This window comes from Balaenoptera acutorostrata, chromosome 4 (genome assembly GCF_949987535.1).
Source record: "Balaenoptera acutorostrata chromosome 4, mBalAcu1.1, whole genome shotgun sequence".
Lineage (NCBI taxonomy): Eukaryota > Metazoa > Chordata > Mammalia > Artiodactyla > Balaenopteridae > Balaenoptera > Balaenoptera acutorostrata.
Window position 1 is genome coordinate 125,436,461 of NC_080067.1, and position 72,089 is coordinate 125,508,549.

At 40.5% G+C, this 72,089-nt stretch overlaps 1 protein-coding gene across 1 annotated transcript; it reads left to right on the plus strand.

Moving 5' to 3' along the window:
- The first annotated feature begins 7,552 nt into the window (after positions 1 to 7,552).
- On the plus strand, positions 7,553 to 56,804 carry CXADR (CXADR Ig-like cell adhesion molecule). The gene is made up of 7 exons (XM_007164124.3): positions 7,553 to 7,712; positions 39,817 to 39,983; positions 45,091 to 45,295; positions 52,084 to 52,239; positions 53,183 to 53,305; positions 53,872 to 54,010; positions 56,235 to 56,804. The coding sequence occupies exons 1-7, from the start codon at positions 7,670 to 7,672 to the stop codon at positions 56,497 to 56,499; spliced, it is 1,098 nt and encodes a 365-aa protein (XP_007164186.2). The 5' UTR covers positions 7,553 to 7,669; the 3' UTR covers positions 56,500 to 56,804.
- The last annotated feature ends 15,285 nt before the right edge of the window (positions 56,805 to 72,089 follow it).

Consider the following 72,089-nt stretch of genomic DNA (forward strand, 5'->3'; position numbering starts at 1 on the left):
ACTATAAAGCTGAAATTTGATTTAATCCAGAGGTCTCCTAGGGAGGGACACTTGATCTGAAACAGGAAGGATGACTAGGAGATACCCCCTTGAGAAGGTCAAGCATTCCAGGCAGAGAGAACAGTTTCTGCAAAGTGGCTGTAGCCACAGGGGGATAGGGAGTATGAGATGAGCTTGGAAAGGTAGGTAAGAGTTAATCCCATTCATAGTTAAGACGTAGCATCTCTGTCATAAACACAATGGAAGCCCTTGAAGAGCTAACTTTATTGGGAGGGAATATGTGCTAATATGTGTCATTATGGTCTAATCAAAGAGAGGGAAACTTATTCTGAATTCCATCTCTGACTCCTGGAATGCCCTGTTATCACTTTAATGGCTCCATGACTCAAGTTTCCTTGCCCATAACCAGTTTACTTCAGTGTGTGTTGTCTCAAGTGTTGTAGAGATATTTTAAGGAACAATGAGTCATAACTGCTGAGTTCTTTGAACTTCTTGGATGAAAGATGTTATACAGCTTATTAATATAAAGCATTGTTATTACCTATCAGACAGAAGGCTGTCTCCAGCCAAAAAGAAACCAGCAAAATATAAAGTATATGAGGCTCCATCTACTTCTGTAATACTTAAATTTATAATCTAGGTATAAACTAAATGGGCTTAATGCTGGGTAGTCTCAGCATCTTTGATCTAAAATGCCCAGAGCACTCTGCAAATATGAAGTCACCTATTCTCAGAACACCAGCCACTATAATTCTTTCTTCCTGAGAATTATGATAGAGTTCACAAAGTTTACATTTCTTTCTAAAGGTCGCCACCAAAGTTAGGGTAACATTTTCCAAAGAGGAATAAGTTCCTGGTTTATTCTGCCAGTCCTGTTGATTGTTTGTTTGCTTGGTTTTCACTCAGACAAGCAGACAAAAACACCTCAAAGCCAAAATATAAACTATAGAACATGGAGATGAAGGAAGAGCTTTAAAAAAAACCAAACGAGCAATAAGCTTTCTCCCCTAGGTAAATATCTTATCTCTTTCTTATCTTTAGTATAGGGCAATTTAATATTTTATGTATTGTTTTGGCCTAAGAGGAAAAGTAGAGAAAAGCAACTGCAGGTGAAGAAACCATAAGGTTAGGGACTTTTGGCAAAAGAAGTGAAATAGAGACAGAGATGAGAAGGAAGTTTGTAAGCTGACTCCTTTTAATTCCTTTCAAAGAAAACCTTTAATATTATTGGTATCTTCATAACAACTTATATTAGGGGTGGAGAGAGGGAGGGAGAGAGAAGCAATGCCCAGTGCCAACTCATCCAGGGCCTGTGAAAATGTTTTTAGTTCTTTTATTTATTTATTTTAAATTTATTTATTTTACTGATTTATTTTTGGCTGTGTTGGGTCTTCATTGCTGTGCACGGGCTTCCTCTAGTTGTGGCGAGCAGGGGCTACTCTTCATTGTGGTGTGCGGGCTTCTCATTGTGGTGGCTTCTCTTGTTGCAGAGCACGGGCCCTAGGTGCGTAGGCTTCAGTAGTTGCGGCATACGGGCTCAGTAGTTGTGGCACAGGGGCTTAGTTGCTCTGTGGCATGTGGCATCTTCCCGGACCAGGGATCAAACCTGTGTGCCCTTCATTGGCAGGTGGATTCTTAAGCACTGAGCCACCAGGGAAGTCCTCCTTTAGCTCTTCTAAATTAGAAGAAATAATGATATGATCTAGCCTGGATTAAATTTGTCTTTATATCAACACAGCCATAAAAGACAATTTTAAATATTTTTTTTTATTGGTAGAAGAGGTTCACAAAAGCAAAAATACCCAGGGCCTGTGAAAGTTAGAACGTGGCCTTAGAAATGCCCTAACTTAGATATTTTGAAGAAAAGTTGCTGAGGAAATCCTTCACAAGGATTTATTTTTCTACCCAGACACCAGAGTATCTCACAAAAGCAACTAAATATAATGTTTTTCAAATGATTCAACAAACTGAATAGAACCAGCTAAGTGAAAAACTCTGGAGGGCGATCAACAAAGGAAGATGTGGTTTGATTTCTCTGTACAGCTAATCTACAGAGCATGGGATTGTTATTTTATCTAAAAGGGCTATTGAAGTGATCAGAGTGATGAGCCTCATTGAGAATTTATAACTACAAGCCCTTCCTCATGCTGGTTTCTGATCCAAACTTACATTAACTGTGTTATCTGATAAACTTAATGCCAAAAATTATTTTTTACGTTTCCCTGGATTGGTAATGCCCCTAATATCCTGGAAGAAGCTAATATAAATCCTCTCTCAAGGAAAGCACTTAAATCCCTCAAATGATTCACACAGATAAAGTTCCACAAATAACAAGCCTATGGTAGAAATAATCAAAAAACATGAAAAAAGAAGCCTAACATAAGCAAGAGTCTGCATAAACAACAAAGAAATAAAATGAGACACACAGATTTCAAATAATGTAATTATTGTACACCTAATCTATATTAAATGTGTTCAATATGCTTAGAGAAATATAAGAGATATTTGGAAGTATGAGTAGGGAACAAACAAATATGAAAAAAGATTAAATATCTATAAATGAAAAATGTAGTTGAAATTAAAACCCGTTCGGAGAACTGAATAGAAGATTCAACACAACTGAAGAGCAGAGTTATTAACTGGAAGATAAAACTGAAAAAATTACCTGGGATTCAGTTCAGAATATCAAACACATGAAAAATATGAGAATGAGATATGAAGGTTAGAATGAAGAGGTGTAAAATACATCTAATGGGTATCTCAGAGTATGATAAAAGAAAGTGGGAAAAGCAATATTCAACAAGATTTTGAATACTGAGATTTTTCCAGAATTGGGGGATGACAGTAATTCTCTCAGGTTCAGGAAATTGTTGGCTGGATAAATAAACAGCAACTCCAAACTAGACACAATTGTAATGAAATTGAATGACAAATCAAAGAGCTCTTAAAAACAGCCAGATTAACTACAAGGATCATTAGATTGACTTCATTAGAGCATCAAAGGAAGACAGAATACAGTGGAATAGTATTTTGAAAGCATTGACAGAACAGACCAATAAGCCCCAAATTCTATATCAAGAACTCTACCTTTTAAGAATGAAGGCAAAATAAAGACAGATATTTTTAGACAAACAGAAACAAAGTTTACCTTAAAGAGATCCTCAGTAAAGGAATTTGTAAAGGACATACCTCTGGAAGAAGGAAAAGAAGTGTTTTGAGATACAAGAAGAAATGGTGAAGAAAGTGTAGACTGTTGATGAAAGGAAAACACACAATCTGAAAGTTGTGAATGAAGTTTTATTTGGGGACCTTATGAGGATATCGCCTGGGGAGCAGTCTCTCAGATAGTTACGGGGAACTGCTTTAAAGAGGTAAGGGAGGAGCCAGGATATATATAGGAGTTTTTTGCTGAAAAAAAAAACACACACATGTAGTCAAACATCAAAATATTACTGCTGGGCTTCTCTGGTGGCGCAGTGGTTGCGAGTCTGCCTGCCAATGCAGGGGACACGGGTTCGAGCCCTGGTCTGGGAAGATCCCACATGCCGCGGAGCAGCTAGGCCCGTGAGCCACAATTACTGAGCCTGCGCGTCTGGAGCCCGTGCTCCGCAACAAGAGAGGCCGCGATAGTGAGAGGCCCGCGCACCGCGATGAAGAGTGGTCCCCGCTTGCCGCAACTGGTGAAAGCCCTCGCACAGAAACGAAGACCCAACACAACCATAAATAAATAAACAAATACTTTTAAAAAAAAAAGTAAAAGTCTATTAATTAAAAAAAAAATTACTGCTAATCACAAAAAACCAGATATCTCAAGTCAGTGATTTTAGTGCTTTTCTATACGTGGGAAGATGCAAGAGTCTGGGCTCACTGAAATCATTCCTTAGACATGCATCTTAACTATCTAGGCCTAGTATCCAAAGCACAGAATGCTTCCTGTTTTTCTCCATCCTGAATTCTCCTCAGGGTGCACTATTGGGTGGGGGAGGGCAGTTGCAGTGGTTGATGGCTTGATCCTTGTAGAACTGGAATGGCCGGCAACATTCTTTGTTTATTGGAGTGGCGGGCAACATTCCCTTTCCACAAGACAAATCTAATTAGACACTGGCTACATAAAAAAAAAAAAAAAAAAAAGACAATGTATAATTATAAGGTAGACAGAATAAAAACAATGGATTACAATAAATTAGGAGAGGGATTTGATAGGGGTTAAACCAGTCTAAGATCCTTGTATTATTCAGGGGAAGAGTAAAGATGTCAATTCTCTTCAGACTTTAAAAATTTCAATATTCATGGGAACATTTCACCCCAAGTGAGGGCAGATTTTTGAATAAATATGGAGAATTAAACACATGCATCTGCCTCTACTCCTCCCAAAGAAAACCTCACTAAAATCACAGTAAATAGACTTTAAAAGGCCTCCAGGTATAAGGACAAAGAAGACAGAAGATGAAGTACAAATTTTTGGAAGCTGAAAAGCAGATGGATGAAAGTTTACTGACTGAATGCACTCAAGAAAGTTGAATTCTAGGCCAGCAATGGTCCAAATGAAGCTTCAAATAGTTTCAAAACCGAGCAGAACCCCATGGGGCCCTCCAGGGTACAAATCCTTTCTGTGTCCCCATTTCTTGTTTGTAGGAAATAGGTTTCAATCAGCCTCTTTGACCTTCCCTGAAGTCCAAAGGGCAGGTTCAAACAGTTGCTAATCAGAAAAGTGAGGGAATGCAGAAACAAAGGAAGAGCAATCAAGAAACAATAGCACAGCAATAAAGCAGGGTCCTGGTTCCTCCTCAAGGAATATACACAACAATATCTTTGAGTTCTTCTGCTGGAACTAAGGCCCCCCACCCAGGTGGAGGATGGTAACTCCAGGCTGAGCACTAGAGTCCTGGAAAAGCAACCTGTCACCTCACCACTAGCCAATCAGAAGAAAGTCTGCACACAGTGGAAGATAACAAAGACTCTAAAATCCTCCCCAAATGATTAACTGCAATTAACTCCCCCTTTTTCCCTTTAAAACTTTTCATGGTCGAGCAGAGTCTTTGGAGCTGGTTCTTGAATAACTTCACCTGGGGGTCCGTCCACCTTCTCCCCAGGTTGCTGGCCTCCTGAATAAAGCAACCTTTCCTTTCCAACCAACACTTGTCTTGAAGTGCTTGGTCCCTAAGAAAGGGCAATTTATTTAATGGTTGTGTGCTATTTGTTACCTTGGTTTGAGGATACCAAACAATCCATAATTTGTACATTCCAGAATTAATGAGATTATCTCATTACAGATTGCAGGAGACATAATTTCCAAGCTGACAACAACAACAAAGACTATTTAAGGTGTCATTAAGAAGTTTCAGACTACTGCATAATTTCAGCTACTGTTTATATGAAATAATGTACTCATAAGCCAAAGTCTAAAGATGACTTCAATTCAAATAACTTTTTTCCCCAGTTTTAATGTAATTTCTAAAAGAAAAATAGTTCACTAAATAAGATAAACTGCTCCTTTCAAAGTTACTTAAATCTTAGAGATGATACATTTGAAAAATCTGTGTTCAGTAATCTAAAGAAGTAGAAAACATTAATTTTGTGAAATTTACCTTTACTTGCTAAAAAGCTATATTAAGATGTAATGATTTGTGAGTTATTGTACAGATATTTACATACACTTTATTAATATATGAATTAAATATATTCAGTTCAACAAATACTAGAGAACCTACTATGGGCTGTGCTCCCAAGAGTAAAAAAGATGAATAATGTGCCTTTTGGCCTTCTAGGAATATTCAGAGTAAGAGAAGTGATTGATAGGTATGAAAATGCCTACCACAGAAGGAGGCAAAATGTAAGGAGTGTAAAACAAAGTACCAGAAGGAAAAGGATTAAGATGAAAATCCTTTTGGGTAATTGCTAAAGATTTCCTCTAGATGACCCCTGAGATGACCCCTGAGGGTGGGTTTGCTTTCTACTGAAGGAGACACTCAAGGTAGCAACCTGATAACAAAATGTGTGCTGCTTGGAAGTGATTAATACTAGAAGAGTCCTCATAAACAGTCTGCAATAGATATGAACTTTAATACTTAATCTCTTCTAATCTCATAAAATATAACGTGGTGCGTAAAATTTCAAGTTCCAAATATTTTATACCTTCAGTTATATCCAGTAGAATTACTGTTTCCTCAACTAATAGGAAGTCCCTAGCAGTTACTCTGGACTCTCCTTAGATCAGCCAGGATCCCACTGGAGACAAGTTAAATCAGGATCGCTGGAGTGGGGGTTCAGGTATTTGTATTTTACAAAAGTTCTCCAGATAATTTTAATGTGCAGCCAGGGTTGCAAATGACCTGCCTAAATTGTAGCTGGGCAATTTTGGTCTTCCCGATAACTGGTTTACTTTCTTTGCTAGTTCAATAAATAACAAGAATTTTCCAATATTATTTTTTATTAGCTTCCACTTTACTGACCACTTACTATGTGCCAGGCATGGTTCCAAGCATACTTTTGTGCATTGTCTCTAACTTTCATAGCTACCCTTGGAGTAGGTGCTGTTTCTAAGTTACTTGCCCAGTTACTACCCCATTCCGGAGCCCAAGAATTTACCCACTGCACAATACTGCTTCTCTCCTCACTAATTGACTCCTCATAAGGAACTGTTGTGAACACCAAAGTCTCTCAGCAGATGTAAATAAACGTTATCTGGAAAGACCAACGAAGAACAAGTAATGGAGGGCACCAGGAGGCAGAAGCGACATTGCAGGGCTGACCGGGAGATTCTGCGAGATTCAAGATCTCTAATCCCCCGGTCTCCCAACTACCACCCGCCCCCGCCCCAAGCCTTTAATCGTCCCTACTTAGCCCCGCTTTTCAACCTCACTGGTCCTTGTTGGCCAATTTCAGAGCTGGAATAACGTTTAAATACAGGGGAAGAAGCCCAATCCGGGTATTTCCCAAATTAGCTTAGTCATTACTGGAGATGGGGAAAAGCCTTCTCTAGCCTTCTTCTACACCAGCCTGAAAGGACTCTACGAGATGGGAGCAAATGCCAGGGCTGCCCACTTGGCTTCCTCTAGGGCCTTAGGTGGAAGAGCCCGCCCCAGCAGCAAACATCCAGAGATAGGAGGCGTGGCTGGAGGCTCCCACCCCTACTACCCCGAGGGGAAGGTGGGGTAGGTGCAGGCGGGGCTGACTGCTTTAGTTGCTTTTCAGGGTCCGGGGGCAGGTGGGCGAGTTTTGTCCCGTGCCTTGCCTTTAAGCCAGGGTGCGATAGCAGTTTCAGTCGTCTGGGGAGAGGGGCTGGCCCGACCCACGTGCACAAACCCAATTTAACTGAAGGCATTGAGGGGGGGGATCCGAGTTCAGGCTTGGGGAGAGTAGCTGCCGGCGCACGTCAACGCCCGAGCTCCGCTGGCACGAGTTCCTTACTCGCGTGGGTCCCAGGGCAGCCCGCCGTGGGCTCCCGGTTGCCATAGCAACCCCACGCGCCTGGCAGGGACGGCGCGCGCCGCGGGACTTCACTACTACCGGAAGTGACGTGTTTCACCTGCCGAGCGAGGGCGGGGTGGGACCGGGCTGCGAGGTGCCGCCGCAGCCAGCCGGTCGGGAACGCGCGGGGAGCCGGGTGACTGAGACCCCGGGTGAGAGCCGCCTACCTGCAGTCGTCGCCCACAGCTGGGCCGCCACCATGGCGCTTCTGCTGCCCTTCGTGCTCCTGGGCGGAGTCGTGGGTGAGTGGGGGGCAGATCGGTCCCTCGGGTCTTTATTGCCTGGCCAACCCTGGGGCGCTTGCTGCCTGCGGCCACCCGGGAACAATGAGGCTTGGGGGAGGGGGCGGGCGCGACTTGGGGGCGCTGCGGCAGTGGTGGCGGTGCGCGCGGAATTGCACCGGGGTGATTTTGCCGGACCGGGCGCGCGAGCCCCGAAGGTGGGGCCGCTGGGAGGGGAGCCCTGCGGGGCCGTGGGGTACCGGGGGGGGCGTTGGAGTGGGGGACCGAGCCCCGGGATGTGGGGCGGCGGTGAAGAGGGCTCCCCGGGCGCGGGTGGGTGGGCGCGGCGTGCCGGCTGCGCCTGGCGTCTCTCCCAGACTATTCTTTGCCGCGGGTGCGGGCTTTGCTTTATTTGCTCTTGCCCTTTCCCTTGTTAGCCGCGGTGTCGTTTCCATCGGGGTTACCCGGTTTCAAAAGCCTTGGGCGGCGAGTTTTCAGGTGTGGAGCAGTCCAAGCCAGGAGACCGAATTACAAACGCCATGATTAAATGGACACTGAGCTTTTCAGTGCCTCAGATCGTCCAAGCTACCTCTAGGAAAGAGGCGCTGAACGAACTGTAGGCTGAGCATTCTTGGTCTCATGGAAGAGGCGAGCCCAGGCACGAGCTGTTAACTAGACGGTAACTCGACGAACTGGACCGTGGAAAATCAGTAGATTCCTGCAAAAATGCAGTATTGATTTCTGCAGTCGCGGGGCAAAGTGCAAAGGAGAAATTAGTAACCTTGGTTTTGAGTTTATAATGTTTTGATTCATTTTGATGATAAGCTGACTTGTACAGGGAATTTCGAAAGGTTTCGCCAAGTAATACATGTTCGACTGCGCCTTTCTCGGGAGGGGGAAAAGGGCATTTAAAAACTGAGTGGACAAAAAAAAAAACTGAGTGGACATAAGGCATAATCGTTCGATATCTTTAAAAAACGGATTTGTTGCCATGTCCGTGCTTTAACCAACTGATATTGTTTTGTCAAAGTAAGCATTTTAGAACCAAAGGATTCATTAAACCAACCACAACAACAAAAAAATCCATCGGTGGGACCCTAGGAGGCACACTTTGTGTAGCCTCCGGAAGGATAATTTTTTTAAGCGCTCTAAAGCTGGATCGAGTGGCCCTTTCTGTTGGGATGGCTCTCTGCTTCCTGTTGAAATGTTAATTCCATTGTTGGATGCCCCAGCTGTAAGCATTACTCATGGGATCAACATTCTATTAACAAGTCTAATCTTCGATATGAGTCTATAGTGTTACCTCCACCTTTTTAAATACATATCATTTAGACATGGGTGAAATTTCCAAAGTAAAGCTTCGGGAAAAGCTAAGAGTCAGTAACCATTTTACATGATACGTTACGCCTTGTTTTGGTCAAGGACTAAACTGAAGTAGAAGTTGAGAACATTGTGATCTCTGTGGGGAAAAATGTTTTAGCCTACATCCCGAGCAGAGAAGTGGAAGAACATAAACCATATAGAGGATTCCCCCGCCCCCCCCCCACCCACCCAGGGATATCAGGATAATTGTCTGGATTTCATTTTTTTCTGGATGCCTCACTTTGGTAGGCACAATCTCAACCTAGGATATTTTGATACATATAGAGTCATTCTGCTCATATACTGTACACTATGGTACAGTGAACATCTCTTTAAAGGACTGCTGTCTTCAACTAAACTATTTTACTTCAATTTTCCAGCTTAGGAAGCAACTCAAAAACTGTAATTGATGTATGGCTTTGGGTATTTCTTCAGATACTTCTTGACATCTTAGAAATTTATTGCCATGAACTCAGTTTGAGTGGTAACAGGATTGGATTGTACAATTGGCAAAACAAGGTGGAGGCTTACATATTAAAAATTGCAGTGCTATTAGTAGATCTTCCTCTAGAGCTGTCTCTATGTGGGTTGTAGAGTTTTGTGTTGTACTCTGGTTGCTGATGGAACACTTTGATGCGTTTTTATCGCCTACCTAGTAGCAAGTCGTACCACTAGTAATAGTAGTGTAAGTAGTGGTAGAACAGTAGCAGTAGTAGTAAAAATAAAGCCTTGATTACACAGTTATTTGTTTTAAATAAATTTATTTATTTATTGGCTGTGTTGGGTCCTCGTTGCTGCGCGTGGGCTTTCTCTAGTTGTGGCGAGCAGGGGCTACTCTTCGTTGCGGTGGCTTCTCTTGTTGTGGAGCATGGGCTCTAGGCATGCGGGCTCAGTTGTTGTGGCACATGGGCTCTAGAGTGCAGGCTCAGTAGTTGTGGCGCACGGCCTTAGTTGCTCCGCGGCATATGGGATCTTCCCGGACCAAGGCTCGAACCTGTGTCCCCTGCATTGGCAGGTGGATTCTTAACCACTGCGCCAACAGGGAAGTCCCTGATTCCTCAGTTTTTAAATGCCAGGCACTGTTCTGAGGGCTTTACATACACTTATTTAATGTACCTTGCAGCCCTAGAGGATATATATGTATTATAATGATCCCTACTGTACAAGTGGAGAAACTGAGGCATGAAGTGGTTGTATAACTTTACTTGCCAAGGTCACAAATTTCCTTCTGAATCACTATGCTGCCACTTTCCTCTTTGATTACCTCTAATCAACATCTTAAATTTGTATCACTGGTTATCTGTCATTTATTAAGAACCTGCTGTTGGTTTGACCGTGTGCCAAGTACTGAAGGCCTTTATTATTAGCCTTTTAATTTCTTGATCTTAGTTGAATATTTTCAGGCCCTCTGCGAACACGAGGATCCAGGGCTTAGACTGGTGTTGTAAGCTTAAATGGCCCATGACCCAGCAGCATCATTGTCACCTAGGGATGACAGTGTCAAACCACTTGTTAGCCGTGCAGTGGCGGCAGGACCCTGTTCTCTGTGCTTCAGTTGCTGCTTGTGTCAAGAATGGGAATCCCACTATAGCAGTTGATATAGTGGGAAATGTTTATTGTTTTGCTTTACCTGGAGTTTTTTCCTTTACTTGAAAAAAAATGAAGATTGTTAGATGTGAACTTTATCCCCTCCATATGCCTCTCTCTTAATTACATTCCTGTCATTATACCACCACCAGGGCAAAAGTTGCCTCTTCTCCAAGGCAAGCCACCCAACATTGGCTCCTTACCCTATCTGTTGTGGGGTTTCCATAAAATTACCCAATATACCTCATTGCACTAGGTCAGAGGGCAGGGGCATTGCCTGCGCTTCTGTTCATTGTTGCAGTCCCGGTGTCAGCTTGTGGCACCTGGCAGACAGCAAGTGTTCAGCAAATGTTGCACGGCTGAACGTTTTCAGCCTCTTTGCCAACAGGCCTATGTATATGATATGGCTCTCTTCAGTTATATCTCTCTTTCCCTTCTCATCCAATAAAGATGGTCCTCCACTAGTGATCATTCCACTAGCCTTACTTCATTCCATTGTGAGCAGTTAAACCTCTGCTTTATCTCTGACCTCATTATTCTGTCTCACCCACCTGCTTCAGTTGCCAAAGGTACCAATAACCACGTGCCAAATCCATTTATTTCTTGAGAGCTCCTTGACACCTATTTTGGTTCTTTCCTACTCTGTTAACTTGCCCTTCACTACCTTCTTCAATAGGTCCCTTAAATGCCAGCCTCCCCCATGATTTGACCCATAGCCCTCTTCTCAGTCTCCATCTTAAACCTGGGTGACTTCATCTATCCATCACTGTACACTCAGAATTGTTGCTAGTGACTTAAAAATGTTGCCAACTCACCTCTCCTTTGAATTCTGGGCCACTATTTCCATCTGCCTAACATTCGGCATCCCACCTGAATGCACTTGAGTACCTCAGGCTCTGCAGGTCCTCAACTGAACTTCCCATTAATTAACTGATTAAATGATCCAGTCATTCAAATATCTATGGCCTACTGTATACTATGGCTGTGCTAGATGCCCCTACAATAGTACAGGCGTTTGCAAGGTGCAAAAGGTTTGGTGGAACGTTCCCAGCAGATGGAGATCTGAAAGGGTATGATGTGCCTTGGGTTCAGTGCGTATAAGGCATCTAACTAACACTTCTCTTTTTGATGTGCACCTGAGTCATTATAAGGACGTGTGGGGTGGAGCTTGAGAGTTTACATCTTAACAGGTTCCACATGACGTCACTGCTGAGTACACTTTGAGTGGACAGAGACCCAGAGACTGTGCCGAGAGCTTAGGAGATGATCCCCCAAGAGTGGCACTGAGAAGCTTGTGGAGGTGTTAAAGAAGTGAGGTTATACACTGAGGTTTATTCTCTTGAATGGTGTAGAACTCTGTAGCAGTTCTGGAGGCAGGTAGGACCAATAGATCTAATGCATTAATCCATCTGGGATGACCTGGACACAAGCAGTCCCTGTTGAAATACAGCAGAGTGGTGCTGGGCTTCCTCTTTCATCTGAAAATTGTTCTGAGGGAGATGCAGAGGAACCCGGTATCTGGTTGATTGAATGAGTGGCAAGAAAAAGTTGGAGGGAGCCGGAAAGATTTCTGGCTTGAGTGAATGATCATGTCACTAATCTATAGGGAATAAAGAAAGGAGAAGCAAGTTTTAGGGAGATGAGAGTGAGCTTTGGACAAGTTGTATCTGTGGTGCCTGAGGGGAATGGAGGTGAAAGATACCCAGTAGGAAGACTTAAGCAAAGGACTGGATCTCAGGAGAGAGGCAAAGATTGGCGATACAGAATTGAGAATCACTGCTGATAGGTGGCATCTGTGTCTGGTTAACCAGGAAAAGCAGGAAGGACTAGAAAAGAAGGTGAAATGTGATGCTGGGGAACATCAACATCTAGTAAGTAGGCAGGAGGTGAGGAACCCGGGGACAGTAAGGAGTGATGGAGAGTGCAGGAGAACTAGAGGATGAGGTGTCCCAGAAACTGATGAAGAAATGAGCCCAGTGGGTCTTACATTAGGAGATTATTGAGAACATTTGGGAAGTGATCGAATCCAGAGGGAGGACAGTACCTGTACTGAGAGTAAAGCTAGATTTTAAGAGATTGAAGAGAGGGCATCAGGTAAGTAGAGAATGAGAGATTACTTTGCACTTGCAGTTGGTTTAGTGCATGTTGCACATATGGCCTTCATTCCAGGGGACAGTAGCAGACTCCATGGGAGAAGGTAGAAGCCAGAAGATAAGAACTCTTGTGTGTGTGTGTTTATTGAAGTTTAGTTGATTAACAATGTTTCAGGTGTACAGCAAAGTGATTCAGTGTGTGTGTGTGTGTGTATATATATACACATACACACTTTTTCTGATTCTTTTCCATTATAGGTTATTACAAGGTACTGAATATAGTTCCCTGTGCTATACAGTAGGTCTTCATTGTTTATCTAGAACTCTTAACTTCCAACCACCCAGACATAGAAACTTGTTCACATGATCATTCTTCTTTAAAACGCTGTATTCCTCTTTACACGCATTCCGGGACTCTGAACCCCTTGGCTTCCCAGGGGGTGTCACTGTCTCATCCCATCTCTTATGTAGGGATACCATCAACTTTAAAAATGCTTAAATATCCCTCCTGACATGCCTTCAACCCTTATATCCCTCTTTCAGTACTGCCTGTCTCTCCTTTTCTCCACCGGATTTCTTGAAGGAGTTGCCTGCATTTGTTGACTCCATTATTTTCCTTCATATCCATTAATTCTTCCACCCTTTGCAATCTGATTTTCACCACCCTCAACTCCTGTGAAACTGCAGTGGCCGCTGTGGCTGCATCCAGTGGACATGTCACACCTTCAACCTCTTAAGTCTCTTAGCGAGAATGGCTCTATTGACTAATCTCTTTCTTCCTTGAGCTGTTTCTCATTCTCCTTTGTGGGCCCACTTTCCTCCCTCTACTTAAATGTCAGTTTCTGGCTTCAGTTACCATTTATGTCCTTACAGCCTCCAGTCTGCTTCCTGTCTCACTCTCCCAAAGCTTTGCCCATAATGTCAAACCACTCACTTGACAGCTCTGCTTAGACTTCCCACAGGTACCACCAGTTGAACCTGTCTCCAAACCACTGTTCTCTCTCACATTAAATGGCATTTTCAGCCACCAAAATGCCCAGGCAAAAATCTGGGTACCTTACTTGACTTTTCGTATTCTCTCCCCAGCTTACACCCAGTTTCTAAGTCACTTGTGTCCCTCCAGCCACTCCTGGAGGGATACAGCGTACCTCAGTGTATACCACCATCTCTTAAGATGGTTGAAGTAGCATCATAATTGGTTTTTCATTGAGTGAGGAAATAAATGGGAAAAGATGTACTAGGCAGGAGTTTCTGTTTGTTGGCTTGAGAAAAGACCTGGAAGGGAAAGAGTATTTGAAGATCAAGGATAGGTATATCGTTGAAGAGGTGAGCAGGGCTGGGCTCGGCGTCCTGCACAGGCCAGCTTTGTGGGTGTCAGCCCTGCCATGCGTTCAGTATTGGAGTGAATTTATGTTACCACTCCAGTCTCATTTTAATCCCCTGCTTGCAGCCTGTTCTCCCGTCTCCCTTCGTTTCCGCCTTTCCTCTCTCATACTCAAATCATTATCAGGTGTAACTAAGTAAAGGCAAGAATTGAGACTGGGGGCTTCCCTGGCGGCGCAGTGGTTGAGAATCTGCCTGCTAATGCAGGGGACACGGGTTCGAGCCCTGGTCTGGGAGGATCCCACATGCCACGGAGCAACTGGGCCCGTGAGCCACAACTACTGAGCCTGCGCGTCTGGAGCCTGTGCCCCGCAACAGGAGGGGCCGCGATAGTGAAAGGCCCGCGCACCGCGATGAAGAGCGGTCCCCGCACCGCGATGAAGAGTGGCCCCCGCTTGCCGCAACTAGAGAAAGCCCTCGCACGAACCGAAGACCCAACACAGCCAAAAATAAATAAATAAATAAATAAATAAATAAAGTAGCTATTAAAAAAAAAAAAAAAAAGAATTGAGACTGGGAGCTTTTGATTTGCTTCATTTGGTGGCCAGCAAGTAATGGATGTGAACGTTAAAATAATTTAAAAATTATTAAAGTAATTATTAAGGTAACCTGGAAAATAATTAAAAATTATCTAACTGAAATGAGCTTATGGCTTTATCTTACTGTCATCTACGTAGCATTTTTATTTCTATTTTTATTTATTTACGTATTTTGGCTGCGCCAGTCTAAGTTACGGCATGTGGGATCTTTAGTTGCGGCGCGCATGCGGGATCTAGTTCCCCGGCCAGGGATGGAACCCAGGCCCCCTGCGTTGGGAGCCCAGAGCCTTAGCCACTGGACCATCAGGGAAGTGCCTCCCTTGCATTTTTTTAAAGAAAACAAATCTAATGTTCTAGAATAATTGTTAGATTGGTTTTGGAATTAGATTGGCTTCTGTTAAGAATATGATGCTAAGTGGAAGTAAAGAGCAGTAACCTTTTTTAGCCCTGGCTCCTGTATTTTCTACTTAATTTCTTCAGTGGGGCTGAAATTACAAATGGTGGAGTGTGAGGGGGATGGGAGAACTTCACCTTGGCCCAGTGAAGTGGTCTGTACAGGAAGCTGGTAGTTTATGGTTTGGTGATCTCTTGGGGCTCATTTATTGATATTCTTTGTAATTTGTTCACTTTGTTGAATCCATTACTGTCTCCACGTAAAAGAAAATGGGAAGGAAGTTGAAAATGTTTCTGTATTCAGTGGCGAAATGGTGACTTAAAGGAACATTTACCTCTTTTGTGCTTTCCCACTGGTCTTTTCTGTAGGCTTTCCCTCCCCTGATTGACTCACCCTTTCTGGTTTCTAATAATGAGTTAGCCATTTAAAGTTTAAGCCTTAAAGGCCTTAGCTTGACTCAGCAGTATTTGCAGTTTATTTTAATTGGCAGGGTGCTGGTAGAAGAAAAGGTTATTGCCTGCCCTGTTGACAAAGGGAAGGTAGGATAAGGGAAGGAGATAGTAACAGTCTATTTTTAGGGTAGGTGTGAGATCAATGGCATGGTTCAGTTTGTCCTCTGATAGTTGGTGAGAAAAGGATTAATAGTCACATTAACCAATGTTTATACATACTGAGACAGTGCAAATTTCTTTACAGACTATTAAATCACTTTCATTCTTTCAAAGATATTTTACAGGTTGGAATGGGAATGACTTTGTTTCATTTACTTCTAAGAAATAAAACTTTAGATTTCAAGAAGAAGCAACATAACTAATCATGATTACTTTTTCACTTCCCTATCGTGTAACTTGTATGTTCTGTGTATTTATTTATCTATCTATTTATTTATTTATGGCTGCCTTTGGTCTTTGTTGCTGCACGAGGGCTTTCTCTAGTTGCTGCGGTGGCTTCCCTTGTTGCGGAGCACGGGCTCTAGGCACACGGGCTTCAGTAGTTGTGGCTCGCGGGCTCTAGGCACGCGGGCTTCAGTAGTTGTGGCACGCGGGCTTACTTGCTCCAAGGCATGTGGGATCTTCCCGTACCAGGGATCGAACCCATGTCCCCTGCATTGGCAGGCGGATTCTTTTTTTTTTTAAAGATTTATTTATTGATTGATTGATTCATTGATTGCTATGTTGGGTCTTCGTTTCCGCGCTAGGGCTTTCTCTAGTTGCGGCAAGCGGGGGCCACTCTTCATCGCGGTGCGAGGGCCTCTCACTATCGTGGCCTCTCTTGTTGCGGAGCACAGGCTCCAGATGCGCATGCTCAGTTGTGGCTCACGGGCCCAGTTGCTCCGCGGCATGTGGGATCTTCCCGGACCAGGGCTCGAACCCGTGTCCCCTGCATTAGCAGGCAGACTCTCAACCACTGCGCCACCAGGGAAGCCCGGCAGGCGGATTCTTAACCACTGCGCCACCAGGGGAGTTCCTGTGTGAGTTTTATAGGTTTCTCCAAAGGAAGTATGGTTTGGCTGCACAGATAAAAATGCTGTCAAGGAATCTCAAGGAATATGCAGATACGGTGAAATGAAACGTGTTGAGCCACATCTTTGCTGAATTGTTAGAGTGACTCTAGTTGACCCTCCTCAGTCTCTCAGATGCCCCAGTGAAGAGTGCTTTGAACTCTTGAATACCAGACTATTCCCATGGGGGTTTTCTTTAATGGACCAGACAAAAACTTCAAGTGTTTTGTGCCCTGGATAGTTCTACAGTAAGAATTGAGAAGACTCTTTAACCTACTTGGTTGTACACTGTGAAATCTGATACTTTTAGAATGAGCTGGTAACTCTGGGCTAGAAAAGTGATCTTACTGTGTTTTTAAAGATAGTTTCACATGCATCTAATTTGAATCCACTCTCCTGACAGACTATGGGTAGGAAGGACACATTTTTTTTTTTTTTAAATAAGGAATCAAGTTGTAAAGCCAAGGCCTTAAGTTCAATAAATTATTGCATTGGTCCGAGACAGTGCTGTCCTAGTAGAAACATATGTCATTTAAAATGTTCTGGTAGTCACATTTAAAAGTGAAAAGGAAAAGGTGAAATCAATTTGTATGTATTTTGTTTAACCCAATATATACAAAATATTAATTCCATATGTGGTCAAATTGAACATCAGTAAGATTAATTTTTTTTTTTTTTTTATACTAAGCCTTCAAAATCTGGTATTTTACCTACACCACATCTCAGTTTGCACTGGCCACATTTCACGTGCTCAGTAGCTGTGTGCGGCTAGCAGATACCCTTTTGGTCAGCACAGGTCTAGAACTTGGAGCTTTAGTTCCAGAACATTCCACCATATTTAGTTCCAGAACATTCCACTAACTAAAATAGCATGGGTGTGGTGTGCCATCAAAACAGCTTTGTCAAATGGAAAGTGCCTTTGGAACTGCTCTCATGAGATTTTATCTAAAATAATTATTTGTGTCACAGTATTCCCGTTGACAACAAGTTAAATACAGTCTCTTGTTATTTAGTTTCTTGTAATCATCAGAGCATTTGTTGCACACAAAATTATATCAGCTGTCCTTTTTTGGTAGTTATATTTTAGGTATAAGGTAGAAAAAAACAAATATATGGACAAAAATAATATTTTTGGCTTGCCTATGGGGGGAATAAATGCATTCATGGAGAGATTGAATAAGTAAGGATAGAGTGGTCCCTGGTGATGGTTGCTAGGAGATTTGAATTCATTTTGGGATATTAGAAAGGAAATCATGCCAAGATTGAGGCAGTCTTAACAACAGTTAGACATGCTTACAACAGGGTTTTTTTTTTAAATTTTTTATTGTAACTAACCTTTTCTTTATTAACTTCAGTATTTTCCATAAGTTGATAACATTTGCTTGCTTTGCTATTATGTCTCTTTGCTTTTTTTTTTTCACGTGATCTCATCTTTATAAGACACTTCACCTGAGTTTCTTTGCTTTTTTGTTGTTGTTGTTGTTTTGGCCAGGTACTCACTTTTCCTGTTTCATGTTAATTAAAGGAAGAAAAGAGAGCCTGAAGTTTTTTTTGAACAAGGAGGCAAAGGCAGATTTCTTAAAATGAAGCAATACATGTTATTTTATGAAGGTGATGAAAATATTCACTATGGCAACAGATCTGCTTTACCCATAATGCAAAATACCCTATTTGCATTTGTTTTGCCAGAGACTTCTGAAATTAGCATCTCTGTATTAGAGAACATGGGGAAAATAATATACTACATAGATTGAAAACAGGCTGAGACTTAATTTTTTTTTTTAAGGTTTAAAAAAACAAAACTTTTATTTAGAAAGGCTGAAATGATTGCATGCTAATTTGAACAGATAGGTTGTATAAGAAAATTCCATTTTTGATACCCTCCAAGAGTTGGATTCCATTGTGTGCTTTGCTCTTTCTTTAGACCTCTTAACTTCAGACTGGAGTTGAACAGAAATGTGGCTTACTCCTTTCCCCTCAATTCACTGAGAACTAATTTTATTTATTTATTTATTTATGGAAGGGTTTTCTTTTTTTTTAAATTAGTTATCTGTTTTATACATATCAGTGTATACATGTCAATCCCAACCTCCCAATTCATCCCCCACCCCGCTTTCCCCCCTTGGTGTCCATACGTTTGTTCTCTACATCTGTGTCTCTATTTCTGCCTTGCAAACTGGTTCATCTGTACCATTTTTCTAGATTCCACGTTAACGGAATATAGAAATTCCATGCTGCCTTACTTCACTCTGTATGACAGACTCTAGGACCATCCACATCTCTACAGATGACCCAATTTCGTTCCTTTTTGTGGCTGAGTAATATTCCATTGTATATATTTACCACATCTTTATCCATTCGTCTGTCAATGGGCATTTAGGTTGCTTCCATGACCTGGCTATTGTAAATAGTGCTGCAATGAACATTGGGGTGCATGTGTCTGTTTGAATTATGGTTTTCTCTGGGTATATGCCCAGTAGTGGGATTGCTGGGTCATATGGTAATTCTATTTTTAGTTTTTTAAAGCACCTCCATATTGTTCTCCATAGTGGCTGTATCAATTTACATTCACACCTACAGTGTGAGAGGGTTCCCTTTTCTCCACACCTTCTCCAGCATTTGTTGTTTGTAGATTTTCTGATGATGGCCATTCTAACCAGTGTGAGTTGATACCTCATTGTAGTTTTGATTTGCATTTCTCTAATAATGAGTGATGTTGAGCAGCTTTTCATGTGCCTCTTGGCCATCTGTATGTATTCTTTGGCCCATTTTTTGACTGGGTTGTTTGTTTTTTAATTTTTTAAAAAATAAATTTATTTAATTAATTTATTTAGGCTGCGGTGGGTCTTCATTCTGCACGCAGGCTTTCTCTAGTTGCAGTGAGCGGGGGCTACTCTTCGTTGCAGTGCATGGGCTACTCATTGTGGTGGCTTCTCATTGCAGAGCACAGGCTCTAAGTGCGCGGGCTTCAGTAGTTGTGGCACGCGGGCTCAGTAGATGGGGCTCACGGGCTCTAGAGCACAGGCTCAGTAGTTGTGGCACACGGGCTTAGTTGCTCCGCGGCATGTGGGATCTTCCCAGACCAGGGCTCGAACCCATGTCCCCTGCATTGGCAGGCGGATTCTTAACCACTGCACCATCAGGGAAGCCCTGTTCAAAGGTCCCATTTGTTTATTTTTGTTTTTATTTCCATTACTCTAGGAGGTGGGTCAAAAAAGATCTTGCTGTGATTTATGTCAGAGTGTTCTTCCTATGTTTTCCTTTAGGAGTTTTATAGTGTCTGGCCTTACATTTAGGTCTTTAATCCATTTTGAGTTTATTTTTGTGTATGGTGTTAGGGAGTGTTCTAATTTCATTCTTTTACATGTAGCTGTCCAGTTTTCCCAGCACCACTTTTTGAAGAGACTGTCTTTTCTCCATTGTATATCCTTGCCTCCTTTGTCATAGATTAGTTGACCATAGGTGCGTGGGTTTATCTGTGGGCTTTCTATCCTGTTCCATTGATCTGTGTTTCTGTTTCTTGTGCCAGTAGCATATTGTCTTGATTACTGTAGCTTTGTAGTATAGTCTGAAGTCAGGGAGTCTGATTCCTCTAGCTCCTTTTTTTTCCCTCAAGACTGCTTTGGCTATTTGGGGTCTTTTGTGTCTCCATACAAATTTTAAGATTTTTTGTTCTAGTTCTCTAAAAAATGCCATTGGAAGTGTGATAGGGATTGCATTGAATCTGTAGATTGCTTTGAGTAGTATAGTCATCTTCCAATCCAACAACATGGTATATCTCCATCTGTTTCTGTCATCTTTGATTTCTTTCATCAGTGTCTTATAGTTTTCTGAGTATAGGTCTTTTACCTCCTTAGGTAGGTTTATTCCTAGGTATTTTATTCTTTTTGTTGCAATGGTGAATGAGATTGTTTCCTTAATTTCTCTTTCTGATCTTTCATTGTTAGTGTATAAGAATGCAAGAGATTTCTGTGCATTAATTTTGTATCCTGAAACTTTACCAAATGCATTGATTAGCTCTAGTAGTTTTCTGATGGCATCTTTAGGATTCTGTACATATAGTATCATGTCATTTGCGAACAGTGACAGTTTTACTTCTTCTTTTCCAATTTGTATTCCTTTTATTTCTTTTTCTTCTCTGACTGCCGTGGCTAGGACTTCCAAAACTATGTTAACTAATAGTGGTGAGAGTGGACATCCTTGTCTTGTTCCTAATGTTAGAGGAAATGCTTTCAGTTTTTCACCATTGAGAACGATGTTTGCTGTGGGTTTGTCATATATGGCCTTTATTATGTTGAGTTAGGTTCCCTCTATGCCCACTTTCTGGAGAGTTTTTATCATAAATGGGTGTTGAATTTTGTCAGAAGCTTTTTCTGCATCTATTGAGAGAATCATACGGTTTTTCTTCTTCAATTTGTTAATATGGTGTAGCACATTGATTGATTTGTGTATTTTGAAGAGCCCTTGCATTCCTGGGATAAATCCCACTTGATCATGGTGCATGAACCTTTTAATGTGCTGTTGGATTCTGTTTGCTAGTATTTTGTTGAGGAATTTTGCATCTATATTCATCAGTGATATTGGTCTGTAATTTTCTTTTTTTGTAGTATCTCTGTCTGGTTTTGGTATCAGGGTGATGGTGGCCTCATAGAATGAGTTCGGGAGTGTTCCTTTCTCTGCAATGTTTGGAAGAGTTTGAGAAGGATGGGTGTTAGCTCCTCTCTAAATGTTTGCTAGAATTCGCCTATGAAGCCATGTGGTCCTGGACTTTTGTTTGTTGGAAGATTTTAAATCACAGTTTCAATTTCATTACTTGTGATTGGTCTGTTCATATTTTCTATTTTTCCTGGTTCAGTCTTGGATGGTTATACCTTTCTAAGAATTTGTCTATTTCTTCCAGGTTGTCCATTTTATTGGCATAGAGTTGCTTGTAGTAGTCTCTTAGGATGCTTTGTATTTCTGCAGTGCCCGTTGTAACTTTTCCTTTTTCATTTCTAATTTTATTGATTTGAGTCCTTTCCCTCTTTTTCTTGATGAGTCTAGCTAAAGGTTTATCAATTTTGTTTATATTCTCAAAGAACCAGCTTTTAGTTTTATTGATCTTTGCTATTGTTTTCTTTGTTTCTCTTTTATTTATTTCTGCTCTGATCGTTATGATTTCTTTCCTTCTACTAACTTTGGGTTTTGTTTGTTCTTCTTTCTCTAGTTCCTTTAGGTGTAAGGTTAGATTATTTATTTGAGAGTTTTCTTGTTTCTTGAGGTAGGATTGTATTGCTATAAACTTCCCTCTTGGAACTGCTTTTGCTGCATCCCATAGGTTTGGGATCGTCCTGTTTTCATTGTCATTTGTCTCTAGGTATTTTTTGATTTCCTCTTTGATTTCTTCAGTGATCTCTTGGTTATTTAGTAGTGTATTGTTTAGCCTCCACGTGTTTGTGTTTTTTACGTTTTTTTCCCTGTAAATGATTTCTAATCTCATAGTGTTGTAGTCAGAAAAGATGCTTGATATTTCAGTTTTCTTAAATTTACCAAGGCTTGATTTGTGACCCAAGATGTGATCTATCCTCGAGAATGTTCTGTGTGCACTTGAGAAGAAAGTGTAATCTGCTCTTTTTGGATGGAATGTCCTATAAATATCAATTACATCTATCTGGTCTATTCTGTCATTTAAAGCATGTGTTTCCTTATTAATTTTCTGTCAGTGATCTGTCCATTGGTGTAAGTGAGGTGTTAAGATCCACCACTGTTATTTTGTTACTGTCAATTTCCTCTTTCATAGCTGTTAGCATTTGTCTTATGTATTGAGGTGCTCCTATGTTGGGTGCATATATATTTATAATAGTTATGTCTTCTTGGATTGATCCCTTGATCTTTATGTAGTGTCCTTCCTTGTCTCTTGTAACATTCTTTATTTTAAAGTCGATTTTGTCTGATACGAGAATTGCTACTCTAGCTTTCTTTTGATTTCCATTTGCATGGAATATCTTTTTCCATCCCCTGACTTTCAGTCTGTATGTGTCCCTAGGTCTGAAGTGGGTCTCTTGTAGACAGCATATATATGGGTCTTGTTTTTGTATACATTCAGCAAGGCTGTGTCTTTTGGTTGGAGCATTTAATCTATTCACATTTAAGGTAATTATCAATATGTATGTTCCTATTACCATTTTATTAATTTTGGGGGGTTTGTTTTTGTATGTCCTTTTCTTCTCTTGTGTTTCCCACTTAGAGAAGTTCCTTTAGCATTTGTTGTAGAGCTGGTTTGGTGGTGCTGAATTCTCTTCGTTTTTACTTGTCTGTAAAGCTTTTGATTTCTCCTCAAATCTGAATGAGATCCTTGCCGGGTAGAGTAACCTTGGTTGTAGGTTCTTCCATTTCATCACTTTAAATATATCATGCCACTCCCTTCTGGCTGTAGAGTTTCTTCTGAGAAGTCAGCTGTTAACCTTATGGGAGTTCCCTTTTATGTTGTCAGTTTTTCCTTGCTGCTTTCAATAATTTTTCTTTGTGTTTAATTTTTGTCAGTTTGATTACTATGTGTCTTGGCGTGTTTCTCCTTGCATTTACCCTGCCTGGGACTCTCTGCGCTTCCTGGACTTGGGTGGCTATTTCCTTTCCCATGTTAGGGAAGTTTTCGACGATAATCTCTTCAGATGTTTTCTCAGGTCCTTTCTCTCTCTCTTTTCCTTCTGGGACCCCTATAATGCGAATGTTGCATTTAATTTTGTCCCAGAGGTCTCTTAGGCTGTCTTCAATTCTTTTCATTCTTTTTTCTTTATTATGTTCTGCGGCAGTGATATCCACGGTTCTGTCTTCCAAGTCATTTATCCGTTCTTCTGCCTCAGTTATTCTCCTATTGATTCCTTCTAGTGTATTTTTCATTTCAGTTATTGTATTGTTCATCTCTTATTTGTTTGTTCTTTAATTCTTCTAGGTCTTATTTAAACATTTTTTGCATCTTCTCAATCTTTGCCTCCATTCTTTTTCCCTGGTCCTGGATCATCTTCATTATCATTATTCTGAATTCTTTTTCTGGAAGGTTGCCTATCTCCACTTCATTTAGTTGTTTTTCTGGTGTTTTATCTTGTTCCTTCATCTGGTACATAGTCCTCTGTCCTTTCATTTTGTCTGTTTTTCTGTGATTGTGGTTTTCGTTCCACAGGCTGCAGGATTGTAGTTCTTTTTGCTTCTGCTGTCTGTCCTGTGGGCGAGACTTAATTTTTTTTTTTTTTGAGACTTAATTTTAATCAGAAATGAAATTTGAGTGCTTTCCTGAGATGAGTATGTCTGTGTGTTCGTGAGGGGTGGGGGGAACGGGTGGGCCACAATCCAATTCATCAAATACTTAGAGAAAATCTATCTGTATGTTCACATTCTTAACTCCTCCCCGCTTTGGTTTTACATTATAATTTACACTTTCCTGGTCCTGATTTATAAGTTATATGTTAAGTTTCTCATACAGAATCTCAATCCCTGTGGGAGAAGTTTGGGGGGTAAATAAATAATCTGTACATGTGGGTGAGACATTGTAATAGGTGCTTCAGGAGATACGAGGAAGATGCCATTCCAGTACTATTGGCATGCTTCAATCTGGAGGAGGGAGACTGACACTTATTCTTGAGTAAAATAAAACAAATAAGTAAGTAAATAAGGCAGAGCAGGGTACTAATTTGAACAGATGTGTTATGTGATGTAAAACCATATGGTTTTCTGATTATTCTCTTGGGGACCCACTGGCTTCTCCAGATCATTTTCCCCCTTCATCTTGTGTACCAACCCTTCAGCCCACTGCTTATGCCAAACTTCTGGTTGTTTCCCCACACTGACCATGAAATGCCCTGCCTCATACTCACCCTCCCCACCCCCATCATAGCATTATCTTGGTATTTTAGGATTCTTGTCCTACAGTTCACTTTTCAAACATCTTTACACCACAGTTCCTTGATCCCTCAAACACAGTGATTTTCTGTGCATTTCACTTAGGCAGTCCTCTCCTTACACTTGGTTCTTCCTTTGAAATCTTGAACTCTATTGTCACTATTTCCCAGCTTTGTCAAATTTTCATCACACCTTGCTGTCAGTGAGATCTCCAGGCCCTTACCCACTTCCACCCTGCTTCTAGTCTTCCAGTTACTTTAAAACCAGAATTTCTTCACCAATCCTGCATCCCATAGTCAGATTTCAGCTCCCATCCCTGGTGTGGATCAATCCTATGGGCCAGTTTCTTTGCTCCTGCTCATGGACTGGGGTGCACAGCTGGAGAAAAAGTGCACATGCATAGCTGCATACATTAGGGAGACTGTTCTTATTTTCCCATTTGGCTAGACTTTTTTTTAAATTACATTTATAAAACATCAGAACGTTTTATGTACACATACTATACACACACACACACACACACACACACATATATTTACACATACACACATATATGCATATATATTTACTGTTTGGCCGCACAGCGCAGCTTCCAGGGTCTTAGTTCCCTGACCAGGGATTGAACCCAGATCCCGGAGTGGGAGCGCCAAGTCCTAACCACTGGACCGCCAGGAAATTCCCAGAACATTATATTTTTAACAAAGACAAAATAAAAATAACTTTTCTGCCTCTAACTCCTTCAGTTCTTTTTAAATTCATTTTTAAATAGACCTTCTATTTGAAGTATGACATTCATACATAGAATAGCATGCAGTTTAGAGCATTATTTACCAGTTTACAGGTGAGAACATTATCACAAAGCAGACCCATCTCTACAGTTATCACCCAGATCAAGATTTATTACATAACCCGCAACTCAGAAGTCCCCTCATGCCCCCTGCAGTCACTTCCTTCACTGTCTTCTGATTTCTAACAGCATAGGTTAGTGTTGACACTTTATATAAATGTTATACAGTGTAAGTTTTTCTCCCTAAGCTTCCTATCATGCTTGTACAATTATTCCTATTGTGTAGCTCTAGTTTATTCATTTGCTTTGCTATATGGTATTGCATTGTGTGACTGTACCACGGTTGATTTACCCATTCTACTGTTTTTGTATCCATTCAGCAAGCCTGTGTCTTTTGGTTGGAGCATTTAATCCATTCACGTTTAAGGTAACTATTGATATGTATGTTCCTATGACCGTTTTCTTAATTGTTTTGGGTTTGTTTTTGTAGGTCGTTTTCTTCTCTTGTGTTTCCCACTTAGAGAAGTTCCTTTAGCATTTGTTGTAGAGCTGGTTTGGTGGTGCTGAATTCTCTTAGCTTTTGCTTGTCTGTAAAGCTTTTGATTTCTCCATCAAATCTAAATGAGATCCTTGCCGGGTAGAGTAATCTTGGTTGTAGGTTCTTCCCTTTCATCACTTTAAGTATATCATGCCACTCCCTTCTGGCTTGTAGAGCTTCTTCTGAGAAATCAGCTGTTAACCTTATGGGAGTTCCCTTGTATGTTATTTGTCATTTTTCCCTTGCTGCTTTGAATAATTTTTCTTTGTCTTTAATTTTTGCCACTTTGATTACTATGTGTCTCGGCGTGTTTCTCCTTGGGTTTATCCTGTATGGGACTCTCTGCGCTTCCTGGACTTGGGTGGCTATTTCCTTTCCCACGTTAGGGAAGTTTTCGACTATAATCTCTTCAAATATTTTCTCTGGTCCTTTCTCTCTGTCTTCTCCTTCTGGGACCCCTATAATGCGAATGTTGTTGCGTTTAATGTTGTCCCAGAGGTCTCTTAGGCTGTCTTCATTTCTTTTCATTCTTTTTTCTTTAGTCTGTTCCGCAGCAGTGAATTCCACCATTCTGTCTTCCAGGTCACTTATCCATTCTTCTGCCTCAGTTATTCTGCTATTGATTCCTTCTAGTGTAGTTTTCATTTCAGTTATTGTATTGGTCATCTCTGTTTGTTTGTTCTTTAATTCTTCTAGGTCTTTGTTAATCATTTCTTGCATCTTCTCAATCTTTGCCTCCATTCTTATTCCGAGGTCCTGGATCATCTTCACTATCATTATTCTGAATTATTTTTCTGGAAGGTTGCCTATCTCCACTTCATTTAGTTGTTTTTCTGGGTCTTTTCTTGTTCCTTCATCTGGTATATAGCCCTCTGCCTTTTCATCTTGTCTATCTTTCTGTAAATGTGGTTTTTGTTCCACAGGCTGCAGGATTGTAGTTTTTCTTGCTTCTGCTGTCTGCCCTCTGGTGGTTGAGGCTATCTAAGAGGCTTGATGGGAGGCTCTGGTGGTGGGTAGAGCTGACTGTTGCTGTGGCGGTCAGAGCTCTGTAAAACTTTAATCCACTTGACTGTTAATGGGTGGGGCTGGGTTCCCTCCCTGTTGGTTGTTTTGCCTGAGGCAACCCAACACTGGAGCCTACCTGGGCTCTTTGGTGGGGCTAATAGCAGACTCTGGGAGGGCTCATGCCAAGGAGTACTTCCCAGAACCTCCGCTGCCAGTGTCCTTGTCCCCACGGTGAAACAGAGCCACCCCCCGCCTCTGCAGGAGACCCTCCAACACTAGCGGGTAAGTCTGGTTCAGTCTCCCCCAGGGTCACTGCTCCTTCTCCAAGGTCCTGATGTGCACACTATTCCGTGTGCGCCCTCCAAGAATGGGGTCTCTGTTTCCCCCAGTCCTGTCAAAGTCCTGCAATCAATTCCCACTAGGCTTCAAAGTCTGATTCTCTATGAATTCCTCCTCCCGTTGCCAGATCCCCAGATTGGGAAGCCTGACATGGGGCTCAGAACCTTCACTCCAGTGGGTGGACTTCTGTGGTGTAAGTGTTCGCCAGTCTGTGAGTCACCCACCCAGCAGTTATGGGATTTGATTTTACTCTGATTGCGCCCCTCCTACCGTCTCACTGTGGCTTCTTCTCTGTCCTTGGACATGGGGTATCCTCCTTGGTGAGTTCCACTGTCTTCCTGTCAATGATTGTCCAGCAGCCAGTTGTGATTCTGGTGCTCTCGCAAGGGGGAGTGAGAGCACGTCCTTCTACTCTGCCATCTTGGTTAATCTTCTCCAACCCATTCTGCTGCTGATGGACATTTTTTCCCTCCAGTTTTCTGCTGTTGTGAAAAATGCGGCTGTGACATCCTCAGGCATTTGTTTTAGTGCACACGTACATACAGTTCTCTAACTATGACTGGCTTTCTGGGGTCTTATAGATTATACATCTGTGTAGCTTTAGTTGATGCTGCCAAACATTTTCAAAAGTTAATTGTAGGATTTCCCTGGTGGCGCAGTGGATAAGAATACGCCTGCCAGTGCAGGGGACATGGGTTTGAGCCCTGGTGTGGGAAGATCCCACATGCCACAGAGCAACTAAGCCCGTGTGCCGCAACTACTGCGCCCACACGCCTAGAGCGCATGCTCCCCAGCAAGAGAAGCCGCCGCAACGAGAAGCCCACACGCCACAACGAAGAGTAGCCCCCACTTGCCACAACTAGAGAAAGCCCACACGCAGCAACGAAGACCCAACGCAGCCAAAAAAATAAACAAACAAAATAAACACACACACACACATAAAGTTAATTGTACCAGTTGACACTCCCATCAATAGAGATGAGAGTTGCTCCACATCCTCATCATAGCCTTTTTTCATTTTGTCTGCTCTGGTGGGTGTGTAGTGCCACATCATTGTAGTTTTCTTTTTAAAACATTTTTATTATGGAAAATTTCAAATAAATATGAAACTAGAAAAAAAAATGGGATGATAAACCACATATCTTTGCTCAGCTTCATCAGCTATCAGCTCGTCTCCGTTGGACTCGTGGTACCATTCTGCAGTCCTTTGATTCTTCTCCCATTCCTCTTCACATAGTTCAGACTTGAACCAGTCTCCAAAAACCCCTCTACCCACATTTTTTTCTGCCTCTTTTATTCTAAGTAAATGCTCTGTGCCTCCTTTGTTACAGAGGAAATGTCCTTCCCTCGAATCTTATTTTAAAGTTGTCTTATCCCCTGTTTTCTAGGTCTCGTTGTCTCCTGGGGTCTTGATCCTTCACTCTCTGAATGTTCTGTTCTATGTATTTTAACCTCCCATTCTATTTGCTCTTTCCTTTTGAGTTATAAACATGCTCTACATTTCTTATTTTGAAACAGCCTTTCCTTGACCACACAGCACACTGCTATCTCCTACTCTTGGGAGCCATGTTTCTCAAAAGAGCAGTCATTTTCTGTCCCTGCTCACATATTTCCACCTCTGTAGTTAGAAATATCCCATTGCACCCTCCCCCAACCCCGAGCCTTCAATAAATCAGATTTGGCCTAGGTCACCAATGAGGTTCTGATTGCAAAATGTAGTAGATACATGTCAGTGTCCTTTATTTACATCACAGATTTTGAGTTCTTCCTGTATGGAAGGCTCTGCTTAGTGTGACGGATAAAAGATTAAGACACTTTCCCAACGCTACATGAATTTATTTCTAGTAGGAATGACAGGCTTGGAAGATGACAGTCAATTGTCATACTGGATACTCTCTAATTTATTTATTTATGTTTGGGTGAAGTAGAAAAGAACAGCTTTATTGCTTTGCCAGGCAAAGGGGGCCACAGCGGACTAATGCCCTCAAAACTATGTATCCCCACCTGGAGGAGGTAATGAGGAGTTTTATAGTAACGGTTCAAAGAGGAGGGCATGGTCAGCTCATGGACATTCTTCTGATTGGTTGGTAGTGAGGTAATTGGGAGTCAGCATCATCGACCCAGTTCCAACTGGTCTGTTTGTATGCAGCACACAGTTAACTTCTACGTGGTAGGGGTTTCAGTATCTGGTCTCAGGACTTAATGAACCTCAGGTTCTTGATGTCTCATCGCAGAAAGAATTCAGTGAGAGACAAAGTGATAGGATAGGTAAGAAGTGGATTTATTGAGAGAGAAACACACTCCGCAGACAGAGTGTGGGCCATCTCAGAAGACCAGAGGGTCCTGGATACTGCTTATTGAAAGGATGATACCAAGTTGTGCTGGAACTGTTCTAAGAGCTTTACATGCATTATTTTATTTAATTCCTATAAAGAAGTAAGCATTGTTACTGCTAATTCCCATTTTACAGAAAAAAACGCTAAGACTTTATTTGGCTGTGTTGGGTCTTTGTTGCTGCCCGTGGGCTTTCTCTAGTTGTGGCGAGTGGGGGCTACTCTTCGTTGCGGTGCGTGGGCTTCTCATTGCTGTGGCTTCTCATTGTGGAGCACGGGCTTCAGTAGCTGTGGCTCGCAGGCTCTAAGAGCACAGGCTCAGTAGTTGTGGCACACGGGCTTAGTTGCTCCGCGGCATGTGGGATCTTCCCAGACCAGGGCTCGAACCCGTGTCTCCCGCATTGGCAGGCGGATTCTCAACCACTGCGCCACCAGGGAAGCCCCAACGTTAATACTTTAAAAGGCTAGAAACTTGCCCTGGCTAAGCATTTGGTAAGCTCAGTTTGAATTTGAATGGAGATCTGACTTCAGGGCCGATGCTATTTGTGGGCAGAACTGCTTGCATAATTCAGTCTGCTCATATGTCAGAAATGTCTGCACTTGCTGTGAGGTGAACTCAGAGAACTGTCGCTACTGCCTTTGAGTTGTGCAAGGAGGGGAGGGGATGGATGTTGGGGGAAGGCTTCTTGTTGGTTGCTTGATTGATGGTCATATGTAGGACATATTTAGATCTGAAACAGATAATTTACTAACACCGTTTATTTATGTTTGAGCCCTAGAGAAACAACATGTCCAAAGTGATAGAGCTTTTTTGTGACAAACTTGACAACAGATCCTGGTCTGGTATTTATTTCTCTGTTTAAAAAAAGGGTCCACCCAAACTCCTGAACCATGTGCTACCTAAAATGCTGTCTTCTTGGAAATCTAGTATAGGAGAGGAATAGTGTAAATCCTGAACCCTCCTTCCATCAAGGTGATTGGAATGGGGTCTAATAACTTACTGTTTTACTTTGTAGTGATTTTTAAAAGGATATGTCTTATGTCCGGGGCTGTTGACTGGTGGACTTCTACTTGCAGGACGAGTGTGGCTTGGGAGCCAATCTGCCTAGATTTGTATCTTGCTCCCATAGTAGCGTAGATACCTCTCAGTGTCTCTGTTTCTTCACTGTAAAATCGGGATGATCTTAGTACCTCTCTCAGAGTTGTTATGAGGCTTGAAAGAGTTAATATGTGTAAAATATTTTGAGAAGTGCCTGGCACATAATAGGTATTCAGTCATTGTTAGTTACTATTTATGGTTAAGATGATGGTTTCCTCATTTCCATCTCAGTTTATTTCCTGGGCACTTGCTTTTTGATTTCTCACTTGGGGTGGGGAGCTGAGAATTGATATTTTAAAAACAGCATAGAAAAAAACAGCATTAAGTAGGTATACTTAATGTCATTTCTCATTGTTATTATCTGACTGTAAGTATTATTTTCTTAGCTCTAAGTACATATTAACATCCTGTATTGAGTAACACATGGGAATTAAACAAAAACTCCTAGACAGCAAAGAGCATAATTTCTATCTACCTTCTGGTGTTTTCTTCTCTTCCCCAGCAATATTTAAAGGCCTAGTTGGGGTAGTTAACTAGTGTTAACATACTTAAAGTGTTTTTCTTTTTCCTTTCTAGAAAGAAACACTATTTAGGTGAATTTTAAACATTGCTAATCCCAAAAGAACTCCCTGGTGAGAAGGAAATTGGCAGATTGGTGTTAGGGTCAAGGAAATGGTCTAAATAGCATGGCAGTTGCATTTTTGCAACATTTAAAACATGATTTAAAGTATCCCAGTGACTTGCTTGCTAACCCAGACATCTGATGTGTAGTATTTGTTGTCAAACACACACAACAAAATTATACTTGTCATGATCAATCCCTTAAACATACCACTTCCTGATTTTTCCAGTTTATTTTTTAACATTGTTCTCATGAATTATTATTGAATGTTACTGTGTTTTTATGTAAGGTTCCTGAATTCTATATTCTGAATTAAGCAGGACAATTGAACATCTTCTCTATTTAAAATAGTAACCTCTATGACATACTTTGACATTTCTCACAAAAGTCAATATCAGATACGTTCTTTGTAACAATTGACATGAAGGTCATCATAACATACCCCTTTTCAAGAAACCAAAGAAATATGCAAGACTTCTGGAACGTGAAGTTAAATTATTCTTATTTTTATTCCTAGTTTTTCTTTTTTGTTAATATCTTTGGAATGACTCCAGATTTTCTTTTTTTTTTTTAAATTTTTGGCTGTGTTGGTGCTACTCTTCATTGCGGTTCATGAGCTTCTCATTGTGGTGGCTTCTGTTGTTGCGGAGCATGGGCTCTAGGCACGCGGGCTTCAGTAGTTGCGGCATGCGGGCCCTAGAGCATGCGGGCTTCAGTAGTTGCGGTGTATGGGCTCAGTAGCTGTGGCGCACAGGCTTAGCTGCTCTGCGGCGTGTGGGATCTTCCCGGAGGGATCGAACCCATGTCCCCTGCATTGGCAGGTGGATTCTTAACCACTGCGCCACCAGGGGAGTCCAACTCCAGATATTCTGAGAAACCACACATTGGTGTGTAACATTTTTCTCATTTTGCTTCATGTTGTTCTAGAGATAGATAGACAAGCAACTTTTCTTCATCCCTAGTTGTGATTTTAGAATATTCATGAATAAAAGTTTTTCTTAATGTCATATTTCTTTCATGTTAATATAACTATACTTAGGGACTTCCCTGGTGGTCCAGTGGCTAAGACTCCACGCTCCCAATGCATGGAACCCGGGTTCGGATCCGTGGTCAGGGAACTAGATCCCATGTGCTGCAACTAAGAGTTTGCAGTTTGCATGCTGCAACTAAGACCTGGTGCAGCCAAATAAATAAATAGATAAATAAATAGGTAAAATATTTTAAAAAATGAGTGACTCATGAGGTAGGCTGCTTTAAAAAATATATGTAACTAAACATAAAGTTGCATACACATTAATTTCTTACCACATTTGCTAACATTTCTTGTAACGTGAATATTAAAGTAATAAGCATCCGTCTTTGCTCCTGTTAGCATACGACCAGGCTTGTTCAGCTCCCTCTGAGCTCCATATATCTCCAGTGACTTCACTGTTCCTTTCCTTTACTTCCCTGGATGCACAGTCTTCCTGTGGTTCTCCTTCCCGTACTTTTCCCGAAAGGTTTCATGGTCCTCTCTCCCATCACCACTCCTCTTTCAAATAGCTCCTTCACCTTCCCTCTGCTCTGAGCTCCCGCCCTCCACTGGAACTGAGCAGTTTCGTCCAAGGCAGGTCTGGGGTCTTGTTGAATTAAGGCTTGGAACATGCCCTCCAGAGATGAAACCCTGACACCCTGTGAAGCAAGTGAAAGTATGTGCTTAAGGGTAGGGACATGTAAACAACTACCTTCAGTAGAGGTGCAGGTTGTGTAATTGAGAGGAGGAAGCAATTAACACTGCCTGTGGGGATCTGGGAAAACTTAGGAGGAGGCCACAGGTGAGAGGTACTTTGAATGGCTGCAGGTGCTTTCAGTGGGAGAAAGTGGGCCTTTCAGACGAGGGAAACGTGCACAAACACAGGTGCTCTGCAAGCGTGCGCTTAACTCATCTTTTCCCCTTTGGTGCTTCCTCTGATTTCTTTGATTTCCTTCTGTGATTGGTTCCAGACCAGGACACTTTCATCGTTGTGGTTCCACCTTTAATAGAGAAAAGTCTTAACGTATTTTCACCTACTTTTAGCCACATTACATCTTGTTAATTTTTCTCCACTATTTTGAAATGAAACATCTTTCATTTCTGGTAGATCCTCAGTTTCCCTTCTCTTACACAAAGGTACTACTTGTGCCTGTGAGTTTTTCCTTTTCCTTTTTTTTTTTTTTTTAAGCTGAGCACCAGAAATTTTGCTAGGCAATCAATGATAATCAAGAAGCTTTGGCTTCTAAATCAAATGCGAAATATTCCACTGAGGGTATAGGGTAGGAAGGACACACTGTGAACAAGCAACCTCAGTAAAACAGGGTAAGTACTTGTGATGGAGGCCTTATCAGCTGACTGAGGAGTCCATTGGATTCAGTCCGTATTTGGGCACAAAGAAAGAATGCTTTCTGGGGAAGTGCCTGACCCGAGACCAAAGTAGTAGAAGTGATTCCGAAAGGTGGGATGGAGCAAGGAAGGCAGTGTTATAAAGCGTGTGGGTGCTCAGTGCTGCGGCACGCGGGGAGAGAGCGGGTGCTGAGCAGCCAGAGGTGGGGAGACAGACGCCTGCTCACGAGGGGCCTTGAGGAGGATAAAGGTGTCTGAACCAGGGAGGGGCTGCCAGGGGTGTTCAGACATGGCAGTGGTATAATTTCAGAAACAGCTGTTCAGAGCACACGGGTGAAGCGTGGAGGTGGTCAGAATGAGGTAGAGTGGGTGCCGGGAAGACAGCAGGCTCAGCCTGTGGGAGAGATGGTAGTGGCCTGGGCATAGAGAACAGCGGTTGCATTTGGGATATTTTAATTTGACGCCAGTTCTGCTGTGTGTGGGGCCCCCAAGGAATTCTTTGACACCAGCTGGGTGTTCTGACATCATCCACCCGGAGGTCGCGTCAGACCCACAGGTTCATGAGGGCTCGGTTCTGCAAACCCGCCAACCCGCCCACCCAAGCGTGCGTGCGAGCACACACACACTTCAGATGCCAGTTCTAATCCTCTAATCACATGATCGCCTCCCCAGGCAACCAGCCCATCCTTAGGTTCCTTAGGAGTTCTCTAAAAGTCCCCATTATCATAACAAAAGACACCTTGATCGCTCCTAGGAGCTCTGTGCCAGGCCCTGGGACACAGACCAAATATATATGTATTATAAATCAGGACATCAGAATTGCATTAAGGAGGTACCCCTTCTTATCGAATTAGGGCTCCGCCCTTCGACCAAATGTAACATAATCACCTCCTTAAAGGCCCTGTCTCCAACACGGTCACCTGGGGGGTTTGTTAAGGCTTCCCCAAGAACTATGATGGGACACGATTCAGTCGCTAGCACAGCCCCCCCAGAGTATTATTATACTTGTATACTTATTATTAAACGTGTATGTTAAAGGTCATATTCTTTTTGAAAGATCTAATTTGATTAGATAAGTATCTTTGCTGTCAGGTAAATGGGATTAAACCTGGTGGTGGCAGTGTTTAGTCGAACTACCATTAATGTAAGTGGGAGTCGATTTTACTACCTGAAAGCCATATTTTAGTCAGGTCCTTTGGCTGGAGCGGGCTCGTTCTGGCCTAGTGTGTTTGCTCTAGTTCTTTGTCTCAGGTAGGAGAGCTTGGATTTCTTACCCTAATTCTCCTGCCTGTTATTAGGCGTCTAGGTCGTTTTCGGATGCTGCCTTTTGTTGGACATTGGGGTCGTTTTCAGATAACATGCTTGCACGTATTAGGTCTTGTGAGTTCAGCCTCAATTCCTCAAAGTGGGTTTGCACATTTGCATTTCACAGGCCTCCTGTAGTGTTGGTCCAGTAAGTTGGACTCGCCCTCCATGGGTGCTGCAATATTTCCAACACTTTTGCTTAGCTTGGCTCTTTCTGTTTCCATTCTCTTATACAAAGGTACTTGCGCCTGTGAGTTTGCTTTGCCTGTGCTGTCCCCAGCATATTGTGACCTGCTTACCTCGGGCATCCAGAATTGCTTGAATGCCATTTGATTCTGTTGTAACGAAGCATTTCATTGATTGCTTAGATCTCTAGACGGCTTATGTAGGAGCCCCTCTCTCCACCCAGGTGAAAACACCTCGCCCGTCACTGCTTGAAAGATCCCTGTGCATATGCCATCTTTGGTCAGACTCCACATTTAGTGTCTTGCTTGTATAGATAAATAGGTGGCAAACATGTTTCAGATCATTCCTTTTGTCTCATTTCCTCAGTGATAGAATAGCAGAAAACCTTCCTTTTGTTCAGCAAGTTTTGTTGAAAGCTAAATGGTGATTTTTTTAACCTAAGATTTTTAATATAGTTAAATTTATGTGTTTTTCTTCATAGCTTTTGTGTTCTCTGTTTTGTGTTCTCTAGTTTTCTTTAAGACTTTCCTCAGTCAAAACCTTATCGAAAATTCTCACACATTTACTTCATTTCTTTTTTTAATCAACTGTAATGTTTCATGAGTACGTTCCAACTTCCTATGATTTTAAGATTGACAGAAGGAAAAGATAGCTGAAGACCATCCAGGTTAGCGTGTAGCTTAAACTTGAAAAGAAATGAAAGAAATAAGGCAGGTTATCAGTTGCAAACGTTGCCTGCGTTCTAGAGGAGTACTGCCTGCCATGCTCTCCAGTTCTGCTCCTTTCTGACGGTGGAAACAGATCGAAGGCCTTGGCAGAAGATGACAACATCAAAGCTGAAAAATACTCTGATGAATTCATGTCATTTTGATGCTCAGATAGAAGTCAGACGGGGCAGAAGAGAGGTTCCACAGACTCAAGTGATTTGGAATTTGGAGATTAGAAAAAGCAAGCAGAAAACTGGGAGATGTTATTTCAGTCACTGCCAAAAAGGGACATGATTCAGTCTGTTTATTTACATAATCCAGTGCTGAGCACTTATTAACAGGACCCTCCAAGTACTTGTGGTTGATCATGTGCTGCGTATTTCATGACATTCTGAATATGTTTGAATAAAATTATAAGAAGATTTGTTATTTGACTTAGTTTTGAGACCATGTTTGAACTTACAAGTAGTTTGCAAGTTAAACTATCACTCAATTTGCTGCATAAATAGAATTGGTCAGTGTTAAGAATATCCAGAGACACTGCCTGAGACCAAGTGTCTGCCTTTTGTCTTCTACAATTTGTGACTGATGCATACATCAGTGCTTGAAAAACTATGCCTTCGTGCAGAGAGGCCCCTTCAGTGTTGCTAGGAAACCCAATAACTGTTTTCTACCATCTTGAGATTTTAATTCATTTCTAGTGCAACACAATGAAGAGCAGTTGAATGTTTTAAACATTTTTGGAAAAAGAAATGCTGAAAGCCATTTAAAAGTCTGTTTAAAATTTCCTTTAGCAGTATACATATTAAGGAAATCTCATTATAAAGCTCACCTTTACTTAAAATCTCAGTTGTGAAAAATAACTAACAGTTTGATATCTATCCAGATCATTTTTATACACATGTAACTGTTTTCTAAGATACTCTTTAAAAGAAAAGTAATTTTTAATGTATCAAAGAAGAAAGAATGGATGATACTATCATGAAAACGAAGTTACATTTAATTCTAATGACTGTAGTATAAGTACTGAGAGCATGAATTAGGAGAATTTAAACTGTTACTCATTTGATATCTAACTGATGCCTCTAAACTTTTCATTTGATTTTTTTATAAAATAAAAGCTCTAGAAGCACAGAGTAACCAGGAAGTTTTAATTGTTTTTTTTTATAGCAAATTTTCATTCTTACTTATATATTTTTGCCTCCATATTTTTGGGCTGTGTCTTGATTTGTGTGAAATGGAATTCTCATCCTGAACTGTACTTAGATTGTTCTTATCTTACATTATACATATGGTATTCATACCCAGACAAATGCAGACAATTGTAGGAGCTATAGACAGGAGATCTTCAAGTAGCAGGACCTTCTGGCAGATTAATGCTATTTTTCAACATTTCTAAAATTCATCAAACTTATAATCCAGTCACCAGTTATTTTCTACTAATGTGCCAGGAACACAACAGAGGATAAAGGTATCCACAATTTCTGCTGACCCTGATGGAGCTAATGGTGAATCAGGGCATGCATTTTAAAAATTCACTTAAAATTACAAGGTAGTATGGGAAGATAAGCTCATCGATATCTAGAAGATGGGACAAAAACCATGGAGCCTGAGTTTATAAAAGGAAAAAAAAAAAAGAAAGACGATAGTATACGCTGAGTGCCAAATGGGTTATAACGGATAGCAGAAAGTACTGTGAGCGTTACTAGGAAGACGGAAGGAAAAATCATTGTAGGCTGGAGAGGTAGCAGAGTGCCTGAGTGAATGAGGTAGGAATGGAATTGAGTTTATTAGAAATGATAGAAAGTATTTATTCAGGGGATTGAATATCAATCAGGAGAAATAGTTGCGATTATACAGATACCTATCAAATCATACCATCTAAAATAGAAATGTGCACATGAAATGGAGATTGGAGTAGTATGGACTTCTGGGGGGATGGTAAGTGGTCCATTTGGGCTGAATCAGTGGTTTTGGATGGCATATCAATCTTTGCCGTTTAACAGACCAACCCAAACTTTAGAGGCTTTAAAAGAACAATCGTGTATTAGCTTATGATCCTGTCTAGGGTCACTCCTGGAGCTGCAGGCAGCTGGTGTGGACTGGGCTGGTGTTTTAGGGCAGCTGCAGGTTGGGTGCTTATAGCTGTTGGTGTCTGACACCTCAGTTCTCTCTATGTGCAGCAGCAACGCCTCTTGAAGCCTAGCCTTGGGACTGGCTCAGCAGTACTCAGGCTACTTTCTATTGGCCAAAACAAGGCCACCTCTGATTTAGGGGAGGGCCTGCAGAAAGTCTGTGTCCAATTTTAATTTGCTGTTTGATGAGTGCACTTAAATGTGATAAAAGCCTAGGATGGTGCCTGAATATAAATGGTCTTGAATGTAACCTGACTTTTCTTTCATTCTCAATCTATTGGCTACAACCTTACTAACATTTCATTACAACTGATAGTCCGCGTGTATTAAGCCTCTTCTAAGAGCTAATGGAAAGGTTCATGTGATGGATAATAATATAATTCTTCATTCTGGTTTGTTCTTTTGGAATGTGTCATTTGAAAACCAGCAACAAAATCATCATTATGGAGAATTAGGACTTGGATTTACTTTTAATTTTGCTCTGTGTTTATTTTTATGGTGTGAGCAGGGGGATGGGAAGTGGGGGAGAGAGGAAAGCCCCATGTATCATAATCTTTGTGCTTGGGGCCTCTTCCAGGTCATCATCCAGCCCTGGAAGTCAGGGTTGGGTGATGTAGAGGCCCACGTTGTAGAGCTGCTGAATGGAAACCAGTGTATTCATTTGAAACTTCAGATCTGCATACGTTACACATTTGACTTTACCCATAAGAAAATGTTGGGTTATCATAAGAAAAACATACAGTGACAGACTAGTGTGGTTCAAACTTTTATAGTGTAAATAGTAAAAAAGAAAAAAAAAGTTTTGTGTGATAGTTCATTTACAGACTAAATTTGCATTTTATATTAAGTTGTTGGTTGCTCAAACTGTAATCTTTATTGTAAGACATAAGTAGTGAACAGATCTATGTGTGAATTAAACTTGGTATTTTTTCCCTTATTGGTAAGAAATAGCATCATTTTGCTCGTAGTTAATTTCCATCTTTTATGCATGTAAAAGATAGTGATTTTGTTACAGTAAGTCGTTAGCCACAAGGAGGAGACTTCTTTTTCAATTCTTATGGGGTTGCAGTGGGTTTTAGCCATCTCTCTCACAAACTCAGTTGGAAGAAACTATGTTGGAATTTTTGTTTGGGGCTCAGGACATCTATTTTTGCTTTTATAGAGTTTTCAAATATTGCCATCCAGCATTAGTGTGATCTAAGTGGAAGTTTCATAGAATACAAATTTGAGAATAGGTTATGGAATTTTATGATGTCCTTTAAAAAATGATATAATAAATATGTCTGACTGTTTTTCAGAAGGGAAATAAGAAGGGACAAACAGTAAGAAATGTCTTAAAGATAATATTGAGGTCAATTATTTGGTACATTTAAAAATATATAAATTGACAGTTTCTTCTCTTTTTGAATTGTCATCAAAATTTATTGCTTAGAAATATTTTTAAGCATTCAATAAAAGTTACAGAATCAAATTTAATAAAAATTTGGAATTACAGAAGCCTTGGCAGAAAACGTGTCAAAATTCATCAGCATGTGCCCCAGTGATGGGAGTTCCAAGTGTGTCCCTGGCACCATGGAAGTGTGAATTAATGTGGCCTTGAATTACTATGATGTAATTGACCTTTCAGAGACTCTAGCCAGGTTCAGTTTTAAATATCTGCTTGGATAATAGAAATCCTTCACTAGGTTCTTATAATTCATATGAGAATGCTGGTATTCCATATAATGTTGGGAACTTCCCAGTGTTCTGAAAGGAAATTGTATTGAATAAGATGGATATTAATATTTGTCATTCTATTTCTACAGAAGCACAAACTTAAAAACTGGGGACCGCTGAGTGGGAATTTCATTACTCTGGTCCCAAATAAAATCCGGTTTCACCCACATCCCGTGCTCCCTCTGAACAGCTGAGGTGTGCTGAGTGTGCTGCCAGCCTGAAAGCAGATGCTCAGTCGATATACATGTTTCATATTCTAGATTTCACCGGAAGTTTGAGTATCACTACTCCTGAACAGATGATTGAAAAGGCCAAAGGGGAAACTGCCTATTTGCCGTGCAAATTTACCCTCGGTCCAGAAGACCAGGGACCTCTGGACATCGAGTGGCTGCTATCACCAGCTGATAATCAGAAGGTGGATCAAGTGGTATGTGCTGCTTACTCGGCAGATGCCGGGAGCTGGTCTTCGGTGTCTGTCACTGTGCTGATAACGTGGGGGGGGGGACCTGGGGAGCTGCGAAGAAAGGCATAGCTTATGATGTAGGTGAGGAAGGCAGGTGCTGTGGAAATTGAGGACACGTATGTAATGGAGTGAAGTGGATAATAAGTGACCTCCGATCTCAAGAGGAAGAAAAGGTCACCAGACTTCTTAGAGAAGGCTGCAAGGAAGAAGAGGAACTTGTGAACGTTCTGAAAATCTGGACTTGGAAGTATATGTGAGCCAGGGAGCAGGGGAGGCGTATGTGGAGCAGGTATGACGGTGCAGCAGGAATGTGCATAATGTGTTAGGGGATGCCTGGTAAACTAGGCTTTGAGAAAGGTTAGGTAGAATTGAATTTTTACGTTTCACACAAGGATTCCATTACCAGTGTAAGGGTCAAGTCTAACAGTGTAGTGAATTACAGTCTGCTTTCCATATTTTTGCAAGTTAACTATCCTATACATTGAATTTCTTAAAAAACAAAACAGCAGTCGGCCCTGCGTATCTGTGGGTTCCCCATCTGTGGATTCAACCATTCATGGATTGAAAATATTCGAGAAAAAAAATTCCAGAAAGTTCCAGAAAGCAAAACTTGAATTTCCCACATGCCAGCAACAATTTACATAGCATTTACATTGTATTAGGTATTGTAGGTAATCTAGAGATGAGTTAAAGTATATGGGAGGGTGCATATACTTTAAATCATCTCATAAGTGTGCTATCTTGTATGAGGGGCCTGAGCATCTGTGGATTTTGGCATCTGAGGAGGGGAGGGGGAAAGGGAGGAGGTCCTGGACCACCCCCACCATGGGTACGGAGGGATGGCTGTATTATTTTTTTTTTTTTTTTTAATTTTTTTTTATAATTAAGATCTAGTTTCTTTTTTTTTTTAATGTATTCAGTTTTATTTATTTATTTTTGGCTGCATTGGGTCTTAGTTGCTGCACACGGGCTTTCTCTAGTTGCAGCGAGCAGGGGTTACTCTTCGTTGTGGCACACGGGCTTCTCGTTGCAGTGGCTTCTCTTGTTGTGGAGCACGGGCTCTAGGCACGCAGGCTTCAGTAGTTGTGGCTCGCAGGCTCTAGAGCACAGGTTCAGTAGCTGTGGAGCACAGGCTTAGTTGCTCCGCGGCATGTGGGATCTTCCCGGACCAGGGCTCGAACCCGTGTCCCCTGCCTTGGCAGGCAGATTCTTAACCACTGCGCCACCAGGGAAGCCCCGGGATGACTGTATTATTATAGAATTTTTTCTAATTACAAATTAATAAGAGCCTAATGTAGAAAACTTGAAAAGCCAAAAGTAGCACAAAGGAGAAAAATTGCCCAATAACCTTGTTACTTAACCAGGTTCCTTTGCCTGACTTGCAGCAAGACAGATACTGAAAGACAAGAGCTGAGATGCCAAGGTTTGCAGCTGAGAAAGAGTTATTCACAAGGCAGCCAAGTGAGGAGACAGAACAAATCTCAGACCTGCCTCCCTGAAGGCAAGGGCTTGACATATATATGAAATAAAGATGCAGGGTGGTCTTAGGCATGGGGAAGGGTGTTTGGAGGTAGGGAAAGGTGAGGTCATCAGTGTTCTGTGCAGGTATATCTTAGTTACATGCTTTTTCTTGAGATCCATGTTCAGAAATGGAGGCACTTAGCATGATTGAGGGTGGAGTTTTCAGCCCTCTGACGTCAAAAGGTCATTCAATGGACACCTGCCCAAACTCAGTTTTAGGGTCGGTGGTCCCAACCAACCTTAGCCGGCTTGAACTGGACAGAAGCCAACTCCCAATCCCTGGAAAACAACTTAAGCCCCCCAATCACTATGTGACCCATACATCAGCATTATCTAGAAAGGTGGTTAAGGAGGGGTTTTGAACAAGCTGTGCTCTTATGTGCTGTTCTCTAAGACAAGCTCAAGAATTCCTGTTAGTCACCAGTTTCTGTTAACCCTTTGGGGCACGATTTCAACCTCATCTCCAAATACACATATCACGCTTTGCCTTTTAATGGTACCAGAATGGTACCAGAATATTCCACTAATTTAGAGTGCTTCATATTAGCTTCGCCTGATATATTTAATTTAAAAAAATCAGTGTTAATAAATTATATTAAACCAGGGAGAGAAAAAGAAGTTCAAATATTTGGAGGAATATTATAATATATATAATATATTTGGAAGAGAAATTTTTACTTATGGTCCATATTAAAGAAGGGGTTATCCAGCCGTTTAATGGCTGAATCAGTGCAGTTAGGTAATTAACTATTTTTGGCAAATACAAGCAGTCTGTCCATGACGTATTTGTGAAGAAAAAAATTAAGGTGCTTTCCCAAGTTGTAAATGTCTAGGGCCACCCCCTCCAACGATCTGTCTCTGCCCTGATTCTGGTACTAGAACTTCCTTCTCTCCCCCTAAGCAAAATAAATTGAGCCTGACTCATCCTGTGTACTCAGCCCAGATACCCTGTCCCCTCCCATCTTGCTCTTCATCCCCTCTCTCTTTCCATGGCAGTGCCAGCACCCTGAGCGCAGGCTTCTACCTGAGGTCCTACACACCCCGGACTCCCTTGCCAATGCAGTGCCCATCCCCCTTTAGAGTCCAGGACTCTGGTTCCATGGGTAAGATGCCTGAATGGAGAGCACAGGTCATAAATGCTTCTGGCTTAAGACTCATGGGTGAAGCTCTGTGACCAGGTACGTCTCGAGACCAAGAAGTCCAGCGTGCCCTATAGCCTTGCGTTTCTATTCATGTAAGGAGAACCCAAGGACTTCTGTGCTGAGTGGGAGGCCCAGCCTTGCTGCCTACAGGACTTGTGAGACAAGTGTGAAACTAGGGACTGGGTTGAAGTGTCCATTTCTGGGTTAGAAGCCTAGCCTCTAACCTAAAACACAGTAAAGGAAAGACCAAAAGAAAGAAGGGCTAGGGAGAGATTGATGCAGAAGAGGATGCTTACATAGAATTTCAGCTACATTATAATGCTCGCTAAATCCTTATTTTAATATTCTTAAGCTAGCAGGCAGTGCGGTGGGGGACTGGGCTGGAGAAATTTCCATCCCCATTCCCTGTGTAATCTCTTTAGTCAGCAAACAGTTACCATGAACTGTGCACTTACTGTGTGCTGGGCAGTGTTTTATATACTTTAATTATATATACTTATTTAAGCCTTAAAACAGCATCCCGGAATGAGGATGATTATACATGTGAGGAGGAGGGAAATGAGGCCCAGGGATTTGAAGGAACATGCCCAGGGTCACGCAGCTGGCAATAGACACAGCTGGGGGTCTGAACCCCGGTCTCTCTGACCTTGCCCCACCCGCCACCCCCCAGCCCGCACTTGATTATCCTCTGCACTAACGTGTACTACCTCCTCTGTTCCTCATGTGTAAAATAGGAACAAGTACACCTGCCTCAGGATTGTGGTACGAATTCTCTGAAATACTGTATGCATTAGCATTTCGTAAGCCTGTAAGTCATAAAGAAATGTTTATAAAGTCAGTCAGTATACAGTGCCAGGCCAAACGGATCTGGTTTGCATCTCAGCTGTGTGGCTTTGGGAGAGCAGGTCTGTGACAGCCGCTGCTTTCCTCAGGTTAAAGGTTAAATGTGGATAGAGCCTCCATCGCTGCTGGGTTGTAAAGAGGAATCAAAATTGCCTGGTAAATGTTACTTCCCCATTTCTTAACTACTGTTTATAAGACTGTTTTCATGGGAAAACATAAAGTGAGTTTACAAAAATGACTGACAGTGGAGACACATTTTATTTGTCAGGCCCTCCTTGAAAGACTGCTGAAGTGTGTGTGTAGCAAAATGAGGGACTGACCTTTGTGGCTCAGGAGAGTCCACAGTGTAATATAGAGGAAGAGACACTGTCTCATTTGAGGAATTCTCCATGTTGCTGTTGTCAAGAGGGTGTGGGGAGAAGATGGAGCAAAGTGATGGCTTGTTTTACGGAGTAAGTCAGCTGTGGACCCTTCGACTGCTTCTTTTATTAGCGAACCGGTATTGAGTGTGTCTGCAATGCAGACACTTTATACAAGCAAAAGATCTTTAGTGAATTGGGGGTGGGGTCCGCATGGTAGGGGAGGTGATAATAGAAGAACCCAAGTCTGTGCCCTGGAGAAATTCCTACAGATGGCACTGATTCTGATCTTATTGTTCATAATAAACATTTCAGATAAAAAATTATTTGCAGGATGTAGACTGTAGTTGTCTTTTCTGATTATTATTTGACTTCGGTACCACTGCTCTTTGGCCCTTGGGTCTCAGATGGCCAGAATGAAGGATTTTACTAGCGAATGAAAAATTATAAAGTGTGTTCAATTAATTTTAGTGATGGTTAGAGATGACTGTTGTAAGTTCTCTTCCAAGTCAAGTTTAGCAGAATTTATTTTCCCTCTAAATCTAGCCTTTAGTTATTTCCATCAAAGCCCCTAACAGTGGTTCAGAAAACTTAGTGGAATTAGAAAAGGTCTTTGCTCTTAGTCACAGATTAATTGGAAGGTCCTGTTAACCTGGCTGGGCACACACATCTTAACAGGTTTATTTTATTATTTTATCCATTAGAGTCTGGAACCTTCGAGTGCCTCCAACTTAGTATATTAAGACAAAAAATGTTGTCTTTTTTTGTTTTTAATTTCCACGGGTAAATTATCATAAGCCCTTTTTGGGGAGTAGTGGTGGTTTGTACCTGATTTTATACAGTTGATTGGCATACTGCATCCTCTGAGGCAGCTGAAAATAGAGTGTATCAGAATTCACAAATCCATGCTCTTGCGGTCACTCACCAAATGGCTCTCTGATAGAGGGCTACATTACTTAATCATGTGGCGGTCTTGGTTTCCCCATTTACAATGACAGTGTGTGACCATACTTAAGGATCATATTGTGGTTTCTTTCTGTTTTCCTAACCTGTGATTTGAATAACTGTAGATTACTCATGATACTGTGTTCTTATTCTTTTTTTTTGCATCCTACAGTACCATGGTGTATCCAGAGCTCCTTTAATGAGACAGAGAGTTTGCTTGCTTGTTTGTTTTTTCCTTGTCTTATCTTGGCTTTCTTTTAGATTATTTTATATTCTGGAGACAAAATTTATGATGACTACTATCAAGATCTCAAGGGACGAGTACATTTTACAAGTACTGATCTCAAATCTGGTGATGCATCAATAAATGTAACAAATTTACAGTTGTCAGATATTGGCACATACCAGTGCAAAGTGAAAAAAGCTCCCGGTGTTGGGAATAAGAAGATTCAGCTGACAGTTCTTGGTAAGTTATTTGTAATAATGTTACTTATTAACAGGGTGAGTGGTCACAGTACTATAGTAGCAGCATTTATGTGAGACAATGCTTAGGTTTTTTAGAGTAATAATTTTAAATACTTGACATAATTCTAATGTCCTCTAATAGCATAAAACATAAAGCTACCTTTTTTTTTTTTTTTTTTTTGGATAGGAAAAATAAGCGACCAACTTCTTTGTGAAGTTCATGAAAGCATTTGAAAGTAAACGAAGGAGTTCTGTGATATGGGAGAAGAACCCTAAAGCAGGAGTTAGGGGATCCAGGCTTTTCCCATTGTTCTCAGGTTTGCCCTGAGAATTAAATAGAACCTCTTCATTTCCTGGGCCTCAGCCTACATTTTCGAAACATAAAAATAATTATCGTTAAATCTCTTTGCAGTCTTATTCAGCTCAAAATTGTGACGTGTGCCTTAAGCTTTTTCGAACTGCATTTCCCAAAGAATAAATGAGGTTCCTATGATGAATAATTGGAGCATTTAGAACGGAGGAGATGGAACATGGTAGCTGGAATATTGCATTGGCGTAGGGCCTTTAGACCTTAGATAGTCCTTTAACCTCCGTGAGCATCACTGTTTTTCATCCTTAAAGTGAGGAGATTAGACGAGTGACCACTAAGATGCAGCTCTCCAGGGTAGTTAAGAAGGAGATATGTATAAACTGCTCTATAAACAGTCAAAACCGCAGAGTTTGTTATCCTTCTCTAGATTCTGTGGTCATGCACAAGCACTCTTTACCGCTGCAAATTGAGAAACTCTGAAAGGTACTGTTCATAAATATACTTCTAAAATCTTATCGTGGTGGGCTTTACCCAAAATTACAATGGCTGCCATGTAGAAAATCTCAACTGTCTAGCACTATTCAGTGACAGTAAATTCCCCTGCGACCTAAGGTGTCAGGTTTGGGGGACACTTGGGCACCCACTTTATGTGGGAAATGCTGGTTGCTGGAATCACCTGCCATACCCCTGGAAATAACTAATCTGGACAACTCCCCCCCACATCAGCTTCTACCTTTTGTTCCTTTTGTTTTAGAAACTGAGCAGAGAGGTTAAGCACGTTGGGTTCCAGACTCATCCTGAGTAGCATTCTTTTCTAAAGAATGAACATCAGAGCAGGTAGAGATTAGGAATAAGAATGCGGATTTCTTTGCACCCCAATGGCAACTCCAGGGGTTGTCTTGGTTGGTAAGGCAGTCTTCTGGCAACATCACTGAGGGGGGCACACAAGGGGGTCCTGGTAAAGGGCACTCCATGCTAAATGGAACTCATTCAGAATATGTCTGTAGTATGAAAGCAAGTGAACCTGAACAAGGAACCAGAAAAAGGAATATGGTAACATTGGAAATTCTAGCCTTTTGTGTCTACATTCAGCGAACATGGAGTTGCCTTTCTTTTTTTATAAATATGAAAGCAGGTAAAGTTTAATAATTTGTCTGAACTCTTAGCCCAGGCATACCTGGAATTATAACCCTGAGTATATCTTCTTTAAGCACTGCTCTCCAGGAAGCACTGAGTTAGGATATATATGAAAATTTTACTAGTTCATGCTGTACCAAGCAGACTATACATATTTATCAGAATTATTTATTGTGAAATCCCTGTCTGATGGGGACAGGTACACTGGGAGGAATGCGATTGGCACATGTTCCCAGAAGAGGTGTGCACAGGCGCTGTGTGAGTGTGTGTGAGAGGGAGAGAGAGAGAGATCCCTTAGGAACAGGCTCTGGCCGGGCACACTGAGGCAGCAGCCGTGACTGTCGGGCAGGAGGGATGGCCTTTTACATTAAACCTCACACCCCTGATATCTTATTCTTCAGCCTAGATCTGTGGGAAGCATTGACACAGTAACTCCTTTTGTTAACTCCATGGGGCATCACCGTGGCCAAGCAAACCCTGAAGTCACATCAGGGAGGGAGAGAGGGATTAAAATGAGGGGTAGGGGAGAGTGGGGGCAGTGGTTGCTGAAGGGAAGTGGGGATGACTAATCCTCTGACCTGAGGGCTGTCTCAGAGCCAGAGGAGAATTTCTTTATCTCTTCCGTGTTTCCAGGTGAGTCATGACCACTGTGGGAGAAAACGTTAGAAGTTTCTCTTGAAAGTGAGAGCTGGACAGAAGCCTAATTTGCTCGCTTTTTTCTGAAAATTCTGCTTAGACAGTCTGGAGGAAAGATTAAATAAAGTGCCCTCTAGGGACCAGACTGAATGGCAGTCCAGTGGACCTCTTGCTTGGTTCACTGTCAGAGGCTCTGCCTGATACTTTGATTCGTTTGTGGGAAACCTGAAGATGCCACCATGGTGTTCACAGAGTAATGAAAGCTCGTTCGGTGAGCCACGGGCGCTGTGTGGACCGTTAGCTGCCTCGGTGTGAGGGGTGGTATGTTGCTATCCCTCGCTCCATGGCTGGGGCCCACCCTGCTCTTTCAGATACACCAGACGTATATGTGGATGCAACTCAGGAAAGAAACTGGACAGGGGTGATGATAACAAAGGGAATTGACAGAGGGTTAATATGCTGGCCGCACATTACCAGCACCTTCCCTGAGAACTCTGAAAAAGCCTATTATTGAGACCTTTTGGTATAAATAGACTGGGCTGTTTTGCAGAGGAGAGCACGCACAGTTAACTTTCCTTCGTGTGTGTATATGGTGCGCTCAGACTGCACCCACGTCACAAGAACACGTGGCAACAGCATGTGTGGGGACTCAGTCGACACTGGGATTTTTTTTCAACTTTTTATTCTGAAATAATTTTAGTTTTACAGAAAAGTTGCAAAAATACCAGAAAGTTCCTGAGAGTATACCCATAACCTAATTTTTCCTAATGTTAACATTTTATAAAAATCATAGTACAACTACCAAAAGCAAGAGATTAATGTTGGGACAATAATATTAACTAAACTACAGGCCTAATTTGAATTTCACAGCTTCCTGTTAATGCCTTTTTGTGCTGGGGTCAAATCTAAGATCCCTGCTGCGTTGACATCTGTAGTCTCCAGTTAATTGTCAGGGGGCACATGATGTCCTGTCTTATTGTTAACCATGATCACTTGGTTTCAGTTTTATCTGATAGGTTTCTCCGCTATAAAATTACTACTTTTCCCTCTGGGATTAAAAAATAATCCCATGTTGGTGGGAATGTAAATTGATACAACCACTATGGAGAACAGTATGGAGGTTCCTTAAAAAACTAAAAACAGAACTACCATACGACCCAGCAATCCCACTACTGGGCGTATACCCTGAGAAAACCATAATTCAAAAAGAGTCATGTACCACAAGGTTCATTGCAGCACTATTTACAATAGCCAGGACATGGAAGCAACCTAAGTGTCCATCGACAGATGAATGGATAAAGAAGATGTGGCACATATATACAATAGAATATTACTCAGCCATAAAAAGAAACGAAATGGAGTTATTTGTAGTGAGGTGGATGGACCTAGAGTCTGTCATACAGAGTGAAGTAAGTCAGAAAGAGAAAAACAAATACCGTATGCTAACACATATATATGGAATCTAAAAAAAAAAGAAATGGTTCTGATGAACCTAGGGACGAACCTAGGGACAGGACAGGAATAAAGACACAGACATAGAGAATGGACTTGAGGACATGGGGAGGGGGAAGGGTAAGCTGGGACGAAGTGAGAGAGTGGCATGGACACGTATACACTACCAAATGTAAAATAGATAGCTAGTGGGAAGCAGCCACACAGCACAGGGAGATCAGCTCAGTGCTTTGTGACCACCTAGAGGTTTGGGATAGGGAGGGTGGGAGGGAGACGCAAGAGGGAGGGGATATGAGGATATATGTATACATACACCTGATTCACCTTGTTATACCACAGAAACTAACACAACATTGTAAAGCAATTATACTCCAATAAAGATGTTAAAAAAAAAATCCCAGTGGGGGAGCCACTTTAAGACTATGCAAATATCTTGTTTCTCCTCAAACTTTTGCCCATTGATTTTTAGCATCTATGCATGGATTTTGCCAGGAGTCAAGGTATTTTGAACTAAGCAAAAATATTCCTGGATGGATGACATGATGATCCAAGCATATTCTGTCCCAAATAGAGATTTAGAGTGTTTCCTATAGACTGAGGCAGTCAGCCGCTAGCATGGAGGGATGATGATATAATACACAGACGGAGCACAGCGTTGCTAAATCGGTGGGACACTGACCGAATACCAGTTGACAGCCACGTACCCTTAACTGAGAAGGACTTTTTATTAGCTCTGCTAGTGATCATGGTGGCAGATGTTCTGAGGACAATAGCTAGATATCCTGGAGCCCCAGACCAAAGAAACATTAGTGGGTAAGACTTTATTTTTGTTCCTTTTGTGGTTTCCTCTTTCTTTCAATTCAGCTAAGTGCCGTGGATTAGGAGTTCATCTTCCCGGCTTTATAATGGTGGGGCTGGCATGTAAAAGACTTGCGCTTTCTCCACCCAACGGAAAGCAGGCAGCCGCTCCTAAGCACTGCTCGGAACCAGTGCTGGTAAAAATCTCGTTCTGCTGTGCATAGAGTATGTTGAAATCTCAAACTCAGTGGGACCCTGATTTCCTGAGCAGCCACTTTAAACAACTGCCTGTTATTGGATATGTTTGGGGAGGGGACATTTTTCAGTAGAAAAGAAGAGGTGTTAGGGTTAGAACGCTGTATTACCAATAAAAGTTTGATGTCCAAAGCATTGCTTCAGTATCTCACTTACTGCTAGTTTGTGTAATAAAGGATTTATTGGTAGTTTGAAGAAATGGAGAACAAGGCTCATTTTGTTGAAGACTCAGAGGATGAAAGAATGCACAAAACTGATTCAAAAGTCCAGTTGATGTAATGTCCAGGGCAACTGGTCAATCTGAAAAAGAAAGAGATTTGCTTAGGAAAGTCAACAGCGCAGTTAAATGCATCTGTTGATCCTTACTAAAAAGTGTAAGTAGTAACAAAGGGGAGAAATCCAATTAAATTTAAGAATTACCAGGAAATGTGTGAAGTGAGATCATGATTGACAACCTTAGGTAAAGATGCCCCACTGCGTATGACAGACCCTGTCAGCCAGATTTGGAAAACAGTTTGACACTTTCTTATAGAGTTAAACATTTACTTACCTGATATGAAAAAGGAAAACATATACCAGTATTTACAAGCAGTGTTGTTCAAACTGTTCACGTAGTGCCAAACTGTAAAACCCATTCACATTTATTCTTAGTAGTGAAAGAATAAAAGCCCACCCAGGACTTGAAAGAATGAAAATCAGAAAAACAGAAGAAAAGCAGTCCTGCCATTTATCAGACTGGGAGGAGAGATGCAAATAGAGCCAGGTACAGGGTTTATGGGGAATGTTGCTCTCCCAAGGTCATGGAACGCTGGTAAACTATAGCCTACTGCTGTCTCCTCATTGTTGCCCCCAGACCCACTTTGCACTACTCAGCCTTTACTGGGGGTTCTCAGGTTGCTAAATGGCCCTCGTCTCCAGTTTAATCCCCGCTTCTCCTAATCCTGCCTCAGAAATGGCATCAGATTCAGAACTGATCTCTGCCTCTAGAAGACTCTTCTCAGAGCCTTCAGAATTCCTCTCTCCCCTGTCACAACTCCTCATAGCGCCTCCTCACCGGTCAATCTGGTTTCTACAGACTTCACACCTGCTCCTGGTCAGTTTAGCTCATTAGGCTTTAACAGTAGCCCCAAGACAGGAAACAGTGTGCCTCAATACCTGAATGAACAAGCAATGGGATACAACTCGGTAGTAAGAAAGAACGGACTACTGATATATATACAACAACATAGATCAATTGGATCAGTCTTAAAAGCCTTAGGATGAATAAAAGAAGCAAAAGTGCATACTGTATTTTTCCATTTATAGGACTCACGAAGAAGCAGAACTAATCTATAGCAATAGAAATCTGATCAGCTGCTGTCTGGGACCAGGATTGTGCAGTGAGATCAACTGCAGTCAGCTTGCGGGAAATTGCTTGGGAGAGGATTGGAGTGGTGCTTTGTGTTGAAAGTGATCGGCTCACATGATTAAAATGTGTTAATTTTATTGTATGTGTATTATGCCTTAGTGCAGTTCAACAAGGGAGTATGAACTTCCAGGGTGTTAACCTAGTGTTGAGGTGGGTTCCACATAATGGAGTTAGCAGCTGCTCTAAGTGGTTACCCGGAGAGACCTGGAATATAACCTCAGATCTGCCTTTTTATAACACTGCTCTCTGGGTGGTTTTGGATTGCTGTAAATGTGGGAAATAATTGGTCCTTGCTGTACTAAGTGAATTGTCCCTCTTATCAGCATAATTTATCGTCAGCCCCCTGATTGTTGGGTTAACAGCACACAGAGAGGGATGTGACAGTGCACATATTCCCAGAGGGCTACACGTCAAGCTCCAAGTAGAAGAACAGGTTAGGAATGGCGGGTGGGGGGAAGAAGCTTCCTTGAGTCTGTCATAGCCCAGCCTGCATCACCCTTGCTTTTTTCACATGTGCCCCATGGGATGGAGGGGCACAGAGCCACACCTGAGATGCTGCCTGGCCTTGTGCAGCGGCTGCTTGCCTGAGCTCGTTCTTGCCTGTTTTGTGCTGGATCAAGCTGAGTAAACTGGTGTTGGCAACCTATTGCAGTCTTTCAGTCTTGTCCGCTCTGAACCCAGGACCCCCTGCTATTGAGTTAGTGGTTGTGCGACATGCTGTGTGTTTAAGTAATCATTAGAAACACACATTCCGTTCTGTTGTATAAAGTTATAACTTATTTTCTTTTCTCAGTTAAGCCTTCAGGTACAAGATGTTACATTGATGGATCAGAAGAAATTGGAAGTGACTTTAAACTAAAATGTGAACCAAGAGAAGGTTCACTCCCATTACGATATGAATGGCAAAAATTGTCCAACTCACAGAAACTGCCCACCTCATGGTTATCAGGTACTGCTGATTATGCACTTTGAATCGTGTGCCATTGATTTGGACTTAAGTCTAGTAGGGTTTGTGCATGTAAGTGTATATTTTTTAATCCCCAGATACCTTCCCTTTTCTAGACAGAGCAATCAGGATTCTATGGGAATTAGTCAGTGTTTTTTAATGACAACTTGGTGTCATATAGTATAAGTGAAGAGATATTTTTATAATGATCACCATTTAGGATATTATAATTGGTTTCTTTGTTGTATATTTTTTAATTGATGGTAGTATTGATGGAAACTGTTCATTATCATAAATTAGTGGTTAAGTTACAACAAGAGCTGGATCTTGAGTGTTTTGCCTGGATTCATGTTGAAGATATGGTTATTTAACCATGGCATGTCTGTGAAAACAGCAAAACAACAGCTGTGACTAACCAAAAAGATTCAAATTGGTTAACTCTGATTACTCATCTGTATGTTATAACTAACCTGTTATTCAAACTGGTTACCGTGCTCCACCCTCCTCCCTCCCACCCTGCCCCGATCTTAAGCAGGATCTCTCTCCACCTCTGTTTTTCAAACTAAGAGGCTGAACAATACGACCGCCTTTAACTTTCTTTTATGTTTCTTCTGTCTGGGGGGATGAAATACATTTTGTAAATCTTACTGCTGCACCTAAGAACCTTTGTGGCACAGAATGTTTTTTTATAATCAATGTGGCTCTGCTTCAGCAGAGATTCTCTGTGCCTGGCTGAAGGGGGTCATGATTACCTTGGCTTTGACATAAATGAACTAGAGGCACAGTCGTTCGCATCCCGGAGACATGCACGTGTCTTGCCAAGTTTGTTCTGTATGTAGCTTCAGTTTGTCTCACTTTTACCTGGATTGTCAACCAAGTAGAGTTTGCCTTTACTAAAAACTCAGCAAAAATGGGTTTTGCTCCCTTACCCCCTTTCTTTTCATAGAAATGACTTCACCTGTTATATCTGTAAAAAATGCCACTACCGAATACTCTGGGACATACAGCTGTACAGTCAAAAACAGAGTGGGCTCTGATCAATGCCTGCTGCGCCTGGATGTTGTTCCTCGTAAGTTATCTTCTTTCTGCTGTGATAGTGTTATCTTTATACAGCCTCCTTTGGTTCCATCAGTGAGTGTGGGTATTAAGGGCAAGGGGGTGCTAACTTTGAGCAAAGCCCTCTGTGGCTTGGTTGCTAGCTTTTCTAAGTCATGGAAAGAAAAAAAGTACTACATTTTATTAATAAAAACCTTCTCCATCATTGTAGTGACATTAAAGAGGCAAGAGTTGTCAAATTGACTCTTGTACCATATTTAGCCAGAGTAAGTGAGGACAAGCTTTTTAGAACATTCTTATATGCCAACCAAGATAGCTGTGAATATTAAAATCTTTTAAGAGTGGTTTTATTGTTTTTATCCTTGAAATAGCTTACACAGTTCAGAAGAAAGTTCTTTTAGTGGATTTTCCCCTAGACCAGAAAAAGCTAACTAATTTGTCTCTTAACGTTAGTATATGCGATGAAATCAATGTCATTTTGTGTATCCTTACCTTCAGTATGACTAGATGGAAGTTTTTTTGTTTGTTTGTTTTGCTTTTTTTAATATTAATTATTTTCTTATTAACATTTTATTCTAGCTTCAAATAGAGCTGGGACAATTGCAGGAGCCATTGTAGGAATTTTGCTGGCGCTAGTGCTCATTGGTCTTATCGTCTTTTGCTGTCGTAAAAAGCGCAGAGAAGAAAAGTATGAAAAGGAAGTTCATCATGATATCAGGTAATTAAGTGACACAGGAGTTGACTGATGTATACGCAATTTATTATGTCACTAAAGCATTAATTCTCTTAACCATCTGAAGCATTTGCCCCTATGAGAATTGGATGAAAGCTATAGCTCTTCCCCTCAACACATTTGACAGCTTTTACTTATTTCAAGTGTGCGGAGCCAACCAACCTACACTGTGCCCTCCTCCCCCGTTTTGGGCTCTACTTTAAGAACCATTGCAAAATGCTTTTCTCAAGACTGTCTACCTTCTCCCAATAAAGTACAGGCATGAAACAGCCAAGGAAACCATAAACAAGATGAAAAGACAGCCCTCAGTATGGGAGAAAATATTTGCAAATGAAGCAACTGACAAAGGATTAATCTCCAAAATATACAAACAGCTCATGCAGCTCAATATCAAAAAAACAAACAACCCAATCCAGAAATAGGCGGAAGACCTAAATAGACATTTCTCCAAAGAAGGCATACAGATTGCCAACAAACACATGAAAAGATGCTCAACATCACTAATCATTAGAGAAATGCAAATCAAAACTACAATGAGGTATCACCTCACACCGGTCAGAATGGCCATCATCAAAAAAATCTATAAACAATAAATGCTGCAGAGGGTGTGGAGAAAAGGGAACCCTCTTGCACTGTTGGGTGAAATGTAAATTGATACAGCCACTATGGAGAACAGTATGGAGGTTCCTTAAAAAACTAAAAATAGAACTACCATACAGCCCAGCGATCCCACTAGTGGGCATATACCCTGAGAAAACCATAATTCAAAAAGAGTCATGTACCACAAGGTTCATTGCAGTTCTATTTACAATAGCCAGGACATGGAAGCAATCTAAGTGTCCATCAACAGATGAATGGATAAAGGAGATGTGGCACATATATACAATGGAATATTACTCAGCCATAAAAAGAAACGAAATTGAGTTATTTGTAGTGAGTTGGATGGACCTAGAGTCTGTCATACAGAGTGAAGTAAGTCAGAAAGAGAAAAACAAATACCGTATGCTAACACATATATGTGGAACCAAAAACAAACAAACAAACAAAAAAATGGTTCTGATGAACCTAGTGGCAAGGCAGGAATAAAGACGCAGACGTAGAGAATGGACTTGAGGACACGGAGGGGGAAGGGTAAGCTGAGAGGAAGTGAGAGAGTAACATGGACATATGTACACTACCAAATATAAAATAGCTAGTAGGAAGCAGCTGCTTAGCACAGGGAGATCAGCTGAATGCTTCGTGACCACCTAGAGGGGTGGGATAGGGAGGGTGGGAGGGATGCTCAAGAAGGGGGGGATATGGGGATATATGTATGCATATAGCTGATTCCCTTTGTTGTACAGTAGAAACTAACATAACGTTGTAAAGCAATTATACTCTAATAAAGATGTGAAAGAAAAAAAAAGTACAGGCATAAAGTTTTCAAAAAATGGAGATGTTAAGGTTTTGGTTTTTTTTTTTTAAAGATCTGATTGTATCAAGTGACATAGATAGTTAATAGAACTATGGGTAATGTGATTTTATTTTATTTTTAAATATTCTAAACCAGTAGATCTTAACTAGAAAGTGCACATTGGATTATAGAACTTGTAAAAATAATAACATATGACCAAAGTAACACCCAGAAAATTGACATTTGGTGGGTCTGGGCACTTTTATTTTTTAAATGCACAGAAGTAACTCAGATATATATTCTATGTCAGTGCTTAGTGTGAAAATTCTTATGCCTAATTCTCAGTTTTTGCAAACTTCAATCTGCTAAGTTTTCAGCTAAAGTCTTAAGATGAGTAACTTTCATAATAAAAATGATATTTTGTCTTGTTCTGTTTTTGGTAGAAATATCTGTAGGTGTTAGTGCTTTATTGACTGTAGAGTGTTATGTGACTGTAACCAGGTTATCTTGATTAGTGATACTAGAATATGAAAATATTTGAAGTTTGTTCTTTGTAATACAGCATTATAGAATCGCACATTTTTGTAAAAAACACATTTCATTGTGTGTGAAGATAGAACCTGTAAATGATAAATTTGGGACAGATACACAGTTCATGACATTATGCCTTATTGTGCTTGTTTTTTGTGTGTCACACACAATTTTATGTACTTAATGCTTAAATAGAGGCTCTTCCCTACCCATGATTCATAGCTTACATATTGTAGGTTTTTAGAAATTTGTTCTTTGAACGTGTATTGGGATCTTTATTTCTAGGGAAGACGTGCCTCCTCCAAAGAGCCGTACGTCCACTGCCAGAAGCTACCTCGGCAGCAATCACTCATCCCTGGGATCCATGTCCCCTTCCAACATGGAAGGCTATTCCAAGACTCAGTATAACCAAGTACCAAGCGAAGACTTTGAGCGCGATCCTCAGAGTCCGACTCTCCCAACTGCTAAGGTAGCTGCCCCTAATCTCAGTAGGATGGGAGCGGTGCCCGTGATGATTCCAGCACAGAGCAAGGACGGGTCCATAGTATAGAGCCTCTGTACCCTTCATCTGTGCTCTCCTCTTGAGATGTGAACACCTGTTTTAATTTTTGCTACCAGCCTCAAAATATATATATATATAAAAAGTTAACCAAAAACTGTAAGAATAATACTTCAAAAAGTTTTGTTTGGTTATATTGAAATAGTAAAGGCATTAAAGTTCTAAGGACAAATTCACCATCTAAATAATATTTCCTTTAAGAGCTTGACTTTATAGGTTTCTGACTATCAATACTTAAGTCAGCTGTGGCACTTTGAATATGAAATCATAGGTGAAGAAATAAATTGGTGAACTTACATGCATACCAAGTTGATACTTGAATCATCTGAAAGTGGTACTTTATAATTTCTGTTATTTTTATATTGCTTTTTTCAATTAATTTATGACCCAGTAGTGTCCCCGCCACCCCCTGCCAAAATTGGTAAAGAAAGATTCATGGCAAAAATACTTACGTAGATTTATGTTTGTTCTTGTTTTTGCTTCTTCGAAAACTCTGAATGTGTTTGAAGAGTCTCTAATAACTAGAAAACACTACTAGAAGTCACTAGTTCTGAGTAATTCATAAACCTTGTATATGAAATGACAAGTATTTAATTGCTAGATTGCTGTGGGCAGCAGGGACATAGTAAGCTCTTCTGTATGCTAAAATAAAGGAGCATTTATCTGATTCATTTAGAAAATTTGTTGTCAGCTACATATAGCGATGACACTAATGGTGCAGTCGTAAGGATGAATTTTGTTGATTAATGTTCCAATGCCCTGAGGCCTGTGGTGGTCTTCAGAGCAGTGACCTGCTATCAGGGAAGTGTAGTATTTTGCAATTCCCAAATAAATGCTGGTCCTCCACTTTAGGTGATATTTTTCTAATAAGAAAAATTTACAACTCATTTATTATTTGACAATTACAGATGGTAATTCCGTAATTATTGGCTCTAAATTTAAAAATTTTTTTTCCTGATTCAGTGTTTTGTTTTTGTTTCTGTGATGGTATTGTACATTATATGTTCTAGAAATGTAATCTTAAATTACCCTCTTGAATGCAGTTCCTGGAGGATATTTTCTTCATAGACTTAGAATGATGAAATACACTTTAAACTAGTAAGTGTCCTCTATCAATTCTGTGTTTCAGACTTGGGAGGATGTACAGTTGCTATTGTATGGCCAGCATGTCTTGTGTAGTTGCAGAAAATCAAGTTGAGCTTTGAAAAGTTTGTCTTAGTTTTGTGGAAGTGACTTAATCTTTAAAAAAAAAAGAAAAAGAAAAAAAGAAGAGAGAAATGAAAGGAAAAGGAATAAAAGGAATACTCCTACCTGCCAAATGTGTTAAGTACTGTTTTAGTAGATGAAAGTGAATTTATTGTACTTTCCTTAAGATTGTGAGGGAGTGTGGATTGAGTAGAATGAGCCACCAGTTTCTTTATAGTAGTACGGTCTGCAGTAAATTATTTCACTAGCTCTGAAACCTTTTCCCTAGATTTTAGTAGGGAGTTGGTTTCTGTCCATCTCTTTGGGTGCTGTGGTGGTAAATGCTACATTATAAATTAATGTTGGCATGAGTTTATGATTAGGCAGAGGATTGTATACACTTTTTAATGGTAAATTGAAGCTGAATGTGTAATGGATTCGTGTATAGTTTTACATATTTGGAAGCATTTTAAAAATAGGTTTTTAACATTACATAATATTGCTTTTATTCTTGTGTTAATGTTTTCATCTGTGCCTTTTGGGTAATTTAGTTTTTATTATGAATTTCTGGTGCCTATGAGCTAGCTATCGCCTGAAAGGTGCTTAGAGGTGAAGGTACTGTTCCTAAAAATGCATCACTGTGATACCTTTCTATCCTCATACTTTTAGTCTTGCCTCTTTTCTGATCTTTTTGGATGCAAGTTAACTGATTGTGTTACTCATAAAGTTTTTAAAATTTCAACATCCCCTACACTCTTTTGACTGTGTTTCTGATTTTATAATAATAACTATTTTTGAATACCAGGCCTCTGGTCTGTTTCATATGAATAAAATTTATAAGATATTATAAAAATAAATAGCAGAGCACAGACATTACTAATAAAAATTTTGGTCCTCTCTAGTCCCAGTCTTCATATAATGAAAATTAGGCTATCAATCTGAGTAGAAATTACTACAAAAGGTGGACATATGTAAGGCTTTCCTTCCCTTAGACTTCATAGTTCGTCTAGGATTTGGTTATAAGTAAATCAGAATGTCTTCCAGAAACGCTTCCTTCCAGTTCAGGGCCATTACCACCTACAGCCTGAGAAACAAGCTTGGAAAAAAAAACTGCTGTTGTGACCTGAAGAGACCTCCTGGATGTGGTTGAGTTTAGAGGACAGAACTCAGTTTTAGGTTTATGTCTCCAGCTACTCATTGTAAATTTCAGTGAATCCAAAAGTCAAATAGTACTGATAACTTCCTAAATAATTCTCAGTGGTAGTTTCTGGTGAACTAGAGATCAAGTATTTGTTCTAGAATTACTATTGGTAATCATCAAGCAAGTCAACAAAAAATTGTTATTCAAGCATTTCCACTAGAAGCCAAACATCAGTCAAGGACGGCACTGAACCTTCAAAGCAAAACTCTTCCATTCTACTTTATACCTAAGAGACTTGACACCATCTTTCTGAGTTATGCAGGATAACTTCAAAAGAAATATCATAGAGGATGTAATTCTGTGCTTTGAATTTGTAGATTACAGGTTTCTTTTTCTTATGGCAACCTTACTAATATTTCCCTGTTAGAAGGCCAAAAACAAAAAACCTTATTGATAAACGGGCCAAATAACTTTCTTTAAATTTGGGCTATCTGCCGGGAAGTTGTTACAATGGAAACACAGACTGTGTCTTAAGGGGAGGTTAATTCAAGAAACACAATTAGATTATTGGTATGAATTAATACCTGGTTTTTATTAAAAAGATAGTTTTTAGGATTGAGTTCTGGAAATTTGGAGCAAGTGAAGGGGCAAATAAACATTTTGATTAAATATGAAAAGAACTCATTGCATGAAGTTGGATGTCAAATTCTGTAATGTACGGCTTCTTAACTATTCTCTGTCTTTCTGTGTGCGTGCAGCATGTAAATCTGAAGTTATATGAATGTTTAAAGTTTTTTTTCTAATCTTGTTTCATCTCCACAGTGTTTAGGGCTTTCAGATGCCTTATTCCAGTGTGAACAGAAAAAGTCCGTATTTTTTGTGGTTACTGCTTTGATGTGTCATGTAAGGAGTAGTTTGTAGAAAATGTTGGCATAATTTTAACTTTTTAGTGGCTTGTGACATTATATATTATATATATGTATATATATCTTTATAATATTCCTGTGTTTAGTAGTATAAATGTTCTGGGCAAGTTTTAATATTTCAAATGCCTTTGGATATTCTTGCAGTAAAGACAACGTGTTCTGTAGTTAGATTTTTTTACTCATTTGACACTGAAATGGTCTATAACTGAGCACAAATTCTACCTAATAGAAGCAGGAAAGGATAATAAATAAATTGGTGAATTGTGGTTCTGTTTATCTTAAGGATGGTAACACCAGCAAATATTTGCTGCATTTGGCTTCTCACTGTTCATTAAAATCCAGTTTTACAAAATACCCTATTTTGTAATTTCAGAGTGTGGTGTGAATATCAGTTGGATTTGGTTTTGACCCTGAACACTAAAAGCTCCAAAGAACTCTGTTTTCTACTAACTTAATGGCACAAGTGTTAAGAGAACCACAATTCACTGATTCACTGATTTTCATCCCTAACTGTGAATTTCTGTGACAAATACACTTATACTACTGAGAAGTAATATTTTGACACTTCACATATGCAAGTAGAGAATTGATAGTGTCCGTTTCAAAAATGATTTTTTGTATTTCAAGTTTCTGGCTTAAATATCCAATGGTGCAGATTTTGAAATTTGTAAGAACAAAATTTGGTTTTAAAAAAAAAGCCAAAAACTTGCTCTGGTTTTGTGACCTTGTGTACCTTAAAAAAAAAAATAAAATCAAGAAAGCAGTTTTCTGCCTCATGGTGTGGCTTCATTGTGCCTTTTATTAAAAAATGTCTACTTTATAAAGCTTCATTATACTGTTCCTCTCTGCTTTCCTGAGCCAGGGTTTCCTTTTGCCCTCTCCTTTGCATCTTTTATTAAACAAAGTAAAGATCAGAACAATAACATCAATGAAAACATATCAAACATATTTATAGAAATTTCTCCAGTCCTGTGCATCTATATGACAGTAAATAACAATGTATTTGGGGTTGAAACCTCCAAAGTTCTGTTACTGTGTCACAATTTACAGTGTAAATTCAAGAGTTTTTCAGATGAATTAAAAATGCGCGTACATGGGGCTTCCCTGGTGGCGCAGTGGTTGAGAATCTGCCTGCCAATGCAGGGGACATGGGTTCGAGCCCTGGTCTGGGAAGATCCCACATGCCGCGGAGCAACTGGGCCCATGAGCCACAATTACTGAGCCTGCGCGTCTGGAGCCTGTGCTCCGCAACAAGAGAGGCCGCGATGGTGAGAGGCCCGCGCACCGCGATGAAGAGTGGCCCCCACTTGCCGCAACTAGAGAAAGCCCTCGCACAGAAACGAAGACCCAACACAGCCATAAATAAATAAATGAATAATTTTTAAAAAATGTGCATACATATATGTATTAAATACACACACATCTAGTTATACTTTAAAACTATTTTCATTGACTGTTGATTTCAGAAAAAAAACAGGATGGGGTTAGCAGTGCTTTTTTTTTTTTTTTAAAGTGGACCATTTTTTTTTTAAGTCTTTATTGAATTTGTTACAATATTGCTTCTGTTTTTATGTTTTGGTTTTTTGACCACAAGGCATGTGGGATTTTAGTTCCCCAACCAGGGATCAAACCCACACCCCCTGCATTGGAAGGCAGAGCTTTAACCACTGGACCACCAGGGAAATCCCAGCAGTGCTTTTGTAAGAAGGTATTTTGAGAAATATTTTGTTTATACTACAGTTTCTCAACCTTGGCACTTTTAACATTTTGGGATGGATGATTCTCGGTTGTGGGAGACCATGCTGTGCATTGCAGGATGTTTAGTAGCATCGCTGGCCTTTATCTACGAGGTGCCCTCCTCGAGTAGCTCTTGCCCTCCTTCCCCCAGATGTGACAACCAAAAGTGTCTCCAGTGTTGCCAAATAGCCACTGGGGTGGGGGGCAAAACTGCCCCTAGTTGAGAACCAGTGGTTTATACTAATGTGAAGTTTTCTACTCGGAGGTTAAAGGAAGAGCATAGGCTTTGGAGTCAGACATATCTGAATACCACTTATTACTAGATGCTTTACTTAGCTTCGGTTTCCTGGTGCTTAAAATGGGGATAAAGATACCTACATCACAGGGGATGTTGGAAGATTTTAAAGAGATAGAACTGATATAATGAAAATTCTTTGCATTTGTCCCTGTTTGCTGGGATGCTGATAGTGGTACACAGATTTTCAAAGAATCAAGATTACAATAAAATATGCTAACAAACTACTAAGTATAATTTAATGCCTTTAATTTAGATCATATTTTAATCATGAAGTTCTAAAGGCCAGATCATATTTCTGGTTAATTAAGTACCAAATGGCAAAACTGTTGAAATTGAGTCAAAATTGAATATAAAGCAATCTGTTGTTAAATATTGATAAAAAATGGTTTTAAGTCTATGTCATAAACAAATGTAGTTTCTAAATGCAGTAAAGGCAGCTGAAAAGATCAGGAAGCCAGTGCTAGGAATTCAGCTCAGTATTTCTTGCTGATATTTCTGCAGTATAAATCAAATGGGATTTGTTGTTTTGTTACTTAAATGATGTTTCTAAATTTTATAACTATTTATAGGGGAAAAAAATTGTCCTAAGGTAACTGCAGAAAAAGTAGAATTTCTGAAGTTAATGAAGAACTGAGAAATAAATTTCAGTCTAGTTAATCAAGGGCTTGATCAGTATGCTTCTCGTTTCACTGCTGAGCTAGGAAATTCTAACTAATGGAGAATGAGAGAGGTGGGAGGAGATACAGGAAATTACAGAGGGAAAACCTGATGTCAGCCCTCAACAAAGTGCTAGAAGCCGTCGTGATCTTGTCTTTCCAAAAGTCATTCGTTGTCCACAGTCCTAGTGGATTAGTTGTTTTAAAATGTAAATCTGATATTAAAAACCAGATCATCTTAACCTGACACAGAAGGTCTCTGATGACCATTCTATTTCTCTGTGGTTTATTTTTTATACACCTCTAGGTCCATCTTTGTGATAGCCATACTCCATAGCTAAGGGGCCGTGGTCTCATACCTTTGTGAACGTGCAATTTCCTCAGCCAGAGAGGAACCCATCCTTGTTTACCTGCCCAGTGCCCTGCAAGTGTCAGTCCAAACTCTGTCTCCTTGGAATCATTTTTCCTATTCTCACCCCTGCCCCTCACTCAAATTAGGGGTGCATCTGGGCCCTCTACATTGCCAGTATGGGTCTTTATGGTACAAAAACCTTTTTGCATTCTAATTATTTAACATTCTTTTTTTTTTTAATTTTTATTTATTTATTTATTTATGGCTGCATTGGGTCTTCGTTTCTGTGCGAGGGCTTTCTCTTGTTGAGGCAAGTGGGGGCCACTCCTCATCGCAGTGCGCGGGCCTCTCACTATCACGGCCTCTCTTGTTGCGGAGCACAGGCTCCAGACGCGCAGGCTCATTTATTGTGGCTCACGGGCCTAGTTGCTCCACGGCATGTGGGATCTTCCCAGACCAGGGCTCGAACCCGTGTCCCCTGCATTGGCAGGCAGATTCTCAACCACTGCGCCACCAGGGAAGCCCTATTTAACATTCTTAATAGACCTCCTTGATGAGTTTGAAGCTGGTTCATTCACCTTTATCCCCAGTTCCTAACTCTGACTTGCATATTGCTCAGTAAATGCTGAATGAATTTTTAGAAGGGAAGTTATGGGCATCAGGAGCAAGTGTGCATTTATCAAGTGTGCGTTATGTGTTCTGCAAGACAACGGACCTGGTTTCTTCCAAGAAGGCAGTATCAAGAGAAAAAGGGTGGGTGTGTACGGGTGGTAAGGGAAAATTCTGCACAGGGCTTAAAAAGTTAACTTGCACAAATAAAGACTGGGTGACCTGACTCAATAGGACCCAACACAGAAACAAACCTAATTATTATACAAACCTAGAGAAGTGGAGAAGCATTGGAGAAATAAGCTTCTAAAATCCCCCTCAGAGATTCTGAGTAGTTTTGGGGTAAGATCAGTGACTGTTTCTCCCAGGTTATTTCAATAATCATCCAAACTTGGGAACCTCTGAATTGTTTAGGAAACCCTGTGTAGATGACTGGTGTCCATGCTGAGTCACTAGTAGGTAGAATGTTTTTTCTTGGACCTCACAAACTTTCAGAAATATTTGAGTACACCTTTAGTGAGGCCAAAAAACTTACATGCTTAGATATCATTGCCTAATTTGAATATAGTAATATTTCAGAATTTTTAGGGAGACCTACTTAGATAGATAAAACACTATATCTTGGAAGATTTTAATTTTTAAAAAATGACATAATGTTAGTTGTTTTCAAGTCTTTTAAAATGATTAGTCTCCTGAAGAGACTAGTCATTTATAATTAATTCTGTGTATAATTGTATTAGTTTGCTAGGACTACCATAACAAAGTACCACAAATTGGGTGGTTTAAAAAACAGAAATTTACTGTCTCACAGTTCTGGAGGCTGAAGGTCTGAGATCAAGGTGATGGTAGGGTTGGCTCCCTTTTTTTTTTTTTTTAATTGAAGTGTAGTTAGTTGATTTACAATATTTCAGGTGTACAACATAGTGATTCAATATTTTTATAGATTACACTCCATTTAAAGTTGTTATAAAATAATGGCTATATTTCACTGTGCTGTGCAATATATACTCGTAGCTTATTTTGTACATAGTATTTGGTACCTCTCAATCCCATACCCCTATCTTCCTGCTGTCCCTCTCTCCACTGGTAACCACAAGTTTGCTTTCTATATTTGTGAGTCTGTTTTTGTTTTGCATATACATTCATTTGTATTATTTTTTGATTCCACATGTAAGTGATATCATACAGTGTTTGTCTTTCACTTACCTCACCAAGCATAATATTAAAATAAACAAATGGGACCTATTTAGAAGGGAAGTTATGGGCATCAGGAGCAAGTGTGCCTATGTTTTCGTTTAGGAATTTAATGGTTCTGGTCTTATATTTAGGTCTCTAATCCATTTTTAGTTTTGTATATGGTGTGAGAAAATGTTCTAATTTCCTTCTTTTACATGTAGCTGTCCAGTTTTTCCAGCACCACTATGGAAGAGACTGTCTTTTTCTCCATTGTATATTCTTGCCTCCTTTGTCACAGAATAATTGACCATAGGTGTGTGGGTTTGATCCTGGGCTTTCTATCCTGTTCATTGATCTATGTATCTGTTTTTATGCCAGTGCCATACTGTTTTGATTACTGTAGCTTTGTAGTATAGTCTGAAATCAGTGAGCATGATTCCTGCAGCTTTGTTCTTTTCCCTCAAGGTTGCTTTGGCTATTGGGGATCTTCTGTGGTTCCATATAAATTTTCAGGTTATTTGTTCTAGTTCTGTAAAAAAAATATGGGTATTTTGATAGGTATTGCATTGAACTGGTAGATTGCCTTGGGTAGTATGGACATTTTAACAATATTAATTTTTCCAATCCATGAACATGGAATTTCTTTTCATTTAATTGTATTGTTTTCAATTTCCTTCATCATTGTCTTACAGTTTTCAGAGTATAGGTCTTTCATCTCCTTGGTTAAGTTTATTTCCAGGTATCTTATTCTTTTTGATGCAGTTGTATATGGAATTGTTTTCTTGACCTCTCTTTGTGATAGTTCATTGTTAGTGTATAGAAGAACAACAGATTTCTGATATTAATCTTGTATCCTGCAACTTTAGGGAATTTATTTATTCTAGTAGTTTTTATGGTGGAGGGGGTTGGTTCCTTCTGAGCGTTGTGAGGGAAGTTCTCTCTCCTTGGCTTGTAGATGGCTGTCTTCTCTCTGTGTCACTTCATGTCACCTTCCCTCTGTGTGTGTCTATCTCTGTGTCCTAATTTTCCCTTTTTATAAGGACACCAGTCATATTGGACGAGGACCCACCCTAATGACCTCATTTTAACTAATTGTATCTTCAACAACCCTATTTCCAAATAAGGTCACATTCTCAGGTACTGGGGATTAGAACTGCAGCATAGGAATTTGGGGACACACAATTCAATCCATAACAGAAATGATGACTGGAAATTGTGAAGCAGGACTAATGAATAAAATAGAGAAAGTTGGTACGGAATACATTCCCAAAGAGTTTTTTTTTGCTTAGTTGTTAGTGGTACAATAAAAATAGCAGCACCTGAGTAACTATGCCAATATAGTTATTTCATGGTTCTCAGTCTCCCCCATCCTTACCCTCAGGAGTATACTATTTTTATTTCAAATATGCAGTGACCATAATACACTATTAACCTCACATCTGCTTGTCAAGTGAAAAAGTAGTTGATGAAATGATTATGGATTGTCTTCTTATGAATCTTGCCGACAAGACAAAACTATTTTTCCAGGGAAACAGTTTTTAAAGTTCTTATTTCAAGTTGTTTATATAATATTTGTGAAATGAATGGGTTTTTTTAATGTTTCAAATATTAACCTCTATACTTCTTCTCTGTAACAGTAAAATGAGGATAATAGCATCTATCTCATGGAATGGTTCTGGGAATGATAAATTAATACATGTCAAGCACTTAGGCTGGCACTTGTCAGTGCTCTGTAAGCACTGGTTGCTGTCATCATCATCATTGTTATTGTGTTATAATAGTAATATTTGCCTCATATCTTATAGGATTAGGGGACTATATCCCGGTTTTCCCAAGACAGTTCTGTCTTATGCCTGTTATCTCACTGTAATTACAACAGCAATAGACCTCTTGCTCTAGAAAGTGTCTCAGGGCTTCCCTGGTGGCGCAGTGGTTGAGAGTCTGCCTGCTAATGCAGGGGACACAGGTTCCAGCCCTGGTCTGGGAGGATCCCACATGCCACGGGTCAACTAGGCCCGTGAGCCACAACTACTGAGCCTGCGCGTCTGGAGCCTGTGCTCCGCAACAAGAGAGGCCGCGATAGTGAGAGGCCCGCGCACCGCGATGAAGAGTGGCCCCCGCTTGCCGCAACTAGAGAAAGCCCTCGCACAGAAACGAAGACCCAACACAGCTATAAATAAATAAATAAATAAATAAATTTATTAAAAAAAAAAGTTTAAAAAAAAAAAAAAAAAAAGAAAGTGTCTCAGATTGGACAGGAAGATCTGTGGTTACCCTTCCTTTGGGGTTTATAGAGTCATAGTGATCTAGTACTTGGCATGAAGAAAGTAAAATATTTCACCCAAATGACATCACTACCAAAAACCTTTCTGTTTTGTTTCTCTTCTAGTATATTTAAGTATACATATTATTTTTAAAGTGAATGTCCTCTGTTAGTTTCTTTTATCAACTTGTTGTTGAATCATACTTGTATGTGTATCTTAGCTATTGTTAGAAGTATTTATATATATCCATTTTAATAGCTGCAAGATGTTTTATTAAGTTGATGTTCCGTAATTCATTTTTTTCTTATTTGTGGACCTAGAGGCTTCCAATTTTCTGTTATATGGTAATATTGCTTCCTAGAGTTTTTTCCCATTCTTTTGAGGTATTTCAGAGCACAGGTATTAAAGCAGTGGGTTGTTAGGGCAGATTAAGTTGTGGGATTTAAGTGAAAGCACTATGAAGTTGTTTCTTACACACAGATCATTTCACAAGCTACTTTTTGTGGATGCAGTGATCTCTAAACTACAATTTGAGGAAACTGGTAAAGAGAAAAAGTGAAGTTCTGGGCTTTTTAAGCCAAAGGCATGTGTATTAATACGTTAAATCTACAAAAGAGGGTGAGATCACTCAGGAAAGAGTGGTTAGAATGAGAAGAGGACCTCAGTCAGCCCCCTGGGGCACAAAAGACTGAAAAAGAAACCATTCTGGGAATGAAGTCACTCATGATGACAGACCAGTTCTGGTGGAACAGTTGTGCCAATCCTTAGTTCCATGGATTGAAGCGCGGATGAGAGCTAAGGAAGATCTAGAAACATAGTTAGCATGCAAAACATGCCTCGCTGAGATTAAATCCTACAGAGTCCAAATTATATAAAAGATGAAACGGCTATTGTTTGTCTCGCCATAAGATCCCCACCAGCTCTTGAGACGTCTGATTCACAAGACGCAATTTGAAAACTATACTAGACTATTCTTTCAATATTCTTGGCCATGAAGGGAAGGAGGAAGCCACAGGAAACAGCAACTAGAGTAGGGCAAAGGTTAGCTTGTTTGTGAGGATGGGAGAGACTTGAGGCTGTGGAGAAGGGGCCTGGAAAGAGGAAGGAGCCAAAACGGAATGTGGGCGGGATTAACTTGAAGAGGGCAAGGAGAACATCTTCCCCAGAGGTTGAGGGGGAAAGTCAGTGAGGTTGGGGGCAGATTTAATAGGTTTGTGGTTGTGTGGACAGGATATAATTAGATGATCTCACCTTCCTCCAGGAAGTAGAGGTGAGATCATACTCTAGGAGCATGGGGCGAAGGTAGCTAGGTAGTAAGAGGACTGAGGGAAGAGGTGAAACTAGGAAATTTTGGGTGAAGCATGGGAGAGAGAAAAGGCTAACACACACACAAAAGGAACCCTGAATGGTCCTGAGAGGGCAGATGAAGTTTGGATCATGACTGTTTTGCCTGGCCTGTTTAGCATCTGGTACTATAGCTGACTAAAATTAAGTATTCAGTGAAAGCATGCTTGTATGAATTTATGATTCGTTTCAGTTCTGCTGCTTTTATTAAAAGAAACATCATTTCATATTCATTTACTACTGCTTGGAGAGGACTTGGAAGCATCTAACCTCAGGAAGACATGAAGAGGTGATGGACCACTTTAGAAAGAAATGACCTACCTGACAATAGGAGCAAGAAGATGACCATTTCTCTACAGTTATCTTTTTTCTAGACAAGAGTTGATTAAAACTCTCCAATTCGAAGTTAATTTTCTTAAAACTTTAGGTTCACTCCCTTGCTTGAAAGCTCTCCTGGACCTCTAACTTAAAGTCTAAACTCTAGCCTAGCTTTTGACTTTCATGGCTAGCCCTCCACTACAACACTGACTCTGTGCTTACACTGGCATATATATACGTGTATATATATATATTTTTTTAAAATAAGGTTTTATACACACTTGTTTTTTTAATTTAGCAAATCCTCAGATCATTCTGTATATATGTATTATCTATCATTTATATATCTACCTATCTAAAACAACCTTATTTGTTTTCAAAACTGTATAATATTACATCAACTTGCTACACTGTAACTTATTTAGCCAGTCTCCAATTGGCCATTTAAGTTGATCCCATCTTTTTGATATAATGAATAAAATTATAAGTAGTATAATGAATAAAATTATAAGTAGTATATTTGTATATACATCATTTTTCCTATGTGCAAATATATCCTTAAATTTCTAGAAGGGGAGGTACTGAGTAAAGAGTATTTTGGCAGCTATTATTACAATATCTTTTTTTTTTTAATTTTTATTTATTTATTTATTTATTTTTGGCAGTGTTGGGTCTTCGTTTCTGTGCGAGGGCTTTCTCTAGTTGCGGTAAGCGGGGGCCACTCGTTATCGCGGCCTCTCTTGTTGCGGAGCACAGGCTCCAGACGCGCAGGTTCAGTAGTTGTGGCTCACGGGCTTTGTTGCTCCGCGGCATGTGGGATCTTCCCAGACCAGGGCTCGAACCCGTGTCCCCTGCATTGGCAGGCAGACTCAACCACTGTGCCACCAGGGAAGCCCTTATCTGACTTTTTTATCTTTCCTGATCTCTGAGAAGAAAATTTTGTTATGGTTTAAAAGTCTATTTCTGTTTGGTCAGTTGAGCATCTTTTCCTATGTTTAAAAACCATTTGTGTTTTTCAGAACTATGTTCATATGGTTTGCCCATTTTTCTTTTATATTACAATTCTGCTAATTTGGAGGAGCTCTTAAATGTTAATAAAATTAGCCCTTTGTGATATGAAATACACCCCCCCCCTTTTTTTTTTCTTTTGCAAGGTTATCCTTTTTCTTTGACTCTGTTTATGGTCTTACCCTTTTCTGACCATGTAATCCTAATCCTTTCTAAGATGTTCTCCTAACTTCTCCCTTCTTGAGATTGTAACCTCAGAGGAAGCTGAGGGTCACCTGTCTTCATGCATCTGTCTCCTCTCCCTAAGCAGATGCCAGACTTCTCAAAGGTGGAACATGTTTACATCTAAATGATCAACACATAATAGATTCTCAGTATACTTTGTTGATGATAATAATTGCAGCAGTTCTGGCTATGTTCGTATCAAGTTATTGCCACAAGTGTTCCCATCACAGTGTATTTCTTTGTCATTTATCTTTGGTTTCTTTCTTCAAGTTTCTGGAGTTTTTGCCCAGAGCAGTTTTATGGAATCAGCACAAACTACTAATGGAGAAAATGAGTTATCTTGCACTTGAAAAAGAAGATGTGTTGGTCACATGTTAGGTGAGCTGTCACACACTGTTCCAAGTTGAATGTTGGCTACTGGCACTGTGCTCTTTTCATGTTGCTGAGTAGGACATTTTTCCTCATGGAGTCCCAGAACTGTCAACAGTGAGAACATTTCTAGAGAACAGTAGAATGACCTTGCAATTCTGAGAGGAGACAGTGTGATAGCGCAGATACAGTAGTTCCCCCCCTTGTTCCTGGGGGGGTACAATCCAAGATCCCCCAGTGGATGCCTGAATCTGCAGGTGGTACCAAACCCTAGGTATACTGTGTTTTTCCTACACATACATACCTATGATAAAGTTTCATTTATAAATTAAGCACAGTAAGAGATTAATAACAATAATAATAAAGTAGAACAATTATAACAATATGCTATAATAAAATTTATGTGAATGTGGTCTCTCTCAAAATATCTTATTGTACAAACTTAATACAATTTCCATTTAACTAAGTACTTAACCACACACTGGCTATAACTTTTTCAGTTTGAAGTGTGACAGCAAAACCAGCACAAATTTTTTTCCTTCACCATTTCCCGGATAGAAGATTTATTCATACTGTAGATCTTAGCAACCTCGGCATTTTTTTTTTTCTTTCCCTATTAAGTAAAGAACTCTCACCTTTTCATTGAAAGGAAACACTTTACGGCTTCTTTTGGGCATATTAGGATTACCAGCATCACTACCCTGGCACTGTAAGGCCGTTATTAAGTAAAATAAGGGTTACCTGGACACGAATGTCCATCTGATGACTGAGAGGGCCACTAAGTAACTAACGGGTTGGGTACACTGGACAAAAGGATGCTTCACATCTCAGGCGGGACGGAACAGGATGGTGCAATATTTCATCACACTGAACAGTGTGCCGTTTAAAACTTATGAATTGTTTATTCATAGCAATAATATTAAATGGAAAATTGTTTGGACCTTGGTTGGCTGCAAGTAAATGAAACCGTAGAAAGTGAAACCATGCACAAGGGAGGAACTACTGTGCCAATGATTTGCAACCTTTTGGAAAATCACGGTACTCCGATGTTCAGCCTCCACCAGGCTTTTGATCTCCTGACAAGGGGAAGACATTTTATATGTTCACAAAAACAAGAGAACACAAAGTAAAATAATTACATGAAACGAAACGTAATCTCTGCCTTGCCAGCTAAAAGATAACAACCTTACGTCCAGGACAAGGTAAAGATGCACTGTATATAGTAGCCAAGAGAACTTTATAAACACATGTTTATGTAGGTTTGATTTTTGTGTGTGTGTAATTTTGCAGCATTTTTGTTTTTGTAATATTATGGGCAAAAGATTTGTAGTATAGTTAAGTGAAGAAAATTTACATAGCAGTTCAAATTTGATAAAAACCAAACAAAACCCCCAAAATATCCATGGGCTATGTTATCTAGTTCAATATCATTTTATGAAAATATCAAGATTCAGAAAGGTTTTGATTTCCCGAGGCCAGTAGTTAGGAATGAAATCTAGGTGTCCTGATTCCTGGTCTAGTGTTTCTCTAGGAACCTTGAGTCCTTGGCAGTCCTGCCCTGAGAGAACTATATGAAAGGAAAGAAGAAGGGAAGAGGTGGGAGGTGTGGCTCTCTCTCACCTCTGATCCCCCTTCCCGGCAACACCAGCCCAGGAGAAGGCCCATGAAAGGAGAGGAGACTGGCCTAAGCACGCCCTCTGCCCCCCCCAAACGGGGTCCCCACTCAGGGCACACTGACTCTTCTTGACGATACCCGTGGAGGCCCCGGTGGGCTGTATGATTGACGAGAGTCTGCTTTGTTTGGTACCAAGCCTGTTTATGCTTGTTGTATTGCTGATGACATAATTAAAGTAAATCGTATATATCAACTGTACTAGGTATAGTGAAGACATGATAATCAGAGGGAATGATTCTGCTGGCACATTGCTTCAAAAATATGTTGCTTTCACTTGACTGCAAAGAAACCTAACTTT

Coding starts and splice junctions, on each gene's coding strand:
- CXADR (XM_007164124.3), top strand. CDS start 7,670: ATGGCGCTTCTGCTGCCCTTCGTGCTCCTGGGCGGAGTCGTGG. Junction 45,296..52,083: donor GATTCAGCTGACAGTTCTTG/GTAAGTTATTTG, acceptor TTCTTTTCTCAG/TTAAGCCTTCAGGTACAAGA. Junction 54,011..56,234: donor GAAGTTCATCATGATATCAG/GTAATTAAGTGA, acceptor CTTTATTTCTAG/GGAAGACGTGCCTCCTCCAA.